The sequence below is a fragment of the Homo sapiens genome, chromosome 11 (assembly GCF_000001405.40).
Source record: "Homo sapiens chromosome 11, GRCh38.p14 Primary Assembly".
Lineage (NCBI taxonomy): Eukaryota > Metazoa > Chordata > Mammalia > Primates > Hominidae > Homo > Homo sapiens.
In genome coordinates this window covers 60,455,118-60,513,994 of record NC_000011.10, presented here as the reverse complement: position 1 = coordinate 60,513,994, position 58,877 = coordinate 60,455,118, and the positions used below count along the sequence as shown (strand labels likewise).

Here is a 58,877-nt window from a genome sequence, read left to right as displayed (position 1 = left end):
TGGTTCCTTGGTACATCTTATTTCTTCTGCTAATATCACAGATCAGTAAAAGCAACATTGATTTTCTCAGTACCTATAAACTGGATTTGGAAATTCAGAATTCACTTTAATTTTTTATCCTTTGGTTGTTAAAAACTGTATTCTTCAGCAATGAAGAGGCAATCAATCAGTCATGGTTTGACATCCAATATGACTTTTATTTCTCCATGTGGATCATATTGTTAATTTCTCTTGAATTAGTTCCCAGTATACAAAAGACATTAGTGAAAATGTGCTGGAACCACAATGCCTATATAATGTTGTTAAAACCATTGTTGGGGATTATTACAAGGACCCTGTTGGCTGTGAGCCCTGATAAAATAACTTGTCCAGATTTCTTTGAGGAATTTTATTTATTTATACACTAGAGAAAACAGATGTTTCCTCTGTGTAAACACTAGGGTGTTCTAGTAAAGTAAAATGGAAATCTATGCAAACTGGGGAAACTAAACAATTGAATTCATTGTAGAAATGCAATGTCCATACATATGTATATTTATGTAAGGTATAATCTATATGTATGTAGGTATATATATATATGCTGGTACACACACATATATATAGTAGATTTCAGTTTTCATATGTTTACTATATCACTTATATACTATTCTTTAGTAAAATGCTAATTAATAGCTTAAACTTATCTTGCTTTTTTTCCCTTTCATTTACTATGTTGAGGCAATATGTTAAGTACCTTATATTGCTTATTTAAACTTCACCACATGCCAATGATGTACATACCATTGTTATTTTCATTTTAACAGATGAGTATGCTAAGGTTTGGCGAAGTTAAGAGTCACACAGCTTATAAATGTTAAGAGTTGAGATTCTAACTCCAGCAGTGTAAGTCTAGCTCCAGAATTTGTAGCCCATCCTCCTACCCACTTTTCTTCCTCTAAGTCTCCTTCAGAAAGAGCTCTATGTTGTGACTGTCATGGAATTGCATAAAGAATATTGTTGAAGCAATCACAAGATCTAGGGATGGTTTCCAGCTCCAGTTCTGGCTGTGTGTACTCCACTCCTCTACTCTTTGAATTCATTTCTCATCTGTAAAATTAGGGTCTTGAAGTACACATTGTAGCATTGTATAAATATATGAAATGACATTTGGCCTAAAAGTCCATACCATATCCTTAAGCGTTGCCAAATACTTGGGAGAGTAGGAAGAGTTGTGAAATATAAAGTGAAATTGTGAGTGAGACCTAAATGAAATAGAGACCCCTGTGGTGTGTGTGTGGAGAAAGAGTTTGAATGAAGCCCGTTGAGCACTGCTAGGCTGCTAGAATTTAGTAACAGCAATTTGTTTATAAGAGTGAAACCAGAGAACTGAGGGAGAGGAGGAGAGCTAGGAGAAAAGAGAGAACAGTTATAAATTATAAATTTGCTTGGTTTGTTTTAAATGCAAAATGAAGAGAAAAAGGCAGAAAGCAGCAAGTTTTAGGAAAACACTGATATCCAAGGCCTCTCCAGCCTGTGGGAATTAGCAAGACATGTTAGCCTTATGGCCCAGGTGGCCTGGTTTCCACCCCCATCTGTTGAAGAATGACCCCACTTATCTGCAAATCCCAATTTCCAGAGCATTTCTGGGAGTCCCCAGAATTTTCACATTTGTTCTCCAGCAGGCATTGGCTGAGCTGTTGCTGAGTATATGGGGCAGCCACTTTCCAGATACACTGTAGTCTTCTCAGGCCTTGCTGCAGCTTCTCTGGGAGAAGGCTGCCTTACCCCAGATGCTGTCTCCCAGGGCTCCCCAAGCATCAGAGCCCTGGAGGTGTTCAAACAGCCTTGCATCATCTTCAGTCTTCCTTACAGAGAAGGAGCCTGGTTATAGTCCATGCACAAGTGAGGAGCACAGCCCTTTCTCCATAGGGATTAGACCTGGTCACCTAGGTGAGGCTGGCTACTGGATTCTGATCTTTCAGCTTGAGTATCAGATACCTGAACTCAAAATTTCTGTGGCATATTTTCCTTGATGCAAATCACCCCTGCAAATAGATGCCTAGGGACTCTGCACCCCACCCCCAGTTGTCCAAACTCAGGGTAGGTTTGGCCAGCATCTGCTCTGTGGGAAAAGGGGACAATTGTGATTGATTATTAGAGGGTTGTGACAAATGCAAAGATGTTCTGGGATAGAGAGCTTTCAGAAATTTTGTTTTGGCCAGGCATGAATCAATGACACATGTTTATCTAAGATATATTTATAGATTCTTGAAAGATTATTCTTGAGCCCATGTGTTTCATGATGAATGATCGACCGACCTTCTGTAAAGCCTTAGAATCTAGAATTAGAAGACACCCTAGAGGCCTAGAGATCTAATAATGATCTGTGCTCTTCTGAGGACGGAAGAGACTAAATATAGGAAGTACTTGAGATGTGTGTGTAATGTGTATGTGTGTGTGTAGCTTAAGTTATATTTCGTAGGCAAAGTCTCTGTATGCAAATCCAGCGTTAATTGTGCATGAAAAAAGCATGTGTTCGCTGACATCTAGATAAATCCTACTCCATTTCATTTTATATTACCCTACATGAAAAAATATGTAAAGCCTAAATTTGATGGAATAGCAGAGTTTTCATCACAAAGTAGTAGTGTAATACTTCTTTTTAAGCAAATGAATGAAAAAAATGAACATTTAAAAAAGATTTTCCAGAATGAAAATACCATAAGGGCTTTAAATAATACCACAGCAGGCATGTGACCTCTATGTTGCAATATCATATTTCTTTTTTTTTCTTTCTTCTGTACATCTGCTCATTTATTTTATTTTTTTATTTTTATTTTTTTAGTATTTATTGATCATTCTTGGGTGTTTCTGGCAGAGGGGGATTTGGCAGGGTCATAGGACAATAGTGGAGGGAAGGTCAGCAGATAAACATGTGAACAAAGGTCTCTGGTTTTCCTAGGCAGAGGGCCCTGCCGCCTTCCGCAGTGTTTGTGTCCCTGGGTATTTGAGATTAGGGAGTGGTGATGACTCTTAAGGAGCATGCTGCCTTCAAGCATCTGTTTAACAAAGCACATCTTGCACCGCCCTTAATCCATTGAACCCTGAGTGGACACAGCACATGTTTCAGAGAGCACCGGGTTGGGGGTAAGGTCATAGATTAACAGCATCCCAAGGCAGAAGAATTTTTCTTAGTACAGAACACAATGGAGTCTCCTATGTCTACTTCTTTCTACACAGACACAGTAACAATCTGATCTCTCTTTCTTTTCCCCACATTTCCCCCTTTTCTATTTGACAAAACCGCCATCGTCATCATGGCCCGTTCTCAATGAGCTGTTGGTACACCTCCCAGACGGGGTGGCGGCTGGGCAGAGGGGCTCCTCACTTCCCAGACGGGGCGGCCAGGCAGAGGCGCCCCCCAACCTCCCAGATGGGGCGGCGGCCGGACGGGGGCTGGCCCCCACCTCCCAGACAGGGCGGCTGACCGGGCGGGGGTTGCCCCCCACCTCCGGACGGGGCGGCTGGCCGGGCAGGGGCTGCCCCCCACCTCCCAGATGGGGCAGCTGCCGGGCAGAGATGCTCCTCACTTCCCAGACGGGGCAGCTGCCAGGCGGAGGGGCTCCTCACTTCCCAGATGGGGTGGCTGCTGGGCCGAGGGGCTCCTCACTTCTCAGACGGGGCGGCCGGTCAGAGACGCTCCTCACCTCCCAGATGGGGTGGCGGTGGGGCAGAGACACTCCTCAGTTCCCAGACGGGGTCGCAGCCGGGCAGAGGCGCTCTTCACATCTCAGACGGGGCGGCGGGGCAGAGGTGCTCCCCACATCCCAGACGATGGGCGGCCGGGCAGAGATGCTCCTCACTTCCTAGACGGGATGGTGGCCGGGAAGAGGTGCTCCTCACTTCCCAGACTGGGCAGCCGGGCAGAGGGGCTCCTCACATCCCAGATGATGGGCGGCCAGGCAGAGACACTCCTCACTTCCTAGACGGGGTGGCAGCCGGGCAGAGGCTGCCATCTCAGCACTTTGGGAGGCCAAGGCAGGCAGCTGGGAGGTGGAGGTTGTAGCGAGCCGAGATCACGCCACTGCACACCAGCCTGGGCAGCATTGAGCACTGAGTGAGCGAGACTCTGTCTACAATCCTGGCACCTCGGGAGGCCGAGGCTGGCAGATCACTCCCGGTCAGGAGCTGGAGACCAGACCGGCCAACACGGCGAAACCCGGTCTCCACCAAAAAATACAAAAACCAGTCAGACGTGGCGGCACATGCCTGCAATCCCAGGCACTTGGCAGGCTGAGGCAGGAGAATCAGGCAGGGAGGTGGCAGTGAGTCGAGATGGTGGCAGTACAGTCCAGCCTCGGCTGGGCATGAGGGAGGGGGAGGGGGAGGGAGAGGGAGAGGGCAATATCATATTTCTATTCCAGTCACCTTCTAGGGTCTCAGATCACAGGCCCAGCTGGAGAAATTTGTTCATAGTATAAATTTGCTAAAACCCCCTCAAATGTACCCTCAGTATAGCTTGGTAATCCTCTGTTTCTCTGATCAGTTTATTCTCCGTTTCCATGACTTTTCCCACATTGAAAAAATATGCACATTAGTGGAGCCACGCAGTTCAAACTCATGTTGTTTAAGTGTCAACTGTATTATTATGTTACTAAATCTCCTCTCTCAGAGAATAAGGCAATGTCTTCCAAATTTATTACAAGCTTACTATAGAGAAACATTTCTGTTTGTTTTGGCATTACAAGTGTCTGATTCTATCCAAGACCATAAGAATAGTGGGAATAATGGTTAGGGCAACTGCCCGGACCTGGGAAACATACTGCCTGGGTTCAAATCCATGCTTCACCATTTGCTAGCTACATATCTTAGGACAAGATTTTTAACTTTTCTGCCAAAGTTTTTTCATCTGAAAATGATCCACCTGCCTCACAGGTGGTTGTCATGAGCATTGAAACAGTGCTTGGAACGTGAGTGGTACAAAGAATGGGCTAAATATATGCTGTTATTATTACTATTATTAAAGCAATTTGAAAAATAGAATATATTTGATAGAAATTTACTTAAAAAATGAACTTTGCTGGAAATGCTTCTGTTCCCTAAAGTAAGTGACTTTTATATTTGTTTATTTTACGTGTATAGATATACAATATACCATCCCCTCCCCCACATTTTGAGGCACCATTTATTTTCCAGACCCTTAGACCATGAAATCTTTGTCTTCACTTTTGCTGAGCTGTTGAGCTTTATGGTGAAGGACACAGCATTTCCAATCACCCAGTTGCTGAATAGTTGGGACCTAGGCAGACCAATGACGTTGAAATTATGTGACTCTTGCCTGACATAATACATCTGCTTTCCCAGATGCAAAAATTCTGTTCTTCTAATCTTCCTCTTCCCTGATTTTGATTTCTCTGCCTACTCTTTTTGTTATATTTTTCCCTTCTGGCTTCTTTAATAATATTAAAATTTCAAAAAGGGACAATACTTTGCTATTTTTAAACCATATTCATATAACATTATCTCATTTGATTGTCACGACAGCTCCCGGAGAAAAGGCAGATTTCTCCATTTATGATCAATCTGTCTTTTTTCTTTATTATTGCTTTTATTATTACTATTATTCCTTCCTTATCCAGTTTAGATTCCACAGTCCATCATTTAAATAATATTTTTTACAATGTCCTAAGCTTTCTTGCTCTTCTGCTATTTTGTCATCTCCTCTAGCAAAATCTTAACCCTGGAAAAAATCAAATAGTTTCCTGGATCCGTAGTTTGCCTGGATCTAGCAGCAAGGCCTTGCAGAAGCATTTGTCCATACTCTGAATTTGTTACCACATCCTCAAATGTGCCTTCTGTACCGCTTGGCAATCCTGTTTCTCCGACCACTTTATTCTCCAGTTCCATGACTTTTCCCTTGTTACCATTCTGTTCAACATTCTGACTCTACCTGTGCCCTTACCTTAGGCATGACATCACTACTGCTTTGACAGGGATGACATGAGCCATCACATCGGATCCTCACTGCCACTATTGCAAAGCTGTGGATATCTGTGATAATTATACCTTTCTATTTTGTAGAGAAACTGCCCTTTTTCATGACTTAGGTGATGTTTTCCATCTGTGCTTTTGATTTCTTGAAACTTACACTGTCATTCATCCCTTCTGTCTTACCTTGATTGTTCTAATTGGCTTATAAATGTGCCAACAATTCAAAAACAAAAAGCCAAAACTCAAATGAAAACCCCTCAATGCAGCATCCCTGTCTGACTGTTGTCCCATTGCAGGTGAGTTTAATGTACATGAAAATACTCTGTAAATAGCAAAATTTTGTAGATGATAGTTAAGAGGCAAGATGTTTGATGATATTAATGTATAGAATAATATGACCTCCAACAAGGGCAATTGGACACTTGCTTTCTGAACAGAAAGATGAGGAGGAGATGAGTTAGGGAACTCCAGTGACTGGACACCTAGAAAAATCATCATCAAAGGTTTATCAATCTTCTTGGAGTATAGATCAGATCTACTGCTCTACAACCAATATCAAATCAAAATTAATTTTTTAAACATACTGAAAAAGGCTTTTGTTTCTAATGACATTTTATTAAGGAAAAAGTAATATGAACAGAAACATTTCTAACTTTAAGAGAGTTGCAGAATCATTTTTCAGTCCTCTGATCCTTCACCTTTGCCAGCATGTAGTAGTGGTAATGTAGGAAGAGACAGTGAAGGGAGATACAGCCATCATTAGCGACCAACCTAAAAACAAATCTCAAACACAGTTTTTAAAGACTAGAAATCATTGTAGACAATAAAAGACATCTTCTTAAGAAGTTTTTGCAAGTAGTTTTTCTCCATGAGATTAGACTGATACCCCTTTTTCTTTTACTATTTAGGGGCATTAGCTGAGTAGTTGTTGCATCTGGGAGGAGCTGAAGAAGACGCTGGTGTCACAGGGTTGCTTTCATACATATTTGGAATAACCAGGACAGACTGGAAAGAATGAATAAAAACAAGCAATATGGTTACTACAATCCTATGCAATTTCCCCTGGTACCATCAGAGTGAAGGACAAAGAGCATTCTGGTAAGCCGATAGTAGGATTTAGCAGACACAAGTCTGTATTTCTCCAGGGCATTTTCAGATTATTTTACAAAGAAGAGACCCAACTCACCATATTGGTTGTGGTGTTTGCTTGGTTGGCAAAATGGGCTGTGGCACAAGCTACGAAGAACTCCAAGAGGGAGAAGATCATCAGCGTGGCTGAAATGCCTTTTCCAGAAAGCTGAAATCATAAATAAATAGTGAAATTTTGGCTAATCAGGAGGGCCTCACGTGGGCTTCAAAAAGTTATTGACTCATCAAATGTGCTATTGCTTATACTCAACTCGCTCCATGCTTATTCTTCCAGTATCATCAAATGCTTGTTCCAGAGGAGTGTGAATTTATTTTGGATTTTCTTTAAAATGCCAGAAGTCTTTCCTTTTGGTAAGTAGGCTATTTTGTTTAGAAATATTAGAAAGAAGGTAGTTTTTTTCCTTTGTGATGGCCTCGTTGTTTTTTTTAATACAAATGTTACTACTCATTAAAAAAGTCAAGCAATACAGAAACCAACGGATCATTCCAAATGCCAGTGTTTAGAAATAACCAAAATTAATGTTTGATGACTATTATCCTAGCTCTCTGTGTACAGGGAAAAGGCAGAAGAATGGATGTGTGGAAAGATGCCGTGAGAGGGAAAAAAGAGAATAACCAAGAGAGAGGAGCATCATTCTATAAGAATGGAATCATGTTATTTCTATTTTAAATAAAAGTATTAAGCTCACTTGAACTCTATACAGGCTTTCTATTTGATCAGGTACAGTGTAGGTGAATTTTCCTTCATTGACACTTCTGTTTATTTGGCTCCCATTTGTCTTCCTTGCTTCCATTACAACTTGAGCCCTAGCGGTTGTTTTATATCCATGTTTCTGAATGTGAACATATATAGCTGTTGCAGGGAGAGAGATAGCTTAGCTGGCTTCGAGCACAGTTCTTGCTAGCGAGGATGGACTTCACTTTTTCTGTCTTCTGAGAGCCTGCTAAATGCTTAGTATGGAGGCCTGCTCCTTGGCTGGAGGTTTATTCCTGTGCATTCCTGTGCATTTCTGCTCATTCCCTGCTGGTAGTAGGGTACCATGCAGGGTATGGGAAGGTGTTGCCCTTTCTTCTGTCTCCTGAGGTCCTGGGTACTACTCATGGTCTTGTACCATACAGGATTTGCTTTATCCTTTCACAGAATTGACTGCTCTCCACCCCAGCCTTCTCAGCTACAGACTGGAGAGTGTTAGTGAGACTTCTCAGTATTTTTTTTTGGCTTCCCTTCTTTCCTCAGTTTTGTTTGTAGGGAAACAAGAGCCAGGTCTAAAAGCTGTGCTTTTTTTCAGCTTTGAGTAGCATCAGAATGATTTGTTTCTCTACTTGGATGCCAGTTTGAAAGCTGTTTTTTTTTGAATAGTTTTTGTTCTTTTGTTTGGTATTTTGGAGGGTGAATTTTGTTCTTGCTTCACTCTGCCTTATTTACCGAGAAGCTTTCTCATCTATTTTTGCCTCCTGATACGGTTTGGCTCTGTGTCCCCACCCAAATCTCATCTTGTAGCTCCCATAATTCCCACTTGTTGTGGGAGGAACCTGGTGGGAGATGATTGAATTATGGGGTGGGTCTTTCCCATGCTGTTCTTGTGACAGTGAATGGGTCTCATGAGATCTGATGGTTTTAAAAAACAGGAGTTGCCCTGCACAAGCTCTATTTTTTTTGCCTGCCCCCATCCATATAAGATGTGACTTGCTCCTCCTTGCCTTCTGCCATGATTGTGAGGCCTCCCCAGCCATGTGGAACTGTAAGCTCATTAAACCCCTTTTTCTTCTCAGTCTTTGGTATTTCTTTATCAGCAGTGTGAAAACAAACTAATACACCTTCTTATATAAGCTTTTCCTTACACTGCAAACAGTGTTGTCCTTTCCAAGCACAAAAGTGATCATTCAAATTCCCGGCCTAAAACTCTCCTATGTTTTTAACAAAGGATTGTCTCAGAGCTTGGTGGAAAAAGAGTGTGCCAGCAATTCAAACTACTGACACTTCAAAGAACATACTCTAGGGGACACGCATCTGATGGGAGTGCCTAGACAACTTTCAGATTATACCAATGGTTGGAGTCAGGATTTCAGAACCCTTTAGTTGAGAAGCAGATGGCTTCATAAGCCTGCCACTCCGAGATCCAGTGAAATAGAATTACTTACACAGTATTGAGTGAACTGATAAAGGAAATGTTATTGTGGTTATTTGTTCAAAATATTGTGATATTGTCTTAATGTTAATATGTTCTAGATAGATAAGGAAGTCATTCTGTGTCTTTCTTAAGATATATGTAGCCCACAGTAATTTAATAAACTCTGCTTTTTGTAAACTGAAAAGCAAAAGCAAAACCAACCCCAACATAAAATAAAATGAAACCAATAAAACCACTCTTCTGTGGTTTTCCATTGCTCACAGAATGAAGACCAAAATGGTTAATGTGGCCATTGAGGTAGGATGACAGCTTCCAGCCCAACCTCATTTTATACCATGTTGCTCCATTCCTTATAGATGGTAAGCATTCCTGCCCTTGGGCCACCCATTTCCTCTTAAGGTCAGAGTCCATGCTTGGCTATATAAGGCTAATGAATGTGTGATTGTGTTTTGAGCACATTCAGAGATACGTGCTTCATTTTGCAATTGCTTCATTCCTTGGGTTTCTCTGTAAAAATCAGATGTTCTTATCCCTGTCATTTCCCTCTCACTTCATACTTTACTCTGAAGTTTAACAAAAAACACTCAATAGCTTGACTACCTTATTTATATAGAATTTCAAATGTTGGGAAAATAATTTTTGGACAATTTTAGAAGCCATGGAGGCCTATCCAAACCCTTCCCCATTGTTCATGTGATTAACAGTGAGATGGGCCAATAAAGGATGTCCTTTAAGCCTCGGTCTATCTGTAGAGGTAACCCTCTCACTTTATTCTATAGTCCTAGAGATCATATGACTAGGGGTGGGGCTAGAATAGAAAAAACATTTTCCACTAGAGCTGGTATACGGTATTAAGAAATAAAACATAGACCCACTTTACGGGACTGAAAATAGAGCAGGCACATGGTGGAGTATGGGATACTTACCACGGCCCAGTAGTCTTGGCCAGCTACCCCATTGATGCACATATCCACCAGCAGCAGAATCACTCCAATGAAGGCCAAGATAGAACTAACAATGTTCATTCCCAGGCTGCCTTTCACCTAATGGAGATGGCAGGAAAAAATCAATTATATACAGGATCACTGAAGTTAAGTGAGATAAGAATCAATCAAATTTCATGGTTCTTAATTTTTGAACTTTCAAAACAATTTTTCAAGTTGAAATTATTCTGTTTTCTGCCCTTCTGGGTAATTACCATAAACATTATTCTGTATGCAGCCTAGATGTAGGGTACTTCTAAAAAGCTGTAGAAAAATGTAAATCATATAAAGCAGGCACTCATCTATTGGATTTTACTAAAAGCTTCATGCACAATAACAACTATATTTTCTTTATAAAAAAATGAAAAAACAAACTTCTAATGAGCATTTTTCTGTGTCAGACACTGTGTTAAATTATTTAAATTATCTCAACTCTTACAGCCTTTGAATGAGGTAGTACGATAGCATATGATTTTATAGATGGGAAAGTATTTAGACACAACATGTTTGCTGAAAAATTTAGGAATTAATGAAAACCCTAAGTCTCTCTGGGGACTAAATATGAACCCCCAAATTTAGAAGGAGAAAATTTAGGCTTTTGTGGGCAGAGGTGTATGGGCGACTACAAAACTTTCCCCAGTTTCTACAATAGGATTTTAACATGCAGAAGAATAATTGTGAAACCAAGTCCGCAGGTGACTTGCTAGGGGTGGCACAGTCGAGTTCTTTAGAATGTGCTTGTGCTGCAGCGTGCCTTAGAGCCTCCTGAAGTTCTCTAAAAGCTCTTAGAAAAATTGTCTTAGGTATGTGTCAGTGGCTGTCTCCTCTAAGAGGTGGAATCTATGCTTCGACAATCTCAATTAGACGGAAGGATCCTTAAAAGATGCAGAGAAAGGGTGCTTTATTTTGTTTTTGGACTGCAACAGGAGTGGTTAATCAGAATTAGGCTTATTTTATTTTAATTTGATTTAATTATTTTATTCTTCTTTTGTCTGCAAGAGCATGAGCTACATGATTCTGTGTTCCTCTTTCCCCGTTCTTCTTTCTTGTACTGGATTACATATAATCTTGACACCACCTCTGCTCTAGTTGACTCTAGTTCTTGATAAATCACTTTCTTTTTCCTGGTTCAATAGTAGACCACGAAATTGGAATAGGTGGGGTGCTGTGACCGACAGAGCTCAAAGTCCTGTCTTACTCATCATTTTTATAAACTCTTCTTACAGAACAAGCTAGACTCATTTAATGGCAATTTAAAGAATTGTAAAACACACAACCTGTGTAAGAGTAGGAAATAGCACAAATAAAAAAATAAAAATACAAGACAGAGCTGAGAAGTGGCAAATGAACAGTAGAGACTTGGTAACTGATGTGTCTAGTATGTATTTCCTGGCTCCTGGATTCTCCTTTGGACTTCCCATAATAGAGTGTGACCAGACTGAACCAGGGAGCTTTTAGGTTAAAGCTTAAACAACCCTGATTTTTACTACTTCTCACCTTTGTGAATTCAAGAGTCAGGATATGGAGCTCTGCCATTTCTTAGTGGCAAACTGTGTGGACCATTTTCTCACCCCAGCGCTCAGACCATAAGGCAACCAATAGATTTTTTTTGGGAAAGGTGCTCCCTTTTGCATTTCCCAAATCCAGCTTTTCAATTTTCCTCCCCAATATGTTAAGCTAATCTTTAAAGGGGTTCAAAAAGTAGAGACAGTCTAACTTACCAGACAACGGGAAAGCTCCTTGGATGCTGACACAGAGAGAGAGCCAGAGATAATAAACTGTGGAAATGGACAAATTTATTTGTGAAATGGGTTAACTGGTTGTGCTTGGGAATTTCTCTTTATATGAAAGGTTGGTCTATTTATGTTCATCTAGTTTCCTTCTCAAAATTTTCTCTCGCACTTCTGAATTTTCTGGAGTAACTCTCAGTCATATGTCCTTGACTTCTTTTTTATTTTCTTTTCCTTAATTTCTGGCCTATGAAGAACTCACAATGTTTAAGCATTCCTTGTTCTGAGGCTTACTGCTCCATCCCTTCTCATAATCAATTGCATTTTTTTAATTAAAAAATTTTTTTAGAGATTGAGTCTCACTATATTGCCCAGGCTGGCCTCCATCTCTTGAACTCAAGCAATTCCCTGGCCTCAGCCTCCCAAGTAGCTGGGACTACAATCACACACCACTATGCCTGGCTTACTTGCATATTTTTAATCATGTTTCCAATCACCTTTTCTTTTCTTTCTCTCTCCACCCAATACATACATTTCCATCTCAAATGTAGTAGGATATCAAAACTTTGGCTTGCTGATTACATGATTAAATTTTAAAGAATGGAATAAGCTCCTAGGTAAAATGGCGAAAGAGTTCCCGATTTTTTCATGCTCATTCAGAGCTGTTAATTTTTCTAAATTCTCCAGCCCTCATTCAGAGCTGTTAATTTTTCTAAATTCTCCAGCCCTCAGATGTAGGGCTTTATCAAGAAATGAGTTGTGAATTGGCTGGAGATAGCAATACTTTATAAACCAAGAGGGAATACTTTATAAACCAAGAAGGACTGGTGTTCTAGCAATCTACTCACAGAAAGGCCACCCCAGAATGGGTATCCACCAATAACAGCAGTAGAGGCAAAACCTAATACTTCTCTAAAAGAGAAGGATATTAAACACAAAACAATTCCAAAACCAATGTGCATCAATCCAACCATGATCTGGATCACCTGAAAAAAGAAAACAGCCATTTAAAATTACTTCTTCACTTTCAGACGTGTGAAACATTACTGTCATTGCTGCCCCTGCTTATTTATTGTCAATTTTGCTGAGATCCATCGTTGTCATTCAGGCACACATCTGAAGCAGGAGGTGGGTCATGAAGATTCTGACATATACTAGAATAACTGGAGTGCAAGGCCCTTAGTGAAACGCCCTGTTTTGAGGTATTTGGAGAATTTACTGGGGTGGCCCAAGAAGAATTCTTCAGAAAGTACAGCTGCTTAATCATGCATTAGCATCTCTGAGGGCCTCTAAAAGACTATTAGAAAAACAATACTTTAACTGTGATGTCAGTAGCTGCTTTTTCAGATGGATCAGTTCTCTGCTTGGGTCATCCCAGTTACGGGTAAAGGAATTGGTGAAGATAAAACCATTTATTAGGCATGAATTATGTGCTTGGTCATGTTCTGAACACTTTACATTTATTGTTTCATGTAATCCTCCTACAACTGGATTGAGTCCCAGAGACATAAAGATATCAGGTATCCAAGGTCACACAATTCCTAAGAGGCAGATCTGGGAATTTACTGCAGCACATTGACTGCTGAGCCTGTCTGAATTATTCGGTACTGTCTTCCCCCATGCTCAGCTCTGCTCTACCTTTTCCATGAAGTCTTCTTGATTACACCAAATTAATCTTTTTTCTTTCTTTCTGAATTTCAGTTGCATCTCATGACATAAAACACACCTTATTACTTGATTTTGGATTCATTTATATTGTTTTTTTTTTTGTTTTTTTTTGGTTTTTTTTTGAGACAGAGTCTTGCTCTATTGCCCAGGCTGGAGTGCAGTGGCATGATCTCGGCTCACTGCAAGCTCCGCCTCCCGGGTTCACACCATTCTCCTGCCTCACCCTCCCGAGTAGCTAGGACTACAGGCTCCCGCCACCATGCCTGGCTAATTTCTTTTTGTATTTTTAGTAGAGACGGGGTTTCACGGGTTAGCCAGGAAGGTCTGGATCTTCTGACCTCTTGATCTGCCCGCCTTGGCCTCCCAAAGTGTATATTGTCCTTTTTTAAAAAGTTGCAGGTATGCAATCATTTTCTTACCAATCATTCTTCTTATCAATCATATATTACTAAAAGTAAGGTATACATCTTTTACCTCCTTGTACCTCTTATTGAACCTTCCTTCATTGTAAATAAAGATAGATTTCTGAGGAATAATCATTTCTAGATTGGTCCAAAACTTGATTGTAGATTTGTAATTTATTTTTCCCCATGGTTACATCTTATCTATCCAGGGAGACTGCAAATACAAAGACTGCTGTATTTATTTCTTCAATAAATAGCTACTGAACACAAGTAAATCGAATTAAAATTAGAAAAAAACCCAGTTTCATAAACAATGCTAAAAGTTTCTTGAGACATCAATAAAAACCATGAACCTTTCTCCCTGAAAAATTATTCTTGCACATTCATACACACACATACCATACTTTTGCTTATAGCTTCAGAGAGATGATGGGCCACGTTTAGCCTATCTCACTTAAAGAACTCCTGTATTAGACTTTATATTTGGTTTTTACAACTGTTCTTTAGAGCAGCAATTCAGCCGTCTGGTCACAAACTTCCCATTCTCATCCTTGCTGTCACCTTGATGAGGGGCAGTTAGATCTGGATTTGTACTGGCCCTCATTTCTCCTCCTACAGCCCTGGCTGTACCATCTACTGATCAAAATTGCCTATAGGACAGACTTAAAAATTTGGACATACAATTTGTCTGCATTTTTGGCCACAGAAGCACTTTAAGGTCTGAGTTGACTGGTACAGGTGTGCCAAGTCCTGCCACCTGTGGCCCCTGCACTGTCATGATGCCCAGGGCCTGCTGATGGCATAGAAATAACAAATCTTCAGAGAGAGGAAGTAGCTTCTGCCAACTGGAGATTTTGAAAACAAAACTTCACATTCTTTTAAAGTATTTTTATCACACGCCTCTTCGGTGCCGGGCAGCATGCTTCAGTGGTTCCTCATCCACCCAGTCAAAGCCAAAGCCTTCTGCTCTGCAGGCCTCACCACCTGTGGCCTCTGCCACTCATCTGCCCTCCTGACAACTGCCCCCTCCCTCACTCATTCTGTTCTATTTTATTGGCCTCCTCCCGGTTCTTCAAATACCTCAAAGACATTTTCATCTAAAGACTTTTACACTGGTTGTTTTCTCTTTCCCTAATATCTGCAGGGCTCACTCCTAACTTCAGGTTTTTGCTCAAATGTCATGTTCTAAGGAAAGCCCATTCTGACCACCTTGAAATTGCTGCCTCCTCACTGCCTAGTACTTTTTAGCCCTTTTACACTTCTTTGTTTTGTCTATATCATTCGACACCTTCTAACACACTAAGTACTTTACTTCCTTATTATGTATACAGTCTGATTTCCCCCTCTAGGGCGTAAGTTCTGTGAGGGCAGAGATTGCACCTCCTTTGTGCTTAATGATATTCCAAGCACCTGTGTGGGGCTGGCTGTATGGGGTGTTAGTTTGTCCCATTGGCTTATTAGGAGCAGGGAATTTCCTCTATCTGGGAGGAGGAGGATCAGAAGGGCCACCTCCACAGCTTAGTAAATAGGCTGCTGCAGGAGAACTTATGCTCATTTTTACTTCCCTAAAACATCACAACTTGAAATACATAGTAAGATGGCTAGAAGAGTTTCTGGCACATAATGAGCATTCATTTACGGAATGCTCCAGCAGAGCATTTTGAGCTATTCACAGGGAGAGACTTAATATAATTTGGTGGAATTGTGCTAGCGGGATGAATGATGTATTTGGAAAGCACGGAGAAGGGACTAACAATTCTACCTAGGCAGGTGGAATTTTCTTACAAGTAGGGCATTTTTGTTTTTACAATGCCTACAGAAACAAGGCAGTCAGTTCAGAGTCTCCTTTGTAGAAGTAAGGTGACAGTTAAACTGTAGCATCTCTAAGGGTATTGGTGAAAGAGGCATAGCAGATGGAATGTCCCCCAATTCTTTCACACTCAGCCTTTCCCAGACTGCCCATTTGTAGTTTCCTTTTCTGGGGGCAGCCATCATTGTTCATTGTTATGTAAATTCACCTTTATGCAAAAACCAGACTTGTAACTAATCCAGAGATGGGATTGAGATTGTCCAAAAAGTCCTTTGAAGAAATGAGATCAAGCTAGATGTAACAGTGCTTCTGTCACGTCAATATTACCAAATTCTCCAGCTAGGGAGGCTCCTCTGTGTCTTGTTATATTTTTGCTTGATCTAAAATGAAATGAACTCAAGGGAAAGTCTATAGGCAGACTAAATATTTCTGTCTAAAAGAGATAATTTCAGAATAACGTTCAGAACTTTTTAGCAATTGGATGATACTCTCCTATAACTTATAAGAAGACCTTGCAAATGTGAAATTAAAATTCTGGTAGTAAATAGACTTACCCCTAGTGCCTTTGCTTCTTCTTTAAAGTTCATTACTGCTGTTCCCACACTTGGATTTATCATTTGTATATTTCCTTGACCCGGTTGACTGCTAGCAAAGATTCCCGGAGATGTGATGCCGTAGGGCTGAGCACGCTGAGCACCCTGAGCTTGGTTTTCTAAGTTGATTGAACCCAGAGGCTGTTGAAATCCAGGAGCCATAAAGCTGCTTGGTGGGTAAGGGTTGGGTATGGTTTCATTTACTTCAGCATGGCTTGTTGGCTTGGATGACATCATTATGTCCTAAGTATCACAAAACATACAAAAGTGATACGTTTATCCAGAAAAGAAACTAAAGAAAATCTTACCAAATGTCAAATGTCAATTATCTATGCAAATGGAGAGAACAAGTGAGCAGATAATGGGCCATAACAACTGATAGAAACATGATTCTCATAAGTCCCCAACCCCCACGCCAAGGACTGGTACCTGTCTGTGGTCTGTTGGAAACCTGGCTGCACTACATGAGGTAAGCAGCAGGCAAGCATTACTGCCTGAGCTCTGCCTCCTATCAGACCAGCATGGCATTGGATTCTCATAGCAGCATGAACCCTACTGTGAACTGCACATGTTGGGGATCTAGGTTGCATGCTCCTTATGAGACTCTAATTCCTGATGACCTGAGGTGGAATAGTTTCATCCTGAAACCATCCCTCATTAGAGAGATGCTATGCTGCCAACTGTGAAGTTGGAGGAAGGCGTCCATGAACCAAGGTGTATGGGTCGCCTCTAGAAGCTGGATGAAACAAGGAAACAGATTCTTCCCTAGAGTCTCCAGGAAGGAACATGACTCTGCTGACACCTTGAACTTAGTCTAGTGAGCTGGTATTGGAATTCTGACCTACAGAACTGTCAGATAAAAAAATTATATTGTTTTAAGCCACTACATTTGTGGTAGTTTGTTATATCAACAAATAGAAAACTAATACAGGGGCCAAGTAATACAATACTTGTATGGCAAGGAGGGCAGTCCAAGATTAAAATTGTTTGCCAGTAATTGGGAAACTAGATAGTTCACATATGCCCACTTAAGATGATTCTTCTGTTCTTTAGGAAAAATGCTTTTATTCATTTCTGTCCTTCTGAAAGCTTAGAGCATCTCAGGCCCCATGTAGGCAAGGGAAATTTTGTTGGAAATAAGCCAGTACAACTGAATATGGACAACAATGACTATTAATTCTTGAAAAAAATTATGACACTTAAAAAATTTGTCTTTAGCCTTAGATTCCTTTTTTTGAGGTCTTCAAAAGCACAACAATTTTCTTGTGCTTATGAATATCAAGAAAGTTAGAGTGATGAATGTCTCATTCTTGGTATGAAGTATGAATACTATGAATAACCTATTGGTACAATGTATCACTGGTATCTAACAAGGACACATATGCAGACCCTGTGCTCATAGAATCCAGAAATTTTAGGGTAGAAAAGACCCTTTCCATTTATCCTGTCTCATTCCCCTTGATTTACAGATGAGAAATTGAAGCTGAGTCGTTAAGTGACATGCTCAAGGTTACACAGAAAACATGTGGCAGAGTTAGGACTTGAAAATGGGATTCTTGGCTGTTGGTTCAGAATCCCCCTCCATGCAGCATCACTCTGGACATTTGCAGCTTGTTTTCCAGGCCAGCCTTGGTGACAGGGTATTGACTCTGCTCCTGCAACTACCCAACAACAAAACTTCTGTCTTCTGATGCCATGGAGAGGAGTTTATAAACCGGATTAACTTCTTTGTGATTGAGTGAGTTAGTAAGGATTCTCTTTAGCAAGCTTTAGGTGAGGTGTATAGAGAGCTAACATTTATTAAAGACTTATTATAGGCACAGTAGGGTCTGTATAGTGTCATGTTTAGGAACATGAACTTGGGATCTAACTCCAACTTTGTGTCTTTGGCAAGTTTGTTAACCTCTCTTTGCCTTTGTTTTCTGTCTGTAAAATAGAGCTAATAAGACTACCTTCCTTAGAGAGTCAGTTTGAGTATTAAAGAGTTATTCTCTGCAAAGTATGTGGAATTGTGCCGATTACAGGGTTGGCTCTATTATTATTTCTATGTTAAGTGCATGAGATACATTATCTCTGTACCCTTTACAGAACCCCATGAGATAGGTACTCTACTAAAATCCCCATTTCACAATGAGAGAATTTAATCCAGAACCTGTACTCATAACCCTTACCCTCCGATACTAGATGCAACTGAAAATGGTTGAAAACTCAATGAAAAGGGAGAAAACATCTTTCTGAAATATCTGATTACAGAGGAATTTTTTTTTTCAAAATGGAAACACATCCAGCACTTTAGGAGGCCGAGGCGGGCAGATCCCGAGGTCAGGAGATCGAGACCATCCTGGCTAACATGGTGAAACCCCGTCTCTACTAAAAATACAAAAAAAAAAAAAAAATTAGCCGGGTGTAGTGGTGGTCGCCTGTAGTCCCAGCTACATGGGAGGCTGAGGCAGGAGAATGGTGTGAACCCGGGAGGTGGAGCTTGCAGTGAGCCGAGATCGTGCCACTGCACTCCAACCTGGGTGACAGAGCGAGACTCCATCTCAAAAAAAAAAAAAATGTAAACACATTTGAGCCCACAAAAGTTTATTTTAAACAAGGAAAAAGGAAACAAGTCCATAGCTGTGACTCTTGGAGTAACACCACGTAACTCTCAATAGCATTTGAGAATGTGAGGTTATACATCCTATGGATCTGGTTTCGGTGGCCAAATATTGCTCAAGCCCTCTTTTCTAATCTTCAATCTGCTACTTCACTAAGTCTGGGACTTTAAGCAAGTTTCTTAATGAAATCCCTGTTAGTTCCTATGTCTCAACTGTAAAATGACAGAAGGTACCTAAGGAGGCTAGTCTAAAGTTCAAATTATCCTAATTTATGCAAAACTGTTGGAACAGTGCCTAGCACATGGCAAGAGCTTAAAAAGGAACTATTATTTTATTATTAGATCCCAAGGTATTCTATCTTGTTTTAGGCAGTGGATGTGGCCATAGGAAAAGTTTATAAAAGGAATTGAACAGGGTCAATTTCAAGAGCAAAGAAATAGGAGATGGGTACTCAGAGTACAGTAATTAACCAGAACAAGAATTTTTTTGAGCTTTTAAAAAGCATACAATTAAAGAATTGTCCACGTTTCTGCATGTATATGATTTCATTACATTCTCCTTTGCTGTTGATCATTGCTTTTTTTTTGTCTCGAGAAATTTTATGAGGAAAACTCAATACTTTTCATTTATTTATCAACAGTTTCTCCTTTCATATCTGCTGTTTAGTTTCTGGACTAAGATCTGTAAATTTCACATAGAACCCAGATTATTCATGGCTAGGTCTATAGTTATTAGGACTCAGAATACATTTTTACTGGGTCAAGTTCTGGTTTTATAAAAGGAATTAAAGACAGAGCCAGCCAGTTCTGATTCTTTAATTATTCAATTGAAATGAAGACAATTCTGTAAATGATACATGAGAAGGGAAACTAATAAATAGACTCCTTTTATAGATTCCACCTATTGACTTAGTAGGATTGTTCTCTTGACAGTTGACAAAATATTTACCCCTAGTTGTCCTTTTTTTAAAAATAAGAATTAGAACAACTGCAATTATTTTTAAGAACAAGGAACACATAAAAATATTGGAGCTCTGATGAGATCAAAAGTATAAGACTAAAGCAATTAGAGAAAACCTCAGCAATTTGCTCTGTGATTACATTATTTCAAATAAAAATGGGAAAAATTTACTTCTTTATAGTTTCTTTCTACCTCATTTTCATGCTAACTTCACTTTTGACAGAGTGAAGATGATTATTATTTTCAAGAGTACTTTATAGCATAAAGCAAAACATGAAACCGAATCATTTTCACAAAATCACCCAGTACATCCACAGGTATACACTTATATCACCTTTCACAAAATGCTGATCTGGTGAAAATGAATGTTCTTTCCCTACCTATTTTAATTTTAATTGTTTTCTTGTCAGAAAGAAGTACCTTAATTAAAATGTGTTACAAAGCCAAGGGCTCCAGTATTACTTCTGTGTTCTATGTTGTCCCTGTGGTAGCCACATAATCATCAAGTGCCCAGTGGGGCATGGCCTCGTCCTTTTGGGCCCATGTTCATGGAATGGCATACAGTTGAACCTATTATTCACCTTTCTTAGCATTAGCTTTTTTTTTTTTTTTTTTTAAGATGGAGTTTCACTCTTGTCACCCAGGCTGGAGTGCAATGGAGCGATCTCGGCTCACTGCAACCTCCGCCTCCCGAGTTCACGTGATTCTCCTGCCTCAGCCCCCCGAGTAGCTGGGATTACAGGCACCTGCCACTACGCCCAGCTAATTTTTGTATTTTTAGTGGAGATGGGGTTTCACCATGTTAGGCAGGCTGGTCTCGAACTCCTGACCTCAGGTGATTCTCCTGCCTCGGCCTCCCAAAGAGCTGGGTTTACAGGTGTGAGCCACCGCACCCAGCGAGCATTAGCTTTTTTTTTCTTTTTGCAGTCCGTTTTATCTCTTGTACAGCAACCAACTTACTTTTTCATTCCTCTTCTGTTTTGTTTCTTTCTTGTTTCGTTCATGGTTTTATTCTCCCTCATTTTTCAACTGGCCTCAACATAGAGTCAAGAACTTGTCTTCATCCCTCCAATCTAGAGAACAGAACCCACACAGGTAGACCAGCCACAGTTTGTGCCCATTGATTTGGAGGAGAGATAGGCAAGAACGTATCAATGGACTTACTTTGTTCCTTTGGCACCTCTATGTTTCCTCTTTCTCTGCTCCAACCTGTGTGCCAGTATCAGATATTTACCTGGATTTTATAGGTAGATTTTATTTCCGTTCTCCAAACCAATTTGTCTTGTATCTTTATGTAGTTCCAGAGTCCTTTTATGGTTATTTCTCTTTCACCTCAAGAGATGTAAATGCAACTGTAAAGTTTGGAATACGCTGTGCTTTCACATCCTCCTCTAATTTTTACTGGGAAGCCTATTGTGACCCTCCCAAACACTTTAGTATTTATTTTCTCCAGCTTTCTAATGCTCAATCATTGCAATATCATACTGCATTTTTTTATTTTTATTTTTATTTATTTATTTTTTTTACTGGGATTTTATTTTTAAATTTCTAAACACTCAAATTATGTTTATAGTCTCTTTTTTTTTTTTATTGATCATTCTTGGGTGTTTCTCACAGAGGGGGATTTGGCAGGGTCATAGGACAATAGTGAAGGGAAGGTCAGCAGATAAACAAGTGAACAAAGGTCTCTGGCTTTCCTAGGCAGAGGACCCTGCGGCCTTCCGCAGTGTTTTTGTCCCTGGGTACTTGAGATTAGGGAGTGGTGATGACTCTTAACGAGCATGCTGCCTTCAAGCATCTGTTTAACAAAGCACATCTTGCACCGCCCTTAATCCATTGAACCCTGAGTGGACACAGCACATGTTTCAGAGAGCACAGGGTTGGGGGTAAGGTCATAGATCAACAGCATCCCAAGGCAGAAGAATTTTTCTTAGTACAGAACAAAATGAAATCTCCCATGTCTACTTCTTTCTACACAGACACAGCAACAATCTGATTTCTCTATCTTTTCCCCACCTTTCCCCCTTTTCTATTCCACAAAACCGCCATCGTCATCATGGCCCGTTCTCAATGAGCTGTTGGGTACACCTCCCAGACGGGGTGATGGCCAGGCAGAGGGGCTCCTCACTTCCCAGAAGGGGCGGCTGGGCGGAGGCGCCCCCCACCTCCCTCCCGGAGGGGGCGGCTGGCCGGGCGGGGGCTGACCCCCCCACCTCCCTCCCGGACGGGGCGGCTCGCTGGGCGGGGACTGGCCCCCCACCTTCCTCCTGGACGGGGTGGCTGCCAGGCGGAGACGCTCCTCACTTCTCAGACGGGGCGGCTGCTGGGCGGAGGGGCTCCTCACTTCTCAGACAGGGCGGCTGCTGGGCGGAGGGGCTCCTCACTTCTCAGACTGGGCGGCCGGGCAGAGACACTCCTCACCTCCCAGACGGGGTCGCCACTGGGCAGAGGCGCTCCTCACATCCTTGACGGGGTGGCAGGGCAGAGGCGCTCCCCACATCTCAGACGATGGGCGGCTGGGCAGAGACGCTCCTCACTTCTTGGACGGGATGGTGGCCGGGAAGAGGCGCTCCTCACTTCCCAGACTGGGCAGCCAGGCAGAGGGGCTCCTCAAATCCCAGACAATGGGCGGCCAGGCAGAGACGCTCCTCACTTCCCAGACGGGGTGGCGGCCGGGCAGAGGCTGTAATCTCGGCACTTTGGGAGGCCAAGGCAGGCGGCTGGGAGGTGGAGGTTGTAGCTAGCTGAGATCACGCCACTGCACTCCAGCCTGGGCAACATTGAGCACTGAGTGAACGAGACTCCGTATACAATCCCGGCACCTCGGGAGGCTGAGGCTGGTGGATCACTCGCGGTTAGGAGCCGGAGACCAAACCGGCCAACACAGCGAAACCCCATCTCCACCAAAAAAATACGAAAACCAGTCAGGCGTGGCGACTCGGCAGGCTGAGTCAGGAGAATCAGGCAGGGAGGTTGCAGTGAGCCGAGATGGTGGCAGTACAGTCCAGCTTCGGCTCGGCATCAGAGGGAAACCGTGGAAAGAGAGGGAGAGGGAGACCATGGGGAGGGGGAGAGGGAGGGAGAGGGAGAGGGAGAGGGAGAGGGAGAGGGACAGGGAGAGGGACAGGGAGAGGGAGAGGGAGAGCCATACTGCATTTTAATGCCTTTTAAATTAGGTGGACAAAATTGGAAAATGCAGATAATAAAAAAAGGAGAGAAAAAGCACTCAATCTCACCACGCAGACATAATTAATGATAGTATTTGCATTTTGATTTGTAAACTTTTGTGTGCGCATGTATGTATTTTACATAGTAAAATCAAGTTAGGATCATAATGTATATATACTTCATAACCTGCTTTTAAGCTTAATGTCCTATAAATATCTTTTCATGTCGATAAACATATTTATTGTAGTTCTTTTTTTTTTTTTTTTTTGAGATGGAGTCTTGCTCTGTCACCCAGGCTGGAGTGCAGTGGCGCGATCTCGGCTCACTGCAAGCTCTGCCTCCCGGGTTCACACCATTCTCCTGCCTCAGCCTCCGGAGTGGCTGGGACTACAGGCGCCCGCCACCATGCCCGGCTAATATTTTGTATTTTTAGTAGAGACGGGGTTTCACCATGTTAGCCAGGACGGTCTCGATCTCCTGACCTTGTGATATGCCCGCCTAGGCCCCCCAAAGTGCTGGATTACAGGTGTGAGCCACCGCACCTGGCCTATTTATTGTAATTCTTAATAGTGGCGTGCTGTTTTATTTTTTGGAAGTGTCCTGTCACATTCCAGTTATTTATTTTAGGTTGTATCTCAGGTACAAATGAGTACCTTGAGACCAGAGATCCTTGGGGCAGGGGCTGATATCTATCCCCACCTCCAACTCCATGTATGGCACAGTGTCTCACACATGTTAAGGCTCATTAAATATACATTAAAAGAGTTGGTGGCATGAGTGCAGATTCTTTTTTCTTTTTTTGTGTATTATTGAGAGTTTTCTTTCTCTTGTGGGTTTACATTTTTATATATTTTTCTAAAATAGAAAAAAGATGCTGAAGATTTATTAATGTTATGAGCTTAAGAAAATGACAATTTCAGGCAATAATATTGCTGAAAGGCTTGAAGGTATTTAAAGGAAAATGAAGTAAGCATTGTTTTTGAAAGCCCACAGAATCATGATTACTGTCTGGAAAGGTATAACATGATCAACCTTATTCATGTTATCCAGGCAGCAGGAAGAGAAAGTTGAAAATAAATAATGTCAGGCTGGGCACAGTGGCTCACGCCTGTAATCCCAGCACTTTGGGAGGCTGAGGTGGGTGGATCACTTGAGATCAGGAGTTTGAGAGCAGCCTGGCCAACATGGTGAAACCCCATCTCTACTAACATACAAAAATTAGCTGAGTGTGGTGGCACACGCCTGTAATCCCAGCTACTTGGGAGGCTGCAGCAGGAGAATCACTTGAACCTGGGAGGCGGAGGTTGGAGTGAGCCGAGATTGCGCCACTGCACTCCAGCCTGGGTGACACAGCGAGACTCCCTCTCAAAAAAATAAAATAAAATAAAAAATAAAAAAAGAAAAAAGAAATAGTGTCTTTTAAACCTAGAATCCCCTTCCTTCTCCTGTTGGCCTTTCAGACCCATCTCCATGCAGCAAATCTTGGTAAGACTTCTGCACTGTTCTCTCCTGTAATCATGTGGTTAGTGCCATTAACAGTGTGATTCTTCTATGTTGTGTTCTGATTTGTGATTTCTTCAAACATGCTCTAACTTCTAAGGGCAGGAGTTATAGTACCATTTCATAATCTCTTTTGTATCCCTAGCTTAGGAACATGCTCGTAAAGCTGAATGCTTTACAGTCTGTGGAGAAAGGCCATTTTTTCCATTAAAATTTTCAATTTATTGTGGACCAACACATTTGTAAAATATAATAAAAATAAACAACTAGGAAAATAAGATAGACAATAATTCAAGCCCAGAGTTTTCATTAGAATCTGTAGGCATAAAATTGTTTTAATAAATGTCATCTCAACATGGGAAAACAGAAAAGAATTACAAATCTGACAACGATCCACAACTATTATAATCACTATTACACATAGCTTTTGGCTCTTCCAAAACTGTAGCTAAACAAAAATTACAAAGGAAATACTGATTTCCTGCATTAAAAGTCTATAATACACACTTGGAATAAACATTGTGTACATCACTCTTTAAATTTCCACTATTTAAATAAACTTGCTTCTTGCTTATTAATTTGTTTAACTCGGATTGATGGCAGTGCTACTTGCAGAGGATAATGCATTTTTAAACTGTTTCTATGTTTTGTTTTAACAATACCCCTAATAGAGAAATCAGTCTCACAGAGGTATGTTGACAGGAACAGAATAAATTTTGGAATAATTTCAGAAACACATAATTTTTGTTTGTTTGTGTTTTTGAGACAGAGTCTCGCTTTGTCACCTAAGCTGGAGTGCAGTGGCATGATCTCAGCTCACTGCAACCTCTGCCTCCTGGGTTCAAGGGATTCTCATACCTCAGCCTCCTGAGTAGCTGGAATCACAGGTGTGTGCCACCACGCCCAGTTACTTTTTGTATTTTTAGTAGAGATGGGGTTTCACCATGTTGGCCAGGCTGGTCTCGAACTTCTGACCTCAAGTGATCCACCCACCTCGGCCTCCCAAAGTGCTGGGATTACAGGTGTGAGCCACAGCTCCCGGCTGGAAACCCAGAATATTTATTTAAAATTCTTATATATAACAAAACAAGTGATATCATATTTTCAAAGTACATATTCAGTCCATCGGTAGTCACTGCTAACAATTTATCCTGTCTATAATTTTTTTCCTTTTGATCAAAAAATGGATTTTGAGATAATGCGATATATTTTTTTCTGTGTCTGGCTGATTTCACCTATTGATCCATTTGTCTGTTCTTTCACCAATACCACACTGTCTTCATTACTGTAGCTTTACTGTAAGTCTTGAAGTTGGATAGTGTCAGTCCTCTAACTTGGTTCTTCTCTTTTGATATCATTTTTGCTAAAAAATTTCAAATATACAGATATAGAGAACAAAATGTTGGTTAGCAGGAGTGGCTGGGGGAGGAAATGGGAGATGTAGATGAGAGGATACAAAGTAGCAGATATGTAGGATGAACAAGTCTAGAGATCTAAGGTACACTATGAGGATGGTAAGTAATAAAATTGTAATGTATATGGAATTCGTGCAAAATGAATAGATTTTGCTTCTCTTGCCACAAAAACAAAAACGAAAAAACAGGTAACTGAGATGATGGATTTGTTAATTTGCTTCACTACAGAGGCTTTTTGCTGTCTATATGTATCTCATAACATCAAATTGTATATTTAAATATATACAATAAAATTTATTTATGAAAAAGAAAAATGCATTCTAGAAAGATTAATTTTCCATTTTTGGACCTCTTCTGAATTTTATATTCCATCAAAAAAATATAAAATTCATACGGTGATTGGTAATAACTTATTGCAGATGTGGAATATCAAAATCATCAACCACTTTCTTGCTAGTTGTTAAATGCTCTTTTTCTAAGCTTCTAATGTTTGTTTTTGCCCTTTAATCTTACCTGCAGTTTTTCTTTGCATAGAGTTATTATAATCATTAAATTATGAAAGATATCACACAAATAAGTGGTTCTGTTCATAGGCACATCTTTGACAAGTTGAGATCAAACAGGCTTCTTGTCTTGATGAAACGCAAACAGTTCACTACCTATTTCAAATGTTTTCAGCAGAGCTTTTCCAATGGAATAATCGGTTATAAAGAATGTTTAAATTTTCTCAATTTTTCAATATATTTTATTGAGTTAGAGTTGACAAACCAACCTTAGCATATTACGTGTTGCAATGTGGTCCTATAGAGCATGACCAATATGAAGCTCATACCACATACAACTTGTTGTATAAGCTGCATGCATGATGGTCTATACCCTGTTCAATGAGACGGAAGTCACTACTTGCTACTACATACTCCTCTCCATACTTGGTCTCAGCCAAAAGGCCGAGAAGCGATGCAAGCTTTATTCTCATTTTCTGTATTTATATTTTCATGAAATGGCAAGGAAGGAAGGAAGGAAGAAAGAAAGAAAGTAGTCTAGCATTGGTCTGTGGTCAACGGTTTGGGTAACACCAACCTGTCAACCATTATGACTCCATGTTTGCCAGACAGGCTCTATCTGGCAGCTAGAGGTACAGGGAGTCAGGTCTAGTCTTCTGGGAAGGGGAATGGTGAGAGCTAGGTCACTCAGGCTGAAAGGGTCAGTGAAAGAACCGAGGCCCAGTGGTATAAACAGGGTCAGAATAAAGATAAGAAGAGGAGAGTTAGCATGCTTAGGGCTCCTGGAAAATGTATAGAAATAAATTCTAAACCTCAGTCACTGGTGGGTAGAGAATGGTAGTACATTCAATATCAGGTTAGGATTGATTTAGACATAATATCATGTGCCATTTAATGGGTACTGTTTGGCTTTGCATAAACCTTTATTTAATTCTTCCAACAATGCCATAATAGATTTAACTGCCATTTTACACACAGGAAACTAAGTCGTAGCATGGTGAGCAATATGATTAAGGTCATGTAGTTAGAAAGTGGTAGAGAGTCTGTCCAGGTGTGTCTGAGTCCAAACTCTTTACTTTTTCTACTAAAGCAGGGCACCTTCAGCGACTGGGAGCCTGACTGAGTCGCTAGGTAAACTTGAGCCAATCAGGGAGAGTGAAGTGAGACAGAGGCAGAGTGCACTCATGAATTAATGACTGGCTGGGGCTTCCACAGCATGGCTTTTCAAAAGGCTTGAAACTCACATGTGTGCAGTATCTGAGCCTCAGTAGTGGCCTCAAGCGGCAAGTGTGGTACGGTACAGAGGAGCGATGGTGACATGATGGTGACAGATTTCACCACCAGGTGTCCTTCATGGTTAATCTTTGCTTAAAAAAAAATTCTTGTTTTGAACAGTTATTCTTTTATTCTCCTTTTTCTGATATAACTAGACGTTGACTCAGAACCTTGGAAAGGCAAGGAGACATATCTCTCTGCTTCTCTCCTAACACTGTGCAACCTCAGAAAATGACAAGTGGTTGGAAATCTTACAACAATACTTATACAGTATGCCCATTTGGGTCAAGTATTTTGAATCTAGAGAAAGTATTTATCTACTAAAGACCTTGAATTTCACTAGTTAGGGATTAATTGGTTCTGTGACTGGTTTAAATTAGAAAGCGATAAAAGAATAGAGCACATTTTGAAATTCACCAAATACTTACTGTAGGCACTATTCTAGGCTCTAATAAGTGAATATGGTAGAAAATGCTTATCACATTCCTAGCTTCTGTATCCTTTAGGTACTCTGCTTAGTACTATTCTATCTGCAAGTTTCAATTGGGTGTACAAGCCAGGTTTCCTAGAAATAGACTCCTATCATCAGAGCCTTCCAAGTTCATGGATGGTCCAAAGATCTGGCATAAATTTAGGGTGGAAGGGTAAAGCCTACAGACATTGGTAGATTCTTATATCTTGTTCATGCTAGGGTTTAGGATGTCTCTAAAATATTGATGTCTTTAATTTCACAGATAAGAATCCATTTCTAGTAATGCTATGTCATAAGCCACTCATATTTTTAAAAATTGGACATGTGTTATTCTAATTAGAAAAGGGTCTGATATCAATACCACTGATTGCCTCTGAAGAATGGAATTTGTGATTAGAGTGCCAGTTAATCATCACCATTCCTAATTAAAGTGGAAGCAACATAGGTTTCTAGGCCGGGCGCGGTGGCTCACGCCTGTAATCCCAGCACTTTGGGAGGCCGAGGCGGGTGGATCATGAGGTCAGGAGATCGAGACCATCCTGGCTAACAAGGTGAAACCCCGTCTCTATTAAAAATACAAAAAATTAGCTGGGCGCGGTGGCGGGCGCCTGTAATCCCAGCTACTCGGGAGGCTGAGGCAGGAGAATGGCGTGAACCCGGGAAGCGGAGCTTGCAGTGAGCCGAGATTGCGCCACTGCAGTCCGCAGTCCGGCCTGGGCGACAGAGCGAGACTCCGTCTCAAAAAAAAAAAAAAAAAAAAAAAAAAACATAGGTTTCTATTATAGCTTAATGCAACTAAAAAGCAATCAATACTACACCATCTACACTGAAGTATGTGAACTACAGATATTGTAACACTAGTCCTTACCCTCAGATGTTCAGATTCAATGGACCTCAAACAGGATCCAGAATTCTGCTTTTTAATATTCATGACCAATTGAAGGAAGGCCTCCCTCTGTGTTTTGAGAATCACTGGATTATTCTGGTAGAAGAACTATAGGAGGCTAGAAGAAAATGAAAGGTTGTAGCTAAGCCAACTATATACCCATTCAACGGACTACTCAAAAACAAAAAGTAATAAACTATTGATACAGGAACTGAAGGATCTCAAGGGCGTTGTGTTAAGTGAAAAAAAGCCGACCTGAAAAGATTACATTCTCTATGATTCCATCTATAGAATATTCTTAAGATGACAGAGTATATGATGATGAACAGACCAGTGGTTGCCAGGGACTAGGGATGGGGTAGGACTGTAAAGGGGTGACACAAGGGAGTTTCTTTTTGGTGATGGAAATGATCTATACTCTCAAGTGTTTGGCGGATGGTGGAACTGTTCTAAAATCCAATTATGGTAGTGGTTACAAAAATCTCTACATTTGATGAATAAACTGTATATACACACACAAAGCATAGTGAGTGCATTTAAAAACTAGTGACATTCAAATAAGCTCTGAGGTTCAGTTAGTGGTGTTATACAAATGTCAGTTTCCTGGTTTAGGCAGTTATACTATGATTATATACAATGTGCACACGAGGGAAGCTGGCAGAAGTGTACCTAGGAGCTCCTTGTAGTATTTCAGCAACTTGCATGTAAATGTAACATTATTTCAAAATCAAAAGTAAAAAAAAATCAACAATAACAAGCCTATGTTGAAGTTGCCAAGGTAGTAAGGATTAAAGATAGGTCTAAAAAGACAAACGGGGAAGGTAAAACCCATGGAGGTTAAGAATATGATAGGATCTAATACAGAACAGATGCCTGTTCTCTCTCTTCCTGTTTGTGATCTCGGGCAAATTAGTTAACCTCTCTGTGCTTTAGTCAACTTGTCTTTGAATTTGAGAAATAACAGTATCTATGCCAAAGGGTTATTATGAAGCTGAAGTGAGATATGTGTACGGAATACTTTTATTAATGTTTGATACGTAGGGAGGACTCCAAAACATGTCATTGTTTTGTTGCAATATGGAGAAAGAATCATCAAGACTTAGGTTAAAGTAAATGTGGGGACCAGAGGCAAGTGAAGGATCCTGGAGGAGAGGACAGAATCGTCACAGGTACACTTGGTGCAGGTAGCTGTTTGGAGAAGGAGAGTTGCCTTTTGTGTGGAATACAGAAATGGGGCTCACCTGTTGGCTTTTGGGGACAAGGTATTAGCAAAATATAGAAAAGAGAATTAACTAAAAATAGTGAATTGCACTACCTCCTCCTTCTCAAAACATCCGAGCCAACAGGATAAAAGCTGAAGTGCTTAGAGCTGATTTCTGGAATACTGCCAAATGAAAAATTGTATATATTTATGGTGTACAACATGCTGTTTTGATATATGTACACCTTGTGGAATGATTAAATCCAGCTAATTAACACATCCATCACCACACATACTTATCATTTGAAGGAAAGTAAAGTTGTGTAGAAGATAAGGCACATATTTACTTTTGTTCTAACTTGAGTGCTTTACAGAGGTAGTGCTGCTAATGGAAATTGTGTTGATGATTTCACTAAGTTCTTAAAGAACAAAGTCTAACATAGTTATTCAAAGAAAATTGAATGAGCAGGGACTGGGGATGCTGAGGTGAGTAAAAAATGGTTATTACCTTCAAGAAGCTTATATCCTAATGACAAGAGTCAGACCCAGTGAAATACACAGTTATTATGAAATCCACTCAGGCCATGAGAGAAGAATTTACAGTGGTTGGTGAGGAAAGGCTTTGCAGAAGAGGTCATCCTTGAACCTGCCTTTGAGCAAGTCTTTCTCTGAGTTGGGAGGGTCTGTGGGGTCTCTGGGGCTAAGAAGCAATCTTTGGTTTAAAAGTAGCAGCATGATAATTTAATTTTGTCCAATACGGGGGCTAATTGTGTTCTTGTCATACTCACTCATAGACTCTTCCTCAGATCTGGAAATTCCCATGCATTGGAAAGGGTGAGAGTCCTGGTCCCTTATTTAATGGTCACCTTTTATAGTATCCCCTGGAGTTGAGAGGATAGGGTGAAGAAATGGAGTTCCTCCATCCTCATATTAGGGAACAGAGGGGAGGGTGTTTGGGGAACGCAGGACTGGCCAGCCCTGATCTCTATCATCAGATGCACACCCTGTTCACTTCCTCTTCCTGTCATGAGTTTCTGCTTTCTGGAGTAAAACGTGAAGGAGGTACAGTCTGGGCCTAGCCTCTTGGGGGCCAAGTTTGCTCCTCCCTGATCCTTCTATGATTTTACTGGATACCTCCAAACACACCTTAGCTTTTGCATTATTAATGAAAGGTCCTGTTGGTGGGTACTGTCATAAAATGTTTTTGTTTTTCAGAAAAGCAAAGTGAAAGATCTGTAAAAAACGATGTTTGCCAAGTGTTGGAAGGTAGAATATTTCAGAATGAAGCACCATCATCTAAGTGTGAAGAACGTAGAGCTAAACAAAGATGCTGCCTCTTAGAGATGTTCTATTCCAGGCCTCTGCTTTCCATCTGAGAGTGAATATTCAAATCTAAACTATTTTATTAATATTATTCTTTAAATATCTCTGCCAGAATTTCCATCAAAAGTCAGTCATATATCTGAGTAGTTCATTGAATCTATCACATAATTGTTGTTAAGATGTGCCATTATTTTATGCAACACCAAGAAAGAAAATTCAGCCACTTAACCTATGATACTGTAAGATCTCAAAGATGTTAAACAGTGGAAAAAAGTAAAGAGTTAATGTAATATGTTATGTCTTTAGATGGAAGATAGAGAGATTTTCCTTTTTAGTCCTAAGACAGTAGGAGAAATAATGAATATTTTATAATTAGGCTGAAGTTTGAATTCCAGTTCCTCTATTGTGTGACCTTGGGAAGTGATGTTTCTTTAAACTCTATTTCTTCCTCTGTAAAATAGGATTATACCCACCTTCGTTGGGTTGAGGTGAGGAATAAATGATTTACTGGATGTAATGCTTCTACCCTAATCCCTGTCCCATGGTGTACATTTAAAAGAAAATTAGTTTTCCTTCTCCTTATTTTAAACCAATGTAATTCTCTTAATAATTTAAGTCAAGTTCCTCCTGTTTCAGTCCTCTAAAGCATAGGCATAGTTCTAAATTAAGATGCCTCATAAGGAGGAGTCTTAGTTATAGTAGAGCATTGCTCTTTCTCACCATCTCTGTCTCCTTACTTTGTCCTCCTTTATTTCTTGCTGGTTAAAATGTAGACTTCAATGATTAATTCCCTGTATTGCTTTGCACATAGACACACACATTCCTTGCTTATCGAATAGTCATACATGAACAACAAAAGGAGCAACTCTCATTTTCGCCTATTATGCAAAGTGCCTTCTTCCTAGATAATGCTATAGAATGTTGTTAAATATTGCCTCTCCAATTTCTCTAAGATTTTAGTCATACCCTCTTTAATTCATTGGATCTCTTCTGTCACCAACTGCCTTGTTTATTAAATTATCTCCTCAAAAGGATTCTTTTAATTCATTTCTTCAGTTTGAAACTTTTGTGCATCAAAGGATACTATAAATAAAATGCAAATACAATCCACAGAAGGGGAGAAATATTTGCAAATCATATATCTGATAAGGGTTTAGTATTTAGAATACAGAAAGAAAGCTTACACCTCAACAATCAGAAGATAATCCAATTAAAATTTGGCAAAGGATTTGCATATATATTTCTCCAAAGAAAATACACATATGGCCAATCAGTATGTGCATGACAGGCATCTGAAAAGATATTCAATATCATTAGACTCTAGCGAAATGCAGATCACCACAATGAGATACTGCTTCACATTCACAAAGACGGCTATCATCAAAAAGAAAGTAACAAGTGTTGGTGAGGATTTAGAGAATTACAGCCCTCATAATTTGCTGGTGGGGACGTAAAATGGTGTGGTTGCTTTGAAAAGTTGTTTTGCAATTCCTCAAAAAGCTAAATATAAAGTTACCATATGACCTAGCAAGTCGACTACTAGGTATATACCCAAGAGAACTGAAAATATATGCTCGCACAGAAACTTATATACAAATGTTCATAGCCATAATAACCAAACAGTGGGAACAACTCAAATGTCTATTAACTGATGAATGGATACAGAAAATGTGGTATATGCATACACTGAAACATTATTCATTCATCAGAAAGAATGAAGTACATGCCACGAAATGGATGAACCTTGAAAACATCATGTTAAGTGCAAAAATCCAGATAGAAAAGGCCATATATGTGCGTTACTCCATTCATATGAAATGTCCAGAATAGACAAATTCATAGAAATGGAAAGTAGATTAGTGGTTGCCAGAGACTGGGGGAAGGAGAAAACGGGGAGTGACTGCTAATGAGTCTAGGTTTCATTTAGGGGTGGTGAAAATATTCTAGAATTATATAGTGGTGATGGTTGTACAACTTCCTAATATATTTAAAAACAAAGGGGTAATTTTTCAAATTTTATGAATACCTAATAGTTGTACATGTTTATGGCATATATGTGATATTTTAGTACAAGCATACAATGTGTAATGATTAAATCTGGGTAATTAGGATATCCATCATCTTAAATATTTATAATTTCTTTATTTTGGGAATGTTCCAAATCTACTCTTCCAGCTATTTTGTAATATACAGTAAATTATTAGCTCTAGTCACCCTATTGAACACTAGCACTTATTTCTTCTATATAACTATATTTTTGTACCCACTGACCAGCTCCTCTTTATCCCTCCCTCCTCACTACCCTTCCCAGGCTCTGTTAACCACCATTCTATTCACTATCTCCATGAGATCATTTTTTTAGCACCCTCATATTGGTGAGAACATGTGACATTTGTCTTTCTATGTATGGCTTATTCCGTTTACCATAATGTCCTCCAGTTCCATCCATATTGTAGCAAATGGCATGATTTCATTAATTTTTATGGTGGAATAATATTCCTATATATATTATATATATCCCATTTTCTTTATCCATCCATCTGTTCATGGACACTTGAGTTGATACTATATCTTGGTTACTGTGAATAGTGCTGCAATAAACATGACAGTGCAGGTCTCTTTTCAATACTCTGATTTCCTTTCTTTTGGATATATACCTAGCAGTCAGATTGCTGGATTAAAGCTTTTGACAACAAAGAAAATAATCAATAAAATAAAATAAAATAAAGAGACCTACAGCATGGGAGAAAGTATTTGCAAACCATTCAACTGACAGAGGATTAATTAACAGAAATGTATACGGAACTCAAACAACTCAATACAAAAAAAATCTGATTTAAAATGGGCAAAATAGACATTTCTCAAAAGAAGGCATACAAATGGCAACAGGTATATGAAAAAATGTTCAACATCACTAGTCATGAGAGAAATGCAAATCAAAACTGCAATGAGATATCATCTCACCCCAGTTAAAATAGCTGTTATCAAAGAAAGAAACTAAATGCTGGAGGGGATGTGGAGAGCAGGAAACACTTGCTCACTGTTGGTGGGAATGTAAATGGGTACAGCCACCATGGAAAACAGTATGGGAGCTTCTTCAAAAACCTCCTTAAAAAATTAAAAGAGTAAATTTTATGGTGTGTGAAACAAATCTCAATACAAATAATTTTACAAGATAACCAGTGATATAAGTCAGCCCAGAAGAGCTAAATAATGGTATAATGTCCTGGTGCATAGGAGAAAATAATTGCTCAATAATATAGCACAGGTGGGAGCTCAATAAAATTGGAGTATTAGAAGAAAACCTCATGGAATAGGAAGGATTTGAGATGAATCTTAGAGAATAGGTAGAACTTAGTAAGAGAGAAAAAAGAGAAGACTATTCCACGTAGGGGAACAATATCTAAACAGGAGGAAAACAGAAACATTCTATTTGTGTTCAGGAGCAATAATTGAATAACCAGGCTGGACTGTGGCTAAATTAGGGTGTAATGAGAAGGCAGTAGAGAAAAGTTAAAACAATACTATGCAGGATCTTATATGTCCATGGCATCTGGACTTTAATTGGTAAGCACTGGAGAATCATTCAAGATGTCTAAGTAGGGATGTAACAATTCCAATTAATCGTTTATAAAATAAGTGAAACAGCAGGAGCAAATGAGAAACTAGGCCTAAAGTGAAGACTAGAAAGAAGAGGAGAGTTGGATTTTAGAGACATTTTAGAGTAGACAAAACTTAAAGTACATGAGGAACTTCATTAGATAAAAAGAGTGAAAAAGGAATAAATCAAATACATCTCTCAGCTGTGAGTGTGGATGATGGGGGAGGATGTGAAGGGAGAGAGACAGGAAGCTAAAAAGGAGGTGCATGGGAATTAGACCGCGGGCTCAGACTGGACCAGCTCTATAGTTTTACATTGCAGATAGGAGATCATTATGAAATAATTTGCAAATACCCGGACATGCAGGCTTGGAAATCAGATGAGTAAACAGGATTGAAAATGCAATTACATGAATTAGTTACCTAAAATTGATAGACTGAGTTATGGGAATGGATGAGAGTTTTTGGGGGAAGGTAACACTTTGTAAGGAATGTGCACATTTGGTTGTCAGAAAAAATGCAACTAGTGAAGATGAAATTGTGTATGTCTAAGAAAGTAGGAGAGAGAGTTAAGAGTGTCCCATCTTGGAAGCTAAGGAAGGGCATGTGTCTCAAAAGGCAAGGAAGCAAAAGGGCAGTGTTGTTAAATCTCACAGAATGAGAATTGAGTAGAATCCACTGGATTCAACAATTAAGAAGTCATTGGCAGCATTTGGGGAAACAATTCTAGAAAAGTATTAGAGAGAATAGACAGACTGTAATTCACTGAAAAATGAACGCGATATGAAAACATTCAAACCTGAAAGCAGACTCTGCTTTTGAGTTGTTTGGTTGTGAAGGACAGGAGAGAGAGAATTCAATGGTTTGCACGAGCATCTAGGCAAGCAATTACCTCAGAATGGTGGAAGGTCTAGAGCCTACAGACACAGCTAGATAAAAGGGCTACATTCAGTCAGCAAATTCAACAAATTCAGCTTTCCATGTGCTTGGTACTAAGTGCTGTGTATATAGGAGTAAACAACATAGACAAGAATTCCTGCCTTTGTGAAGTGTAGAGAATTTAGATGAATTAGTCTCCATCTCACTAGTGAGTAGTCAAGAGGATGGTGCAGGTGTAATTTAGACACTTCTATTCACTTAGAGCTAAAGTTCAGTCATATCACTTATAATAACTCATTGACAATTGGGTGTTGTAAAATTTTCTTCAAAGCAATTCTTGCTCATCTTTGATGGAAACAACCACAACAGCCAATACAGTAGCAACAAATCTCTGAGGTGCAGCATCAATGACAAGAACGATACTGCTCCATGAACCAGGTGAGATCAAGGAAACGAGAAGTCCCCAGCCCTAAAGCATCAGAAAGCTCTCATTGCGTAAATAGCTCTGGCACCATTTTTCATCAGCTTCTGCAGTAACAGATTTGCCCAGAGATGTATCCACAACTTTCTGTACTTTTATCTTTATAGGAAATGAAACTTGTTGAAGTTACGCTTTTGCGTTTTGCAGGAAACAGCTGCAGTAAATCAGAATTGATGACAGGAACAATGCATCACGAGATGACAGAAAACTTTATTAAGACATTGAATGCAACACACAATTTTTCTTCTTTTAAATTTGAATTAGGTGCTTGTCAAAAAAAAAAAAAAAAAGCTAAGATCCATCTAGGATATACTATTTTGCAGGCCTTTTGTTTGCCAGTGTGGAACTGCAAGAGATTCTCTTAAAGACTTTTTCTTTCCTGAGTTCTCTTGAAAATGTTTAATTAGCAAAGCTCTGAGAAAGACAAATTCAAAAAAAGGCTCTCATTGAACAGGACAAAATGGAGTAGAGTTCAGCAGAATTGAGTTTTCCGCAGGCGTTTAGCATTCTAACCTAGGATGCATGCTATTTTTAAAATCACTAGTTTTCACGGCAGCTGTACTGATAAAAGAAAAACTTCAGCCAAATTAAATTTAAAGGCGTTTAATTGAGCAATGAATGATGCGCGAATCGGGCAGCCCCTCCTCTAGCCAGAGGCTCAGAGACTCCAGCACAGTCACGTGGTGGAAGAAGATTTATGAACAGAAAAGGAAAAGTGATGTACAGAAAAGGAAATAAGGTAGAGAAACAGTTGGATTGGTTACAGGTTGACATTACCTTATTTGATCACGGTTTGAACAGTTGACTACATTTGATTGATCAAAACTTAGTGACTGGCACAAGGGTAGGCTACTGTCTGTTTACACCTCCACTTGTTATAGTTCACGATGTAAAGAAAAACTTTTAGGCCAACCTTAAAATACGTAGGGAGGCGGGCAGGGCACAGTGGCTCACGCCTGTAATTCCAGCACTTTGAGAGGCGAGGCGGGCAGATCACGAGGTCAGGAGATCGAGACCATCCTGGCTATACTAAAAATACAAAAAATTACCCGGGCGTGGTGGTGGGCGCCTGTAGTCCCAGCTACTCGGGAGGCTGAGGCAGGAGAATGGCGTGAACCCAGGAGATGGAGCTTGCAGTGAGCCGAGAACGTGCCACTGCACTCCAGCCTGGGTGACAGAGCGAGATTCCGTCTCAAAAAAAAAAAAAAAAAAAAAAAAAAAAAAAAAAAAAATGTAAGGAGGCAGCTTTAGGCTAGACTTGATTTAATTGGAATTATCTGGGGACCTTTTAAAAATCCCAATGCCTAATGCTAGCCCAGAGATTCTTTTTCTTTATAGTTTATTTTATTTTATTATTATTATACTTTAAATTTTAGGGTACATGTGCACAATGTGCAGGTTAGTTACATACGCATACATGTGCCATGCTGGTGTGCTGCACCCATTAACTCGTCATTTAGCATTAGGTATATCTCCTAATGCTATCCCTCTGCCCTCCCCCCACCCCACAACAGTCCCCAGAGTGTGTTGTTCCCCTTCCTGTGTCCATATGTTCTCATTGTTCAATTCCCACCTATGAGTGAGAACATGCAGTGTTTGGTTTTTTGTCCTTGCGATAGTTTCCTGAGAATGATGATTTCCAGTTTCATCCATGTCCCTACAAAGGACATGAACTCATCATTTTTTATGGCTGCATAGAATTCCATGGTGTATATGTGCCACATTTTCTTAATCCAGTCTATCATTGTTGGACATTTGGCTTGGTTCCAAGTCTTTGCTATTGTGAATAGTGCCGCAATAAACATATGTATGCATGTGTCTTTATAGCAGCATGATTTATAATCCTCTGGGTATATACCCAGTAATGGGATGGCTGGGTCAAATGGTATTTCCAGTTCTAGATCCCTGAGGAATCGCCACACTGACTTCCACAATGGTTGAACTAGTTTACAGTCCCACCAACAGTGTAAAAGTGTTCCTATTTCTCCACATCCTCTCCAGCACCTGTTGTTTCCTGACTTTTTAATGATCGCCATTCTAACTGGTGTGAGATGGTATCTCATTGTGGTTTTGATTTGCATTTCTCTGATGGCCAGTGATGGTGAGCATTTTTTCATGTGTCTGTTGGCTGCATAAATGTCTTCTTTTGAGAAGTGTCTGTTCATGTCCTTCGCCCACTTTTTGATGGGGTTGTTTGTTTTTTTCTTGCAAATTTGTTTGAGTTCATTGTAGATTCTGGATATTAGCCCTTTGTCAGATGAGTAGGTTGCAAAAATTTTCTCCCATTTTGTAGCTTGCCTGTTCACTCTGATGGTGATTTCTTTTGCTGTGCAGAAGCTCTTTAGTTTAATTAGATCCCATTTGTCAATTTTGTCTTTTGTTGCCATTGCTTTTGGTGTTTTAGACATGAAGTCCTTGCCCATGCCTATGCCCTGAATGGTAATGCCTAGGTTTTCTTCTAGGGTTTTTATGGTTTTAGGTCTAACGTTTAAGTCTTTAATCCATCTTGAATTAATTTTTGTGTAACATGTAAGGAAGGGATCCAGTTTCAGCTTTCTACATATGGCTAGCCAGTTTTCCCAGCACCATTTATTGAATAGGGAATGCTTTCCCCATTGCTTGTTTTTCTCAGGTTTGTCAAAGATCAGATAGTTGTAGATATGCGGCGTTATTTCCAAGGGCTCTGTTCTGTTCCATTGATCTATATCTCTGTTTTGGTACCAGTACCATGCTGTTTTGGTGACTGTAGCCTTGTAGTATAGTTTGAAGTCAGGTAGCCTGATGCCTCCAGCTTTGTTCTTTTGGCTTCGGATTGACTTGGCGATGCGGGCTCTCTTTTGGTTCCATATGAACTTTAAAGTAGTTTTTTCCAATTCTGTGAAGAAAGTCATTGGTAGCTTGATGGGGATGGCATTGAATCTATAAATTACCTTGGGCAGTATGGCCATTTTCATGATATTGATTCTTCCTACCCATGAGCATGGAATGTTCTTCCATTTGTTTGTATCCTCTTTTATTTCCTTGAGCAGTGGTTTGTAGTTCTCCTTGAAGAGGTCCTTCACATCCCTTGTAAGTTGGATTCCTAGGTATTCTATTCTCTTTGAAGCAATTGTGAATGGGAGTTCACTCATGATTTGGCTCTCTGTTTGTCTGTTGTTGGTGTATAAGAATGCTTGTGATTTTTGTACATTGATTTTGTATCCTGAGACTTTGCTGAAGTTGCTGATCAGCTTAAGGAGATTTTGGGCTGAGACAATGGGGTTTTCTAGATATACAATCATGTCATCTGCAAACAGGGACAATTTGACTTCCTCTTTTCCTAATTGAATACCCTTTATGTCCTTCTCCTGCCTAATTGCCCTGGCCAGAACTTCCAACACTATGTTGAATAGGAGTGGTGAGAGAGGGCATCCCTGTCTTGTGCCAGTTTTCAAAGGGAATGCTTCCAGTTTTTGCCCATTCAGTATGATATTGGCTGTGGGTTTGTCATAGATAGCTCTTATTATTTTGAGATACGTCCCATCAGTACCTAATTTATTGAGAGCTTTTAGCATGAAGGGTTGTTGAATTTTGTCAAAGGCCTTTTCTGCATCTATTGAGATAATCATGTGGTTTTTGTCTTTGGTTCGGTTTATATGCTGGATTACATTTATTGATTTGCATACATTGAACCAGCCTTGCATCCCAGGGATGAAGCCCACTTGATCATGGTGGATAAGCTTTTTGATGTGCTGCTGGATGCGGTTTGCCAGTATTTAATTGAGGATTTTTGCATCAATGTTCATCAAGGATATTGGTCTAAAATTCTCTTTTTTGGTTGTGTCTCTGCCAGGCTTTGGTATCAGGATGATGCTGGCCTCATAAAATGAGTTAGGGAGGATTCCCTCTTTTTCTATTGATTGGAATAGTTTCAGAAGGAATGGTACCAGTTCCTCCTTGTACCTCTGGTAGAATTCGGCTGTGAATCCATCTGGTCCTGGACTCTTTTTGGTTGGTAAGCTATTGGTTATTGCCACAATTTCAGATCCTGTTGTTGGTCTATTCAGAGATTCAACTTCTTCCTTGTTTAGTCTTGGGACAGTGTATGTGTCGAGGAATTTATCCATTTCTTCTAGATTTTCTAGTTTATTTGTGTAGAGATGTTTGTAGTATTCTCTGATGGTAGTTTATATTTCTGTGGGATCGGTGGTGATATCCCCTTTATCATTTTTTATTGCGTCTATTTGATTCTTCTCTCTTTTTTTCTTTATTAGTCTTGCTAGCGGTCTATCAATTCTGTTGATCCTTTCAAAAAACCAGCTCCTGGATTCATTAATTTTTTGAAGGGTTTTTTTTGTCTCTATTTCCTTCAGTTCTGCTCTGATTTTAGTTATTTCTTGCCTTCTGCTAGCTTTTGAATGTGTTTGCTCTTGCTTTTCTAGTTCTTTTAATTGTGATGTTAGTGTGTCAATTTTAGATCTTTCCTGTTTCTCTTGTGGACCTTTAGTGCTATAAATTTCCCTCTACACAGCTTTGAATGTGTCCCAGAGATTCTGGTATGTTGTGTCTTTGTTCTCTTTGGTTTCAAAGAACATCTTTATTTCTGCCTTCATTTCGTTATGTACCCAGTAGTCATTCAGGAGCAAGTTGTTCAGTTTCCATGTAGTTGAGCGGTTTTGAGTGAGCTTCTTAATCCTGAGTTCTAGTTTGATTGCACTGTGGTCTGAGAGAGTTTGTTATAATTTCTGTTCTTTTACATTTGCTGAGGAGAGCTTTACTTCCAAGTATGTGGTCAATTTTGGAATAGGTGTGGTGTGGTGCTGAAAGAAATATATATTCTGTTGATTTGGGGTGGCTTTAACACCCCACTGTCAACATTAGACAGATCAGTGAGTCAGAAAGTTAACAAGGATACCCAGGAATTGAACTCAGCTCTGCACCAAGCAGACCTAATAGACATCTGCTAGCCCAGAGATTCTAATGATTATATCTGGGCTCAGCTTAGGCAGTAGGGCTTTGGAAAACTCTCACTTCATGCTAATGTGCATCCATTTGGTAACTCCTATTCTAAATTCCTTCTTGGGAGTCTAAAGTATACCAAAACTCAAAACCCAAACAGTATGGAGTAAAGTTGTGTCCTTCTTTATTTCCTTTACTTCCTTTCTTTTTTTCTCTTTCTCTTCCTTCCTATTTTCCTTCTTTGTTTCTTTTGTTTGTTTGTTTAAGAACAAAGTTATCTATTTTTTCTTTGGTTGCTTGTGCCTCTGGTGTCATATTGAAGAACTCATTGCCTTTCCAAGGTAACAAAATGTATACCTATGTTTTCTCCTAAGAGGTTTTATAATTTTAGCTCCTACATTTAGGCCTCCATTTTTATTTTTGTGTATGGCGTGAGGTAGGTATCCAATTTTATTCTTTTGTATATGGCTATCCAGTTGTCCCACCACAGTTTGTTGAAAAGATTGTTATTTTCACATTGAGTTTTCTTGGACCTTTATTGGTTATCTTTTAATACATATGCTTATATCATTCTCAATTAGGCAGTAAGATTTTTGAGATCAGGGAGCTTCTCCTATCTTTATCTGTACCCCACCATACTTAACAAAATGCTTTACCCATAACAGGTACCTGATGAACTAATTTCTCTTTCTCCAGCCAGGTAGTAAGTTCTAAGGGTAGACAACTTATTTATTCTTTCTCAGCATTTTGCACTGCTGAGTAGGCTGGGGTCAATAGAGGATAATTGTAACTTTGCTTTGATTTTGCCACCACATGATTCTATCATATTCATTTATGACTTGGTACTTTTTAGCTCAGAACACACAACCAAGTTTTCCATAAAAGGAAGCTCACTAAAGGATTGAAGACTTAACCTAGGAAAATTTCAGATTTGAACCCCTCCATCAGTGTTTTATGTTATACACCAAGAATTTAAAACAAATCAGATTTCTTAAATGAACTCAAGCTAAATGAATCTGAAGTAACTATTTCTGTGTATTGGATCTTTGACTATTCTCTTGTTGATGTGAAATTAAAGGTAAATTTTCTGGGTTTTAACAGGTGCTAGTAATTCCTACTGGTCAATGTTGACAAGACTTTAAATGTAAAGCTACATTTTGAATAATAAGAGGAAACATGTATCTTGCTCATGATTTCTGTGCTCCAAAAGTGATTTGTATAAAGAAAGAAAAGGAAATACCCTACATATCCAATAATAGAGGAATGGTAAATTTATATTGATTCATAAAATCCTAAGTTGAAATTAAGTGATGCTTATGAAATTATGTATCAATAAGGAAAAATCTATGATATACTGTTACATGTAAAAAGTAAATATTATGCAGTGATTGTAAGTGAGTAATCTATTACTATGAAGTAGGATAATCAACTATCCTGTTTGCCTGGGACTATCTTGGTTTTAACATTGAAAATCGTGTATCCCAGGAAATCCCTCAGACTCAGACAAACTGGGATGGTTTATCACCTTATTTTAAACAAAGATTATAAGAAAACCAGAAGAAAATGAAAATAAGTTACGTCAGCCTCCTAGTCAATGAGTGCACTTGGGTTTTTAAAGTTTATTTCCTTTGTGGATACAACATTATTTTTACAAAAATGCAAATTGGGAGGAAAAACTAAGGCTAGAGAATATATCTTCTACTTCTTGGCAAAGCATGTTTACTATTGGTCAATGTTATTATTTGACTCTATATTGCCAAAGGGATAATCGGGGAGAAGGTCATAGGAATTTTCATCCTTCTTTAATAGCAGACATTAAAGATGTCTCCTATTATAAGGAGTTATGTGAGGTCAGCTAAAACTAATTATTTGAGGTCATACAAATGACTCAAAATTCTTAGAGAAACCATGGGTTTGGAGAGGAATCCTCATATATATTTCAGAAGAGGAGAAAAAATAAGATAGAAATAAGATCTTGTATTTTTTTAAAGATTTCTGACTTTCATTTTTTTCTCAGGCCTGCTCCTACTATGTCCTTTTCCTTCTCTCATATATTTCAGTCGTCTGGAGTTCTCAGAATAAGGAATCCATTATCAATGACCTATCCCATGAACATTTTTTTTGAGAACCTGTGTAAGACTATATAGACATGAATATTTGATGACCTGACACCTCACCGTTCAAACCTAGATTTGGGTTGTATAAATATCAACTCAAGGCTGTAAGAGCCTCCCATGGTCTAATGTTTCAAGAGTAAAGAAGAATAGACAAACACCCATGTTGGAATCATCTGTTGCAGAAAAGAACACAAAGATAGTTTTATTAATTTAGAACAAATTTTGAGAACTTTACATAGACAGAAATCTTCTATCTCCTTTTTTTCTAATTTTGGGGAATGTCTTCCACTAGTGGTCGCTAAAAATGTAGAAATATCATAGGGAGTGCAAATTACATTGTCTCTTTACCTGCCACAATCTGGCAGCACTCATCATGTAGCAAATGCCCAAATAATAGACTACAGATTATAGTGACTTCACCCTAGGTTAACATTATTTCTAGGTAAGGTACTAGTATATCTGAATTGAAAAGTAGGGCAGCTGTTGACTCAGATTCGGCATTTTAATTACATTGTTTCCAAGTATGATATTCTGAGAGTGTCTATAGCACTTAGTGTCTGCTTCATATAAACTACCAGTTATTATATATTTATGATGCAAGTAGTTTTCCAAATGTGGTGAAAGTCTGAGTCTTTTTATCCCCATGGGTAAAATCTGAATCTGGCTCTCTGTGTCTCTCAGTGCTTGTTTATTGCTGGTCAGAGAGTAAATTCTTGATAAAAGCTGTTGACTTGGCTCTCACAGTTTATGCAGACATTGGAGAGACAATTTGGTTATTTCAAACATCACAGGATTTGAGTAAGAAGACCTGGTTATGAAACAAGGCTCTCATAATTACTAGTTATGACTGTTGACAAGTTACCTTTTCTTGTTTACAAGTTATTTGGCCTCTTTGAATTACTTGTAAAATAGAGATAGGGATTCTTTCTTGATCATGGAACATCAAATGAAGTTATTTGATGAAATACTTTGTCATCTGGAAATTATAAATATAACTAAATGTTAATTATTATTTGAAATTTGGGCACCTCATGGTGGCATTTTCTATGGTCATTTTTTTCTTTTCTCGCATAATGGCTAAAAGTAGGTAGACATGCAAACAATAGCCTAGAGTGGGAGTTAGGAAAAGTTAAGGCAGAGACATGTCCATGTATAAGCTATGCTGTTTTTACAAAAAACAGATGGGTGTTGGCTATTTAGAGCTTCCCTCATGGGGTGTGGTAACTCTAAGAATGTGCCACAATGTCAGCCCTGTAGAAAGATAAATGGAATGGGTTCTGTATTGTCCCTAGTTGTTATTTTTTTTTATCATCCTTAAAACAATGATGCAAAAGGGACTCCACCAAAAACGTAGATGTGGAATAAAAAAAAGATAGTTTAGGAATGTCATGAAGCAGTCATATATCTTTTCCATCAGGTGCAGTCTCCCTGGTTGTTGATGGAGAAAATGACAAAAAAAAATACTATACTAAAAAGCCTATCCAAGGAACAGGTTAGTAGGAAATCACATTCTGAAGCACTCATTCTGCCTTTCTTCAGTGTAAGAAAGTTGCTCAAAAGAAGAAGCGTGACAACACAAGCTGCTACAATGGCTACATTCTCTACATTCAATGTAAGAGAGAAGGAGCTATGGTCACTCCATGCAAAGGCCAGATAGAGATGTGGTGCGTATGTGCAGAGTACCTCAAGAAATGAAAGTCAGCATGTCTCTTGGAAGCTATGAACACTAATGTTTAAAAAAGGAAACAGAAAACAGAAGAAATCACTTAAGGAGAGCTGTCATTTTCTATTGGTGAGGATTCCTGATCTTGGGGAGGTTCTGGAAAGTTCGTCTCTGTTTCTTCTTCTTCCTCTTCTTGGATTGGAATAATTTCAATGTCTTCTTCATTCTTTGGTTGGGAAGATGTTTCAGTTAGCCCAACCACTTCTTCTTTTATTTCAATAGTCTGTTCTTTTTTTTCTTCTGCTGACAGGAGAACTATGTTCTAAAACAGAAAATTAAACAAACCATTCTTTACTTTTACCACTGACACCTTTGTCAACAATCTCCACAAACATTTATCAAATACCTCCTGGTTTTTATGCTACTTATGTCATTTATTATATGCCTTTAAATGCCAAAATTTTTTTGCAGGTGCTTATATCCTTATCAAGTCATTTATTAAAACTCAAGTCTGAATAAATCTTCAAGGGCAGCAGACATTGACCACAGTGCCTGGAATGACCACGTGGTATTGGGAAAAGAACATTGCAGTAATAGAGGAGTTTAGATTTTCGTTCTGATTTGCCTTTAGTGAATATAACTCTGGGAGAATAATTTTCTCTCTTTGATACTATTTTTCTTTAAATGCAAAATGAAGTAATTAGCGATGATTTCTAAATTCTAAATCTAACAGTCTGGTTCTGAAGCAGTTAGTAATATATCTATTATTGGTCTGTTTTTATTTCCCATTTGTGGAGCCCTTTAACCTGTTGTTTTGGAAGAGGAATTAGGTGAAAAGGAGGGAAGAGGGGAATACTGAAAAATGAAACCAAAGAACTAGTGACTTAGCCTTCAACCTTCAACCATCTTGCTTTTACACACTGTATATGGAATCATGAAATCAGGATGGAAGCCTGAAGTCAAGCAGCAGGGAAGGTTAATAAGAAGATGCACAGAGGTGGGGCATGGTGGCTCACGCCTGCAATCCCAGCACTTTCGGAGGCTGAGGTGGGAGGATCACCTGAGGTCGGGAGTTCAAGACTGGCCTGGCCAACATGGTGAACCCCCGTCTCTACAAAAATACAAAAATTGGCCAGGCATGATGGCGGGTGCCTGTAATCCCAGCTACTCGGGAGGGTGAGGCAGGAGAATCGCCTGAACCCGGAGGCAGAGGTTGCACTGGGCCAAGATCGCGCCATTGCACTCTAGCCTGGGCAACAAAGTGAGACTCTGTCTCAAAAAAAAAAAAAAAAAAGACGCACAGAATATAGAACTGTAGGCTCTAACTACAGACTTATTTCAAATTTCAAGACATCATATTATTTGCTTTCTAGAAATATGCCAAGACCAATTTTTTTTTTTAAATCAAGCTCCTAGTTTCAACAACTCATCAGATTACATTCTCCATAAATGATCCTTTGTGGATGTGGATTTTCTAGAGGGAGGTTTTGGCCAGAGGGGCTACTACTTACAGATTTGGGTCTGGAGCACGTTCTTTTCCATTCATTCTCAACGATGCCAGCTATTACAAGTTCCTGGAAGAAGGCAAAGATCAGCATCACTGACAAAATGCCCTGAAAAACAACAGAAGAATGAAGGTGAAAATGTAATAATGGCACAAAGAACATTGTTGGTGTTCAGTAAGTTATTGTTGACTATAATTGAACGATTAAGAGATCAATTCTTTAGACAAGTAATGAATAGCTGTGAGAACTGCTAGTACAGGAGACAGCATCTTTATAACCCTAACTCTTAACACAACTTTTGGCACACAACAGATGGTTAATGTGTATTGCTGATAGAAAGTAAGGTATGAATAATCAGTTGAAGAATCAATTCTGTATAGGAAAGAATAAGTAATGAGTCTCAAATTAAATTGTATTCAGCCTTAGTTGGTGTGGCATCATGCCTAGGAGACCTCTTCATCCTTGGGAGATGCATTTTTTTTTATCTCTTTCAAACTCTACATTTAAAAGTCCTTGGGCAAAAGATATTCATAACATCTTAGGAATTTCTTCTATGCTCATCTTAGTTAATATAATGGTAAATATTAATGCCATTAATGATGTTGAGAATAATTAATGTTAAAGCCAATGCTTATATAGCACTTCTGTGTACCAAACACTGTTCTAAATGCTTTGTATATATTAACTTATTTATTCCTCAGAACAACCCTATTAGATAAATAGTGTTACCATCCCCATTTTACAGTTGAAGAAATTGAGGCACAGTGTGGTTAAAATTCTTTCCCAAAGCCACACAGACAGTAACTAGCAAACTCAGGTGGTCTGGATCCAGAGTTCATGCTCATAATAAACAAGTCATCCTTCCTCCCTGGAGAGAAATCCAATCTCACACTTACCAAGAACACTTACCAAGAACAGAGATTGTATGCTGTAACAGTATTGGGTAGATGGGGAGTTTTTCTCAGAGGGATTAGCTGGTTCACAGTTGTATATGTTAATATATGGTGTGTGAGCTCTAATAAAATTCAGACTCTCCATTTTTAAAAAATGGGAAATTTTAATATTAAGTATGTCCATGATTGAAAGAATCATTCCAGAAATGGCAGCAAAGAGGCTCAATGAATTCATTATCATTTTTCCTTTGACCTGAAATGGAGACACAGATTTATTAATTGGGTTTGATTTCCCTTTGGAAAACATAATCTGGGAGGGAATTCCAAATGCAACTGCCCTGACTCACAAAGCAACTACAACTAAATATACTGAAGTTCTCTCAGTTGTTTTTAGCCTCTTTGTCACTATAAAATAAAATCATGTCTCTATCCTGTTCTTTTCTCAGTCTTCCCTATCTCATTCACCATCCATCTGTTTTATAAAGCAAAAATTCTAAGAGTAACCCTTGATTCTATATCTTGTATCCTTGCATTTCCTTCACTGCCACTGCCACCATCCTAGTAGGCACTCAATAAATGTTTGTTGAATAAGTGAAGATAAATATTATCCAGTTTATTATCTGCCTTCATAAATAGGTAGAGGGAAGAGAGTGAAGAAGTTTCTTGTATCACACTTTAGTGGGATGGTATTATGAAGTATAGGTTGGGAAGGTTCAGATAGAACCCTCTAGATCTGTACTATCAAATAAATGGAAATAAAAAAAGCAGAAGCAACAACAGTAACAACATCTATTCCTGCTGACATAGGTTGCAATCAGCCCCAGTCAGCTATCTTCCAAAATACAATTAGGGCTGATGTCTTTGGGTAGCATAGGTAAGAAAATATCAGTGTGAATGTTCTACCTTGCAGGGATGATAAAAGGTTGAAACAGGAAAATATAAATAACAAGTACCATAATGATATGGGATTATTGATTATTATTTTATGCTGCGCATATTTCATTCCTGGCTCTATGACCTACACATGGCAAGTCAGTAAATCTGGCTGTATCTAGAGAATAATTTGATGTTCATAAAAAGTTTTCCCCCCAAACTGAGTGTGTCAGGCCACTTTAAGACAGGAACCATCTCAATCCACCCATTCCCTCATTGATTATGAAAGTGACACAGTTTAGTAACAGTGTTGGGGGAGGAATTTTTTGGGAGCGAACTTGCTGCTAAACTCTTTTCATCCATACAGCATCAGCAGCTCTGCAGGCCAGTTTCCTCTGGATCTAGATGAGTCCCTAGGGGTTTTATGGGCAAGACCACAGTGTAGTACTTTATAGCCTGTGAAGCACCATCACACACTCTACTGCCTTTCATCTCCATTGGACGTCACATGGTAGCAAGGACTGTTACCCTTCCTTTCTAGGTGAAAACTCAGGAACATAGAGGTAAACTGACTTGTTCAATGTTACGGCCAAAAAATGGCTTAGCTAGAATTTGAATCAATCATGACATTGATCAGATAATTTTCCTAAATGGTGATCTGGGAGAAATGATAGGGCTTTCAGAAAGGTCTATTATTTTCACACAGCATTTAACGTTCTTAAGACTGTAGGTATGGTTTTCATGGATCTGCTTTTAGTTCTGTTCCCATGAACATACTTCAGATAGACCTCGCTTCTAAGTTTTTCATAAATAAAATCACAATAACATTGTGGAGGGTCTTTGCTTTTTAGGGCTGAGAGGCTGTGATACCTTGGCTTTTTAAGGGTCTCAGTTTTTAACCGAAAAAAATAGGTACTTCTCTGACATGTGGGAAAGAAGGACATATGGTTACTTGCCAAACACTTCCTGGAGTTTTTCTCCGTTGCTGCCAGGAGTGATCCGGAAATAATATACTGTAAAAAAGAGAGGTGGGGGAGATGGAGAGGGGGTGGGCAAGACAGGAGATAGAGGAGAGAGGGAGATCACTTTTTAACATTGATAACTGGTCAGAAAGAAGCCTACACTTTCAGCAACTTTCACACAACCATCCACCCATTTTTATCAGTTGTATTCATTTTTCAGCTGTCATATTCCTCCTTTATTCAGGCTCAGTGACACTAAATTCATGCCTTTTACTCAATCATCTGGGGATCTGTGACTAGGAATATAGTAAGACCAAAGAGACAGAACTCAAATTTCCTCATCAATTAATACTCATACCATAAATTTAAAAGTTTTATTTCTAGTTTTTCTTTGTTTTTAACTTGTGGAACTGCCCTTTGGGGTTCACAGTGACATAAATGACTCTGATGCCCTCTGAAGAGTGAACTGATGCAGAAGGAAATACTTGACCTGAATGGCACAGGCACTCCATGAAAACATTGGCTGTTACAGGAAGTGATGATGACTATTGCTCATCTTCCTTTTCTCACATTCAGGCTGTAGAATGGAGGAAACTCTTGTTCTAACCCATCTCTACTTGTTTGGAAAATTTTAATCCTGGACTTATCTTTTATAGTGGCAACTATGAAAAGTATCACGGGGAAATAAACATCACTGTCCTATGTGCCACACCCAGACAGGGTTACAGATTTGGAAAACATGTACGTAAAACAGCCAAAAGAGTGCTGCTCTGTCGATAAGCAAAATGAGACTGACTTGTGATGGGACAGGTTTCACCAGGTACCATAGTAACCAAACAGAATTGTAAGCAAGAAGGGGTAGATGGAAGTGGATGTTCCTGCTGCCTCTTGCTTTCCAAAACATCTTGCTATCTAGTCTAAATGTCTAGGGCCACCCTCCCCACCAGAACTGACTTTGGAGAGTTCTTGCTTTGGACAGTCCCTGTGAGATCCATGCAGGGCCCCTTTCTCTGAATTCACATGAAACAGGACCACTGACTCTCAACCATGGGATTTATACTCAATTTGGTCAACCTGTCTTCTTAATTACTTTAACCCAATAATATTTCCTACTCATATATTTCCCTCAACACAGAAATAATCTGGCATATCCCTGTGGAGCCTTTTAACATTTTTGTCTGCACCATTTCCCAAATGGCTGCTATTCTTTTACTCACCATAATGCCTCCCCAGAGAGGGTACCACACAGTCACACAGATGGGTGCATAGATCCCTGCTGGGATCATCAGAAGACCCCCCAGGGCAATGTGGAAGAGCCCATTCATAATCTGGACAGCCTGGGGAGAGAACAGAGGCAGCAGTGGATGAGCTGAAATCATCACTGCTAGCAGGCAAAGACAAGGTTGGAAGCTCTGGCTCCTGACTTGGAGCTGTGAGGAATGCCTAAAGGAAGCAGTGGAGGTGCCAAGAATTTTGTCTTTTTCTTGTTCGAATCTGTTTCCTCAACCACATGGGGCATTTCCAGGGAGCAGGTATGCCTGGGATTCTGGCAATGGACTGGGATGGGGGACCCCTGCATATACAAGCCCCAAAACCAAAAGGTGACATAAGATCACCCAGAGGTGATCTAAGTGATAACTTCTCTGATGCACCCCTGATTTGGCCCACTGTGTTAGACATAAAGAAGACATCAGGTTGGATCCCAATTCTTCAAATTGGATTGAATTCTGTATGTGGCCTATACCGCATCAGCTTCTGTCAGCCAGAGAATCCCTACGACATGGGATGGAAGGCAACTGACTTACCCCCAAAGTCTTAGATTCCCTCATGAAGAAGCTTTGCGTGGGGCCCACCAGTGAAGACATCCTCCTGAAGAGTGGTTTTGGACCAGATTGCATAGCAATAGGGCCTTTCATTGGCTCTGCCGGGAAAGTCCCATTTACTGAATTTCTGGGTGTTGTCATTTTGCTCTCAAAACTCCTAAAAATAAAACAAATAACAAAATGAGGAGAGCAAGAACAAGATTTTTGGCAGTCTTACCTTGTGTCATGCATCTGAATGCTTCTCTCAGCATTTCCTCCATGAGTGTCATTGAGGGTAGACATGGCCTCTTCCGAGTGACCTTGGATCTGAGGCAAGGCCTACTGCTGAGTTCTGAGAAAGGAGATGGAGGGGTTGTTTAGGAAGAGCATGTGGGCCCAGGAGTCCCTGCCAGTGATCTTGACAACTGGGTTTGGGGCATTCTTTATCTTTGTAGAGGACACCTTGCATATATGACTGCATGTCCTCTTTGTTTCTTATTCCTGGATGCTTTTCTTTTGCTTTAATATTGAAAAATGTATTTTCAATGGACTTGTCCTTGTCCTTTTGCTTATCTGCCTTTGTGCATTATGATGGGCCAGAGGCAACATTGCAGAGTATGGTAAGGACTATCTGTAGAAGCAGGAGGGGTCGATTCCAGGCCTCTCTCTGTCTCTAACTCTGCCACCTTGTGCAAGTCACATCAAGAAGGCTCTCTAGGTCGGGCACGGTGGCTCATGCCTGTAATCCAAGCACTTTGGGAGGCCAAGATGGGCAGATCACCTGAGGTCAGGAGTTTGAGACCGGGCTGGCTAACGTGGCAAAACCCCATCTCTACTACAAATACAAAAATTAGCCAGGCATGTTGGTGTGCACCTGTAATCCCAGCTACTCGGGAGGCTAAGGCAGGAGAATTGCTTGAACCCAGGAGGCAGAGGTTGCAGTGAGCTGAGATCATGCCACTGCATTCCAGCCTGGGTAACAGAGTGAGACTCGGTCTCAAAGAAAAAGAAAAGGCTCTCTAAGGCTTTCTAATGCAGTATATAAGACTGTGGCCTCCTGAGTCAGATTGCCTAGGTTTCAATAGTGATTCCTCCATTTGTTCTGAGATGTTGGGCAAGTTCTTTAAATTCTCTGGGCCTCAGGTTCAACTGTAAAATTGAAATAATAATAATTCTTATCTCGTGGGCTGCTATAACACTTAACTGGGCTCATGGTCTGTGCATGGCTAGTGTCTTTTTGTTCAGGTGTAGCTCAAATGTCAGCTCCTAGAGGAGCCTACCTTGAACCCTCAATCTATAACATGTACTCCTATTTGCTGTCTTTTACAAAATCCTATCTTAATTGCTTTACGGCATTGATCACTGTAGGAAATTACCTTATTTATTTAATTGCTTATTGTCAGTCTCTTCCCCACAGAATGGAAGTTCCATCAAAGTAGAGATTTTGTTCTCTCTTGTTCAGGATCTAAAATAATTTTTGGATTTAGTTACTTCTTAATAAATATTATTGAAGAAATAAATGTATGCAAAGAACCCATGTTGGAATAAATAGTTATTTTTGTTGCTATTCTTGTTCTTTGTACTTTGCTGAGCATTAGTTTCGATTTTATCCTTCTGTAAAGTTAGAACAGTACCCCTCTCTGAGATGTAAGACATAAATAAGTTAACATATGTAATTGTGCCTAGGACAAAGGGAGAGTGTAGTAAATGCTATTTATCAGTTTTCATGATTTATTCATTTCTGAAGTGAGAAGGCAATTAATACGGCCCTTTCCAGCTCAGACATTTTAAGATTCTGTTCAATCTTCATCTTGGGTTTCCTTAGCATTCACTTGTTCATGTTAACCACTTATGCGGACTCCACTGGGTCTTTCCTGGAATCTGAAAATCCCTCTTTTGGGGACACATCTTTGCTCTTGTCTTTATTGCTTGTAAGTCATGTAAGATGTCTTGGAAATCAAGACTGTCTATCCAGGTCACATATCTTACTGAAGCCGGTGCCACATCCCAGCCATTAGACCACAGCCTGAAGTATATCTTACTGAAGTCAATCAGAGCTGAGTAGCTGCAGGTGTGCTGTAAAACAGGCAGCTGACTACTGTCACATTTATACCTACTTTAGGGCTGGAAGTAAATTTGACACATGGCATCTCATCTGAGCCTTATAGAACAGGCAAGGGGTGAATCATCACCTGTGTTTTATAGAAGAGGAAACAAGGGCACGGAGAAGCTAGGTTACTTGTGCCAAGTTACATAATTAGTAAATATTTTTTGTTTGTTTGTTTGTTTTCATGACAGGGCCTCGCTCTGTCGCCCAGGCTGCAGTGCAGTGTCATGATCACAGCTCACTGCAGCCTCTACCTCCTGGGCTCAGGTGATCCTTCTGCCTCAGCCACTGGAGTAGCTGGGACCACGGGCAACCACCACCATACTCAGCTAATTTTTATATTTTTTTTAGAGATGGGGTCTTGCCATGTTGCCCAGGCTGGTCTTGAACTCCTGGACTCAAGCAATCTGCCCCCCTCCACCTCCCAAAGTGCTAGGATAACAGCTGTGAGCCACCATGCCCAGCCTGTAAAGATTTAAAATGAAGACTTGGATCTCTCAAATTAGGCATCCAGGGTACCAGGCTGCTTTGTCTCCTGTGAGAAATAGGAATTCAGCCTTTCCCTTATGACCCCTCTTTTCTCCTTCCAATATATGCACTATGTGAATGACTATAAATCAGTTGAAAAGTATTATCTGTCTGGCGCATGGGCTAGAGGAAAGAGAGAAGAAACTTTGGTTGTTTCTCACTTGATTTTGCCCCTGCCCTAGATAGCCAGATGCCACATGGTCCTGGGGATCTGCTTTGTACAACAAGCCACTCTACAAGACCTCTAACAAAAACAGATATTTTAATATAGCCCACTAAAGAGTTTGCGGACTGATTCTGGTCACTAGGTAGGATTTCTAGAGCTAGTCCAAACCTCAGAAACCATTCTGTTCATTTCACAAATGAGGAAGCTGCAGTCTGGGTATAGAATTTGCCTTAGTAAAGACCTCACAGTTAGCAACAGAGCCAAGCTAGAAGGCACTCACCATGGCTCTGATGTTGATGCTTTTTCTGCTGTACCATAGGTGAGTCCAGATAATTATAGTTGTTTACTGAGCACCTACTATATACTAGAGATATTGTATATGGTATTGCCAACTCACTCAACACCTTCGTAAGTAGGCATTTTGACTACTTTCTGCAGATGAAGAAATGGAGGTTGAGAGAGGTTATTTTTCCCAAGGTCCTATGGCAAGTATGGAATGAGCTGGGAGTCACTACACTCCGCCCCAGAGGGGTAACTTTAGTGAAGATAACTTAAAATGCAAAGGTCATCAATTGTTTGAACTGAAGGAGATGATTGGACTGCCATTGTTTTAATTTCATTTTATTCATCAACTGCTTGATTAAAGCTGTGTCTGTATTATTGGCGAGATAAACTTTTTTGTAAGCCAATTCTACTTGGGCTATGCCTGTTGTAACTAATGGCAATAATGACCATGAGGGCTGTGTGTGTGTGTGTGTGATATTTCTCTGTTAAAATGGTATCTCATGGTGGCAACTATACTTCTACAAACCTTAAACAAATATTTGTATAAAATAGTAGTTTATAAAGAAACACATGAGTGCTTTCTCTGTTTTTTTATTTCTTATGGAAACTATCTTTCATATATATATCTGATTATATATATATCTGTCTCATATATGAGAGGTAAATATATTAATCGATTTATGGCATTGTGGGCTGACTGTAATGAAAAGCTTTCGTTCCATGAGAATTCATAAATACATAAAACTCGCCTACGGAGATTGGAGATTCTCGCAATTTTGCCTTATCATTAAAATAAATTGTTCACAATGACTTAGTGCCCAATGCACAGTTATGCTCAAAGACTAGTTGGTAGATTAGTAGGGGTTATGGACCACATTAGCCGCAATATGATAACAATAAGATTTTACATTTGCTGGTGTCCAAATCAGCATGAATGTTAAAATAGAGACTCAGGTGATCACTCAGTACCGCATTTAATTACTCACACTAACTCCTGCAAATATTTTTTTATTTTTAAAGGCACCCCTGTTTTCATGTCCATCCACTGAATAAGATCTCACAGCCTTTATGGGTTTTGGTTTGAATAGACTTTTAAGTCCACTCGTACCATCATGTACTGAGAAGTTTAAAAACTGCCTCACTGTTGTTACCTCATCTTCATTCTCTTCCACTCAAAATAGTTTTGCATTTTTATCCCTTCTGGCCTCCTGTGCACCTATCTCCGAGGAAGAGTGCTCTTACTTCCCTTCCCTCTGTGCTTTTCAGCCCATCTCAGTCCAACCAAGCTGTTAGCCCTTCCAAGAAATTATTTCTTCTTTGCACCTTCAGTCTCCCAATTTCTGGCAATATGTAGCAGACAGAGTTAGTCCCAGCTCTCTTGCTTGCTCCTCTTGTGGTCTCTCTGTAAGTTTAAGGTAATAGTTACCTTCCCCATTTCAAAGTATCATTTTGAGAATATGAGATAAGTTGCATTTGTTAAGGTGCTAAATACTCCTTTTATGACTAAAATGTACTTCAGTGTCCCTGAATCCCAAAGTCCTCTTCTTTTAATCTAGCAATGTCCTTGCCCACTGCCCAGGCTCACTTTTTCTTCACCGCAGCTGCTTCAAAGCTTTGCTACCCACTCTCTTCCCCCACCTCCTCTCCACCCACTCACTTCTCAATGCTTGGCAACTAGTTTCCGCCAGTCAGTGGACTGAAACTGGTCTTTGAGGACTGTGCTGTGAAGTCAGTGGTCTTTTCTCAGGCCTCGTGTCTCAGATTGTTTTATTTGTTTCTCCTGCCACCCAGGCTTAGATAGTTGGGACCACATTTCACTTTAGCTCCATCATCTCTCAGTCCATCTTCATCTTGGCTGTTGGTCAGTCAGTGGCCAAGTCATGCCATTTCTACCTCTGCAATACATTTTGCATGTGGGTCTTTTTTCTATATCCAGAGTCACCTGTGAGTTTCTCATTTCCATTCATGCTTTTCTGCCTTCAGTCTTTCTCTTTTCTAATCCATTGTCCACAAGGCTGCTACATCAAGCTCCCGATCACTGTTTTGAGTGATGCTCTTCCTGAGCCTGAACTCCTTTGCTGGCCTGTCATTACCTGCTGGAGAAACCCTTCATCTAACCCCTCAAGGCCTTTGGAATTCAGCCCTGTATGACTTCCCAAGCTCATATCCCACTACCGCCACCAGAGCCACTGGTCTATACATGTCCTCTACCTTCTTTCCTGAATCTTCTCAACTTTGAAGTGTTCCTTCTCCCTCCCTCTTTACTTTCAATCAAACTCTGCATTAGATATGCACATCACCTGAGGGCGTTCCTGCTCTCCTTGCCTGATTGCAAGGAATTCTTCAGAGCTCCTAGCTCTTTGCTTTCCTTACTAGACATCAACTACTTTCTTCGGAGAATCCTGTATCCTACTAGACTTGCATAGGGAACCTGTTTTCTATGTACTATGAGCTCAGTTACATTAAGCTGAACATCAAACTCAGCTACTTCCTCAGGGAAGCTTAACAAGTGCTCACAATGGCCAGGTGCAGTGGCTCACACCTGTAATCCCAGCACTTTGGGAAGCCGAGGCAGGTGGATCCCCTGAGGTCGGGAGCTCGAGACCAGCCTGGCCAACATGGAGAAACCTTGTCTCCACTAAAAAATGAACAAACAAACAAAACACACACACAAAAATGCTCACAATGCTGGATTAAACATTTCTTTCCACCGGATTCTCAGTGAGATTAAGCCATTTTATGGGAAACAGGGAAAGGGAATCACTTATATACTGGATTCAGAAAACAGTAATGGCATGATTAAAATTAATCCTTGTTTTCCTTCATTAGAGCTCCCCCACATCTGCAGCGCCCCCTCTTACTCTTGGTTTCCCATGTGATAGATTTGAGGCAGGATTTCATGCTCAACTTGGTGTCCACAAATCCCCTCCAGAAAATGTTAGCCTGTAAAGCCACCTATACTTCTAGGTATATTTACATTTAATGTAGACAAAAGCATTTACAGGAAGACAAATGGAGTTTTTTTCATTATGCCTATGACTGATTATTTTCTCATTTGGTATTGGGAAGTCCTAAGGGATTCAGGATTTTAGTTCCAATTTTCCTAATGTAATGGGTACCATTGCCCCCATTTTATAGATGAGGAAGCTGAGGCTTTAGAGGTTTAGTAATTTGCCCAAGGTTATATTGTTTGTTAGTGGTAGAGCTCCAGTTTGAACCCAATGGTTTAGAAACCATGATTTAATATATATGCTGCAATCTACTACTTTTGTGGAATGATTCACAGTTGACTGCATAGGGTAATTGTTGAGAGGGAGACTGATTAGAGGAGTGAGTGGGCAGCAAGCCTTGATATCGTCACCCCTCCTTAAGTCATAGAACTATTAGGAAGTCTGACTAGGGAAACTCTAGAATTAAGATCAAGAACCTCCAGTCTTCAAAACCATTCTATACCTTATCCATCACCTCCTTTAAGTCATTTAAAGAAAGCAAATTGATTCCTTACCTGAGTCTCCAAGGCCTCAAATCTCAAGGGCTGATTTGGATGCTAGCTGCGGAGTTCAGTGGGTGCAGTTTGTTTCTCAAGCACACTGGGAGGGTGAGTGGTGTAGTCCAGGCCTGAAGATGAAATCGCTGATAGACATCAGGTGACAGGAAATCAGTAGCTTCTGCTACCTTGGGCTTCGCTCCAATTACTTTGGTTTAACACTTACCATAGCTGAAGGAGGTGCAAAAAAAGTTTCTGCCTTACCAGGTTTCACTTCTTGAAAAAGACCCCAGGGGACTGCCTGGCATGCTCATGCTACCTTAATTAGAAGAACTTCTGCAGCCCCCACCCTATAAGCAGGTGTGGATGGTAGGTCCCTGAGGACAAGAAAGATTCTAGAAGTTGGTCAAAGATGGGCCGTTAGCACTGACTTTTACCTTCTGGCTTCACTTTTAGGGCTGAGTAGGTGGGCAGGAGGCATCCATGCAGAGATTCAAGAATCACTGAGGCTGTACACTTGGCAGCACTATACTTAGGGGTCCCCAAATATTGTCCTCATTGGCTCACACTTAAGTTTCTTATGAACCATGTATATATCTTGTGTCAGATTTAGCAGAAATGGCCTAAAATTATACTTTAGTGCCATAGTACATGTACCCAGCCACTCAAAGCAAGAATTAGCCTCCATATTTGGAAATATAAATTGAAATAGCACTTTTACCTCTGAACCCACCTTTTTCTTCTGTCTGTCAAGTTCCCTTGTGTCCCCTCTCTTTTTAGTCTAGTCTGGAGCTGCAGGGTCATCAAGCACAGTACTAGATCAAGTAGGGAAATGGAAGAAGTTGG

The 58,877-nt window shown here is 39.9% G+C and overlaps 2 protein-coding genes across 6 annotated transcripts, besides 5 other annotated features; both read right to left on the bottom strand.

Moving 5' to 3' along the window:
• Positions 1-6,564: 6,564 nt before the first annotated feature.
• MS4A12 (membrane spanning 4-domains A12) lies at positions 6,565-21,217 on the bottom strand. Of its 3 annotated transcripts, XM_011545117.3 has the most exons (8): positions 21,167-21,217; positions 20,963-21,075; positions 16,401-16,682; positions 12,813-12,950; positions 11,956-12,012; positions 10,178-10,294; positions 7,157-7,267; positions 6,565-6,975 (listed from the first exon to the last, which is right to left on the bottom strand). In XM_011545117.3, exons 3-8 carry the CDS (start codon positions 16,674-16,676, stop codon positions 6,871-6,873), a joined length of 804 nt encoding a protein of 267 aa, XP_011543419.1. In that variant the 5' UTR covers positions 16,677-16,682; positions 20,963-21,075; positions 21,167-21,217; the 3' UTR covers positions 6,565-6,870. The 3 variants fall into 3 exon arrangements, with proteins under 3 accessions (XP_011543419.1, NP_060186.2, NP_001157942.1); NM_017716.3 differs by lacking the exon at positions 20,963-21,075; NM_001164470.2 differs by lacking the exons at positions 12,813-12,950; positions 20,963-21,075.
• Positions 14,625-14,754: an enhancer, noted in NCBI's record as "active region_4772". NCBI's record gives its function as "activates an Ori minimal core promoter by ATAC-STARR-seq in GM12878 lymphoblastoid cells {active_cell/tissue: GM12878}" and the evidence as "EXISTENCE:reporter gene assay evidence [ECO:0000049][PMID:35858748]".
• Positions 14,765-15,034: an enhancer, noted in NCBI's record as "active region_4771". NCBI's record gives its function as "activates an Ori minimal core promoter by ATAC-STARR-seq in GM12878 lymphoblastoid cells {active_cell/tissue: GM12878}" and the evidence as "EXISTENCE:reporter gene assay evidence [ECO:0000049][PMID:35858748]".
• Positions 21,494-22,231: an enhancer, noted in NCBI's record as "NANOG-H3K27ac hESC enhancer chr11:60259237-60259974 (GRCh37/hg19 assembly coordinates)". NCBI's record gives its function as "activates a minimal SCP1, AML or CMV promoter by ChIP-STARR-seq in naive H9 embryonic stem cells {active_cell/tissue: H9 hESC(naive)}" and the evidence as "EXISTENCE:reporter gene assay evidence [ECO:0000049][PMID:30033119]".
• Positions 22,232-22,971: an enhancer, noted in NCBI's record as "H3K27ac hESC enhancer chr11:60258497-60259236 (GRCh37/hg19 assembly coordinates)". NCBI's record gives its function as "activates a minimal SCP1, AML or CMV promoter by ChIP-STARR-seq in naive H9 embryonic stem cells {active_cell/tissue: H9 hESC(naive)}" and the evidence as "EXISTENCE:reporter gene assay evidence [ECO:0000049][PMID:30033119]".
• Positions 43,243-58,148, bottom strand: MS4A1 (membrane spanning 4-domains A1). 3 transcript variants are annotated; one of them, NM_152866.3, is made up of 8 exons: positions 58,050-58,148; positions 52,835-52,923; positions 51,462-51,810; positions 50,874-50,993; positions 49,651-49,707; positions 47,838-48,074; positions 46,935-47,036; positions 43,243-45,745 (listed from the first exon to the last, which is right to left on the bottom strand). In NM_152866.3, the coding sequence occupies exons 3-8, from the start codon at positions 51,618-51,620 to the stop codon at positions 45,527-45,529; spliced, it is 894 nt and encodes a 297-aa protein (NP_690605.1). In that variant the 5' UTR covers positions 51,621-51,810; positions 52,835-52,923; positions 58,050-58,148; the 3' UTR covers positions 43,243-45,526. The 3 variants fall into 3 exon arrangements, with proteins under 3 accessions (NP_690605.1, NP_690606.1, NP_068769.2); NM_152867.2 differs by lacking the exon at positions 52,835-52,923; NM_021950.4 differs by lacking the exon at positions 52,835-52,923 and having other exon boundaries at positions 51,462-51,636.
• Positions 55,960-56,069: an enhancer, noted in NCBI's record as "active region_4770". NCBI's record gives its function as "activates an Ori minimal core promoter by ATAC-STARR-seq in GM12878 lymphoblastoid cells {active_cell/tissue: GM12878}" and the evidence as "EXISTENCE:reporter gene assay evidence [ECO:0000049][PMID:35858748]".

What these genes read in the sequence shown, in the direction of transcription:
- MS4A12 (XM_011545117.3), bottom strand. Translation starts at nt 16,676, where the DNA reads ATGATGTCATCCAAGCCAACAAGCCATGCTGAAGTAAATGAAACCATA. An exon ending in AGGAGCTTTCCCGTTGTCTG is followed by an intron (nt 10,295 to 11,955) that starts GTAAGTTAGACT and finishes CATCTCCATTAG; the next exon opens with GTGAAAGGCAGCCTGGGAAT. An exon ending in GCCAAGACTACTGGGCCGTG is followed by an intron (nt 7,268 to 10,177) that starts GTAAGTATCCCA and finishes TTATGATTTCAG; the next exon opens with CTTTCTGGAAAAGGCATTTC.
- MS4A1 (NM_152866.3), bottom strand. Translation starts at nt 51,620, where the DNA reads ATGACAACACCCAGAAATTCAGTAAATGGGACTTTCCCGGCAGAGCCA. An exon ending in GGGAATCTAAGACTTTGGGG is followed by an intron (nt 50,994 to 51,461) that starts GTAAGTCAGTTG and finishes TTCTCTCCCCAG; the next exon opens with GCTGTCCAGATTATGAATGG. An exon ending in CGTGCTCCAGACCCAAATCT is followed by an intron (nt 45,746 to 46,934) that starts GTAAGTAGTAGC and finishes TTTCTGTTTTAG; the next exon opens with AACATAGTTCTCCTGTCAGC.